This window comes from Oenanthe melanoleuca, chromosome 2 (assembly GCF_029582105.1).
Source record: "Oenanthe melanoleuca isolate GR-GAL-2019-014 chromosome 2, OMel1.0, whole genome shotgun sequence".
Classification (NCBI taxonomy): domain Eukaryota; kingdom Metazoa; phylum Chordata; class Aves; order Passeriformes; family Muscicapidae; genus Oenanthe; species Oenanthe melanoleuca.
This window is the reverse complement of record NC_079335.1, coordinates 64,943,665-65,012,424: the sequence shown is the minus strand read 5'-3', so window position 1 is coordinate 65,012,424 and position 68,760 is coordinate 64,943,665. Positions and strand designations below refer to the sequence as shown.

General features: G+C 40.6%; 1 protein-coding gene across 1 annotated transcript; it reads left to right on the top strand.

The window, feature by feature from the left end:
- The first annotated feature begins 8,833 nt into the window (after nucleotides 1-8,833).
- Nucleotides 8,834-41,565, top strand: INO80C (INO80 complex subunit C). The gene is made up of 7 exons (XM_056482810.1): nucleotides 8,834-8,936; nucleotides 10,631-10,779; nucleotides 11,060-11,827; nucleotides 31,666-31,776; nucleotides 34,673-34,784; nucleotides 36,463-36,530; nucleotides 40,853-41,565. The coding sequence occupies exons 1-7, from the start codon at nucleotides 8,834-8,836 to the stop codon at nucleotides 40,982-40,984; spliced, it is 1,443 nt and encodes a 480-aa protein (XP_056338785.1). The 3' UTR covers nucleotides 40,985-41,565.
- Nucleotides 41,566-68,760: the final 27,195 nt, after the last annotated feature.

Below are 68,760 nucleotides of genomic sequence, written 5' to 3'. Positions count from 1 at the left end.
CAGGCTGTTCGAACTAGTTTCTGGTATTCATACTAAGCTCCTACCAGGTTGGATAGTTTGTTTGTTTGAATAAAACTTGGGATTTATGCAAATATTCCTGAAATACAATGAACTTGTATCTTTTTAAACAGGAGATTCAAAACTGCCTACCTGCCTACAAAATCATCATTGCTTCATCAGTTAAAATCACATCGCATTGCTCTCATTTAATCAAAAGCCAGTCTTAAGTTAGTAAAAAGAAATGGCTTATTGGTATTAGCTAACACAACATTAAACAAATAAAAACAAACTAATAACTCATTCAAAAATTAAGGCAAGAGTGGAAAGGAGAAAAAAAAAATTGGAATAGACTCTTTACTCCAAGAAACATTAAAAAAATACCATCAATTTTCAACAAGCATTGGCAGAGCACACATTTAGAAAATCACTTAAGATTTCACCATGGCAAAAGCAAGATAGCGTCAATATTTTAGATTCTGTAACATCTGTTTACAGTCAAGAATTTTTTCTGAAGTACTATAAATTGGCAATTGTTTATGTACAGTAATGGACTCAATTACTCCTACCCCAGATTATGCAATAAGCACATTCAGTAACTGAGATAATTAAGGAACACATATATACTCTGAGCTACAGCACAGCCTTGCCAGCATTAATTCTGCCAAATCGGACGACATGCACACATTGCAATGTCATTTATTCGCACTTCATTTTTCAGTACTTCGTCCTTCACTGTTTGCTTCTGTAATGCTAATGTACCATTGCCTTGCAAATAATTAAAATTATGGTCTGACCACATGCAGTTTGAAGAAATTAATGTGTGACCTTCAACACTACACAAAAACACATACATGCTAGAAAACAAGGTTATGTAGCATTAGAGAAACCACTACACAAACTTATGCACATTATAAAATTCGATACATCAACCAAAATTTTAAGACGCCTTTTGATTGCACAAATATGTGTTACAGCCTTGCATTACAGAAATGTTTTGTTGGGTTTTTTTAAAGTGTCCCTCAAAGTCTCAGTTTAACCACCAAAATTTGTCTCCAGGCTTTAAATCTGTCAGAAATATTCTCCTATTAATTTTTCCTTCTTTCTTTTTTTTTTTTTTTTTTGTAGGCCAAAAACTTAAGTTGCTGATAGTTGCCTTTGAAGGTCTTTAAAACCTCCTTAAATTTACTAAATCCATGGCAGAACAAAAATGCTTCACATCACCAAACTCGCATTATCTAACATCTCTTAGAACTTACTAATTGGGAGAGACTGAACGTCACTGCAGATTAATGCACCTCCTTTCAGTATGAGCACCTGAGTTGAATCTAATCTGCACAAAAGTGACTAAAAATCAATCTAACCTGACAGTGGTGAAATTATTAGGTATAATTATATGCATTCTCAGATCCTTAGCTGGAGAAGACAAATTCCTTGAAACACTTCAAGAGAGAAATTTAAATATTTGTTAGGGGGTTTTTTGTTGTTTGTTTGGTTTTGTGGGAGTTTTTTGTGGTTTTTTTTTTGTTGTTGTTGTTTTATTTTTTTAAATAATAAAACATGCAGAAAACATTTTCAATCATAAAAGATGAAAGGTGATCAAGACAATATCTTCTGTTCATATCAGCCCTCAATATTTGCTACAGGAAACAACACATTCCCATGCCAGAAGTGTGCTGGAGGAAGGAAGGAATTGGGGGAAGGGAAAAACCTTGGAAACTACTCAGATGCATAATTTTTAATTACCTGAAAATATCCATTATATTTTTAATGACAATCTCTCTTCCATTAAAGGGGCAGAGATCTCAGCTTGCTTATATAATGACATAATCAGCAACATTTCTTGTTGGCAAAGTGCTGTATATTTCCACCTAATACAGGTAAGTAAACTCAGCCTTTTCACCAAATCCAGAGCAATGGACATAATGCTCTACATAGTAGAGCATAACCCTGATTTGAGGCTACTTTTTCCTCCCTCAGTTTGCTGAGTGATATTCAAATACAAATTATAAAATATAAAAGACAATACATCTATTTTTGTCAATAATCTCAGCAATAACACACCACCAAACAGTTCTGAGAAAAAAATGTAGTTTGTTTCAATAGGCATGATTAGTACTGAAAAGATTTAAACTGTTTTGCAAATTTTTATTGTACAACATGACATACTCAACAGCACTCAGCTAACAACAATCTTCATCAAAACCTTTCTTCAAGCAGTAAAATGCATCCATTTATAATGCCAGTATTAAAAAAAAACAAGACATAAATAATTAAATCATTGTATTCTGCACATTAAAAAGCACAGAAAGGCCACGTGTCAGAACTTGGAACGTGACAGTGTGACTAAGCCAACAAATTTGTATTTGGTGAAGAGAATAGTTTCTCAAGTCTAAGATAATCACATTGTTTGCTACTACTGTCTTAATTTTATTCCCAAATGCACATGGGCAGTGGAAATCCAGATGATACAACCTATCAGGATTTCCAGAAGGCTAAAGGAAGCTAAGGGCCTACCAAAAAATAATGAAGCCTCTTGCACAGATGAAGAATTTTTCAACAATAGAATAAAATCACCTAAAAGAGGGAAGTAACAGTCCTCACAGAAGTCTATCCTGAGACTCTTGCTGCTCATTGGATTTATAAGAAAGCCAGAAAAGGAGATGTAGCAAAGTGGCAAAAGTTGCTGATGCTACTTCATTATTTAGGATGGTGAAGGTGAGGGCTTATAATGAAGAGCCATATACAGACCTTATGTGACTTAGAAATTCAGCAATCATCCAGCACAGGAAATTACCTAAAGACAAATGTTTAAAGACACACAGGAGAATAAAGCTTTCCAAATTTCAAATATACAATGAGCTGACCAGTATCACTCAGGAAAAAAGGCAAAGGAATTGAGAATAAATCAAAGAACATCTCTTTGCTACCTATATAGTGACTGCATCTTAACTCCTATATTACTTCTGTGCTCTCCATCTGAAAGGATGCAGAGCTCAAAATGTTCTAGAGGGCAAGAAAGAAAACCCAAGCATCACCTACCATATAATAAACATCCATGTAGGCTAGAACTTTTGAATCAAGACACAGAAATGTTTAAGAATTAATAAGGTAAAGGTTGATAAAGTCTTTACCTGCAATGGAGCTAATAAAGAGAGCCAAAGTAAGTTAAAAGGGAGTCAGGTTCAAAACCAAGAGAAAAGTTTTCACACAGGTGATGGAGCTGCAAGAACTTTGGGTTGTGGAATACCAAAAACTCAGACTTGATCAAGGGGCACCAGATAAATTCAGGGAACTGGAATCTAACAAAAGCTACTCAATACACAGAAACTATCTACAGAAAAAGTATCAGCCTGTGTAGCCACCCTGTTTGTACAGTATTCCCTACACATCTGCTTTCAGCTCCCACTGGGATGGTGCACTGGGTTAAACAGTCTGACCCCATTCAGCCAGCCTCACATTCTCACTGCTCTGTGAAAGCACATGCCTTTAACAAATAACCATGGAACTGACAGAATCAGAGAAAACAGAGCTGCAAAAATTCTTGAGAGGTCATCTAATCTACTCTCCTGTCTCTGGGTAGAATCAGTTGTGCATGATCTTCTGTGGCAGATGTCTAACCTGTTTTTCAAAACCTTCAAAAGCAAGCTATTCTAGTGTGAAGTAGGCCTTTTCTGAAAAAAAGCTCTTTGTAATACAACCCGAATTTTCCTTGGTGCAAAGTTAATCCCTTTATTTTTTCATTGTTACAGAAACAGAGAGAGAGATGGTCCCTCCCCTTTTGCAGTGGCCTTTCATATCCTTGGACTTATCTACCAAAACTTAGAAAGAAAAACCATGCCCTTATCATTGAAAGAGATAAATAAGCATCGTTCCTTGCAAATACCAAAATTTCCCCTACATATTCCCACTTGAGTGCATCACATAAAGTAACAAAACAGATTCTTCTAGAGGGACATTATTATTAAAAACAAAACAAACTCAAATAAAGCCCACAAACACACAAATCCAAAAACGTGTTAAGTCTGTTTAGTATATAAAGAATGGCCTAGAGGACGTAATAAATTCAATTCATCTACAACAGGCACAGAGAACAGCTCTTCCTTTCCTGCAGGAATCTCCTCCAGTACCCTTCTCCTCCTTATCCTTATGTCACATAGATAACCCAAATTCTCAGACACTCTTCACAGACTGCCCTCCTTAGAGCTCAGAGGATCCTCTTCTCTTCAAGACAGGAAAGATTTGGTGAGAGCTCAGAGGTGTAATGCCCAAAGCCAGACACAGCATTCAAATGGAGCCTAACTGAACCTCTGACAAGCGAAGGGAATACTGAGTGTGCCTTGCAGGCTTCCTGCTTGCGTGATGTGTGTGTTTCAGGGCACTGCAATCCCGCTGATTCATAGCCAGCTCATAAATCACCCAGGCTCTGCAATGCCTTCTACTGCAATTGTTATCCACTCATTTTCACCCAGCCCATGATTTATGTAGTTCAAATCAATTTCTTTATTTTTTTTTTTTTTTTGTCTTTCACACAGAACAGTTTCTGCTAAAGAAGAGACATTCTTTTTAGGAACTTTAGCTTTGCACTGATACTTAGCAGTATCAATTTGCTTCTTTTGGTCACTTCACATGAACTGTAAGGATTTCCCAGGATCAAGTGGTGAGACTTTTAAAATCACTGTCTGTAGAAATATAAGTGCAAATTTATGCTTGTCTGTGCTGATTTATCTACATATACATATATTTAAAAAGACTAAAAACAAAAGAGAAGCTCAGAAACATTTTCTCTAAATTCTACCTTATGCTCCAACTAGGCTCCTCTTGAGTATCTGCACATTTAATTAGGGTTTTTTTGTCCATCCAATCATCTGGTTTGCACAGTAGCAACTCAGAGCAGACACTGGGTGCAGTCTTGACCAGTTCAGCACACACCATAGTAGTTAATCTAGCACTTGAAGTCCTAGCTAGCATTTAGGGAAAAAACAAGTGAGACTGACAAATAAACATCAAAGTCAAGATGTCATCAAGCAGATGTCAGACCTTCACCTTTTGAGTTTTCTTTTTGCATTGAGAATTAATAGGGAGAAAAGCAAGTAACACCCTCAGATTGCCCACTAACAGTTAGAGATACTGTTAGCATTACTGACTTACTCAAATTTGTATCCCAATTGCAATAAAACTACTGCAGGCTTAATGTACAGACAAATCCAAAGTTACTATAGAATTAAAAGTGGTATAGCACCAAAAGACTTGTTGTAACAAGCAGAGATGCATGAGCTAATCCCTCTGAGCAATTTATTCAGTGACTTCAATCCCTGTTCTGGTAATGAATTCAAAGGAACATTTTTATTTCTGTGAATTTATTCCTTAGAATTATTAATAAATTAATTATATAATCATGCTCAGGCTCCAGATTGCTTGCAAACTAATAGCCATTCCACCAAGATTTTATGTTCATAAATCAGATTACTTATTCAGCTAATACACATATTTTTCAGTCTACAAACCTACAGCTTATTCAAGGTACTTACTACATTAAAGATTATGTAAATGAGTATCATGACATTTTTATCTATCTTTCTCAGCTGAGCATTTCGGAAATCAAGAACCTGTTCACATGAATAACTGCAGAAAACATTCTTCAGACTCTGAATGCTAAACTGAATAGGGAAATTCTTAAACCAATTTTCACTTTCAAAAAGGTAAGATTAAATTTAATATGATAAAATAGTTCATAAATCCTTTGAGACAGTACCTAAATAAACAAAATATTGCATGATAATTAATTATGTGGACAGGATTCCATTAACTTGCACAATGGCCAGTTTCTTCCTTTCATACTGTATGCAAACAGAACCATGTTTAAAATCAAAGTCAAATACTACATGCAACTTTTTTTCCCTAGCATAAATCTCTATTTTACCATAGTGAAATCTGTATTTAACAAAATCTTTTGAGTTGTATTTCCTTGCTTCACAGTATTTTTGTAAAACCTGCCAGGCATACCATGAATACAATTTTTGGTCAGTAGTCCACACTTCAACTAACAACACTGATAAGTAGCTGGTGTGCTACCAACATGAATTCACTTAAGTTAGTAGCAAAAATTCAAGTCCAACTAATCTGCAAACAGAACAGCACTTTGACTTTTACTGCTTATTTCTGATGTGTCAAATTTGCCACATTTTAAAATAAACTTTGAGGAGAGGCTACTAGGAAAATGACAAAAGGATTTTCTAAGGACTGCTTCTCTTTTTGTGTTACTAAGAATACAGAAACAGCTTCAGAAAGATTGCATTGTATGTTAGCTATTTGATGTGTGCAGTAAAAAAGCCTTTAATATTACCAAAGTAGTCTCCATAATCCACAGTTCAAATACCTATTTTAAAGGCATTTGGCATTTTATTTAAACAAAGCTAGTGCAGTGCCTGCAGCTGCAAATTGCAGGGAACAAATGCAAATCACAAGAGTTCACACTGCAGGCACTGAAAAGTCATCAAAGCCTCCAAGTACTTTTAAAGAATAAGGTACAAAACACCACCAAGACCCCACAAGCTACCCTGCAGGAAACCATTGCTTTTTACCTGACAGAGCAGCAAATATAAGAATGTCAATCCTTCCTTTTTCCAGAAGCCTCTATCAAAATTCAAATGACACCTAGTAGACATATACACAGCTGAAATGGGAAAAAAAAAACTATTGTTGCTTTCGTTTTTAATACAACTTGAGTCTTTTAGAAGAGTTAAAACCTTACAAATTATAGCACAAATTACACCTGTGCAACACTGCTAAAAATGGCTAAATCAACAGAAAACTAGTCTGAGCATGTTGGCTACTGTCGCTAGGAAATTGTAATAGTGCAAATCACTATGTAACCATCACTAGGAGCTACTGCTTAACTGCCATAGCTTCCTATCTTCATTTCAACCCACCTTCCAGTAAAAGGTTATCTCCACTTTGTAGGTACAGAAATACCACAAAAAACAGAGAGAGGTTATGTAAGAATTCTAAATTCTTCATTCTAATTCAGTGGTATACAGAGGAATTATACATATTTTCTTACATCATTTTAGCTACTTGATAATCTTACAGACTGCAATATAGCCAATTAGTAAACCCACAATTTCATTTTTAATCCACTCATTTTTCTGAACAGAAGTAAGAATAATAGGAATATTGAAAGCTAAACAGCCAGGAAGGATGTAAGTTGGGTACTGAGAGAGACTTAAGTTCAAAGCTTGAAATAAAATAAATACACAGTTCCAGATACTAGCCTTTTCCTTTTCACGGAGCAGAACACCCATGCATTTGGACTGAAAGCATCCAGCACATTTCCTCCCAGGCAGCCTGAATGTGTCAGTCAGGAGGCCTCCCACCACAAGCAGCCACTCCACTGGGCCAGCTCACCGGCAGGAAGAGCTGGCACAGCTCTCCACTTGCTGGGAAGCTGTGCTTGGGGCTGGGGCAGGGAGCAGCTCTGACTCACACAGCTCCTGGGGACCTTGCTCTCTCCATTCTGCTTATCCTAACTCATGCTAAATATATTTCTGCTGCTTTCCAAACATTTCTTTCTTCTCCTAGCACTTTCTTCCTCCATGAAAAAAAAAAAAAAATTGGATCTTTAATCATGAGGCACTCACCACCCTTCACATGTCTCAAAAAGCTTCACACTGTACTAATCCCCTGTGCATGATGAGAAAATTATCATGGTCAATTTTCATCCAGCCAAAAGATAAAAGAACTCGAAAATCCAAACCAAACAAAACCTCACCTCACAAATCTGGGATAGGGGCCTGAGATCTTCCCTAATTCAGGAGATACCTGCATTTTGCCACAAATATTACTAAAAAAACCACCAGGGACCTTTCCAGCTCCCTAAGACTTTTACAAACAGGGAGGCTGGTGACTGCTTACATCAAAAAGCATGCAGAATTGTTGCTGAGCTGTATTTAATTTTCTTATTAGCAAGGTAGCATATAAAAGTATACCTTGCAGTACAGTAAGGGAAAGGTCAAGCCAGGCTCAAAATTAACAGCAGGAAGTGCCTTGTTTCACTTAGCCAGGTTAGGAATTGCAATTTGCACTTGTTCAAATGAACCCTTGTCTGTATCCCAAAGTGAATGCTTATTTGTGTAACAGGAACCCAGCAAGATATATATGACATTTACTCAGCAGAAAAACACCTCTTCATTTTCAGCAGGGCTGAACAGCCACTCAGAGGAGTGGGGACAACGTACCATGCAACTTCATAGCCCTTCTCTCATCCCTAATTCTATTACTCACCCCCCAGCAGATCCCAGAGGGTCATAATCAGTGGCACAGGGTCCAGTTGAAGGCCTGTCACTTGTGGTATCCTCCAGGGCTCAATACTGAGCCCAGTATTGTTTAACTTGTTCATCAGTGACTCAGATGAAGGGGCAGAGGCCTCCTCAGCAAGTTCTCTGATGACACAAAGCTGGGAACAGTGGGTGATACCCCAGAGGGCTCTGCCCTTCAACAGGGTGGAGACATGGGCAGAGAGGAACCTTCTGAAATCCAACAAAGGCAAGTGAAGGGTCCTGCACCTGGGGAAGAACAACTCCAGGCACCAGCACAGGCAGGGGGCTGACTTGCTGGAAAGCAGCTCTGTGGAAAAGAATCTGGAGGTCCTAGTGGAAAACAAGCTGACCATGAGTGACCTCTCCATGAGCCATGGCCAAGAAGGCCAATAAGACCCTGCGGAGCATTAGGAAGAGCATTACCAGCAGGTCAAGGGATCCTGCCCTTCTACTCAGCCCTATGAAGGCTGCCTCTGAAGTGCTGTGTCCAATTCTTGGCTCCTCAGCACAAGAGAAACATGGAGCTCCTGGAGCAGGTGAACATCTCTGAGGAAAGGCTGAGGGAACTTGGCCTGTCCAGCCTTGAGAAGAGACAGCTGAGAGGGGACCTCATCAATGTCTGTCAGTATCTGAAGGGAGGGTGCCAAGAAGATGGATCCAGGCTCTGCTCAGTGGTGCTGAGCAATAGATAAGAGGTAACAGTGAAAACTGATGCACAGGAAGTTCCATTTGAATATGAGGAAAACTTCTTTACTGTGCAGGTGCCTGAGCACTGGAACAGGGTGCCCAGAGAGGGTGTGGGGTCTCCCTCCCTGGAGATACTCAAGAACTGTCTGGACAGTCCTGGGCCATATTTCTGAGATGACCCTGCTTGAGCAGGGAGGTTGGACCAGATGATCCACTAGGGTCCTTCAGCCTGACCCATTCTGTGATTCTGTAAAGCATTTGGTACAGTGTAAAATTCTGTGTAAAATACTGCAATGCTGCAGTGCACATGGGCCTTGGGATTTTTTAGTAAACCAATTGATAAAAATGGGTACAGATAAGAAAATGCCTTGCTAAGCACTATTTCAAAACTTTCACTGATGCAGCACGTTAAATCTCTGCATGATTCACTTGCATTAAAGATGCTCCCCTCAGTAAAAACAACCGGTGATAAGGTATGCTTCCTATTTAATTGGGCATGCCTGGGAGCTGAGCACACAGCATGTGCGTGGGAAAGGGATGGGACCCAGCCCTGGGAACAAGAAAAGGCTGACTAAGACAAGATCAACGTTTTGAGCACACAGCAAAGCAGATCTGGCTTTATCAAGGGACACAACTCCCCTATGATTCCCAGTGCCCCTGCTAATTCCACACTCAGGTCACCATTTTGAGCATGCTGTCAATTGAAACGAGAAGAAAATGCAAACTGCAAAGCACGCACAAGCCTGAAACACTCACTAAGGGCAAATGCAATCCAGTTTACCAGTTGGCTTTGTGGTACTGCTGGCAGCCTGTGTGCTCAGACAGAAAGACAGCAGCTACAGTTGGGAAGGAGAATATGGGACTTGGATGTTTGTACAAGGCCCTACTTACGCCCCTGGAAAGCAAATCTTGTCCTGCTTTTCTGCTACATACACAGGTGCCTGGAACACAGCCTGGAAGTCCAGGCTTTTGTCTTCAACTCTCTTTCAGGCCACCTTCAAAGTTTTTGTTCTACACAGCACTGCCTGGCACCCCTACTGTGCCCAAGCTCAGTCCTCATTACAGCACCGTCTACAAACGTGACCTAATTTTTATGCCTGAATATCAACTTCTTGGCCCTCTGCCTCCCCACAAGGCATGTGCTGGGACAGGACTGCATGCAGCTGCAGCTGGAAACCTAGCAGACTGGCACTGCACAGAAGTAGCTCAAACAGACATGGCAGTAAGTCGACCAGCATGTTGAATGCAGGTGCATGCAAGCACAAAGATCAGAAGTTTTCTCAGTCGTTAAGCAGTTTAAGAGCTGTGCAACATCACCTCATCACCAACCACTTCTCTGGGGCATGGTGTGAAACAGCACAGACAGTAAGAGGACTGCGAAAACTGTTCAGAGCACAGTCCAAATTTCCTCAAATATATTCTAGTATGTTTCTCCAGTGCAAAATTATTCCAGATCCCAAAAGGAGGAAAACCACCAGACCAGGCCACTAGCAATGCCAAAACATCATAAAACGAAACAAAACAAATCTTTAGAAGTACGAATTACCCACACAGGCAATCAGTATCAGGCACTGTACTTATGGTCCGAAATTTTTAATGTTAACTGTTAATAACTTGCATTTTGAAAGGTTACACAGTTGGAAGCATAGAATTGTCAAGGTTGGAAGAGATCTTTAATATCATTAAGTCCAACTGTCAACCAGGCACCATCTCTGTAACTTCTAACCACATCACCCAGTGCCGGATCCAAGCACTTCTTAAAATACCTCCAGGGATGGTGACTCCACCATCTCTCTGGGAATCCTATTCCAATGCCTGACCACCAACAGTAAATTTTTTCCTTCTAATAGCTACTTAATCTCCCCTGTCTCATCTGAAGGCCACTTCCTCTGGCTCTCTCCCTGCAGCCACGGTGGAACAGACAGACCCCGTCTCACTACAGGCTCCTTTCTTTCAGGGAGTTGCTGCAGCTGAGCGTGGCCGATCACACTGAGCGCTGGTTCAGCTTGTCAGAGCTCACCATCTGAGAGCAAGGAAACAGCTAAAACCCTCCGCAGATTTTATCGAGGCAACTGGGAAAAAAACGGACACATCTGAGCCTCGCACACCATTCTCATCGCACGAGGGCCTTTCACACAAACTTTATCTCGCCGGCACAGCGCAGTGTTTGCACGGAGCACAGCGGGCTCCAGCGCTGGCACGGAGCGGGGACAGGGCCCCACGTCCCAAAGTACAGTCGCGTTCAGCCGCTGCCACAGCTTTTCACTGCGCACCTCCCCAGCTACTGCAAAGGCCTCTGTGCTATAAATGACTCAGACCCAGCGCCTTTCCAGGCCCGCTCACCCTCTACGGTGCGAAACCCCAGACCTCGACACACTTTGCTACCTCCCACGCACACGGGCTACCCCTGGGCCGAGGCTGCCACCGCAGCCAGGTTTCTAGAAAGGGGCCCACGACACCGCAGGACAACGAGGAGGCGGCAGAGCTGCTTCCCCAGAGTCTCGCCCCGGGGGCGGCCGCCCCGAGCTCGAAGTTTCACAAGCGCCGGGCAATCCCCGCTCGCCCTCAGCCTCCCCGGCCAGGCCCGGCCGCGGGTGGCGGAGCCGCGCCGCCACCACTGCGCATGCGCGGCAGCAGCACGGCCACAGCAGCCAGGGAAGCGGAGCGCTGCCGGCCCGAGCGCGGAGCGGGGCGGCATGGCCAGCCTGGTCCCCGCCGCCGCCTCCTCTCCCGCCGGCGCCGCGGCCCGCGGCAAGAAGCGCCCGGCAAGCCCGGGCACCGGCCCCGCCAAGAAAAAGAAGGCGACAGCGCCTGGCGGCTCGCAGGTAATGGTGAGAGGGGGGCGGCCGGCGCGCATGCGCGGTAGCGACTGCCTGTCTCCGCCCTTTCCCGCCGTGCTGGAGCGGGTCCCACAGCCCCCTCCCGCCGGGACCGGCCCCGCTCCGGTTCCGCGGGTATCCCGGGACACCGCCACCTCCGTCTCCCCTTCCGTCCCGCCGGGAGCTGCCGAGCCCCCTGCGGTGTCCCCCGGGCGGGCGGGGCCCTTCAGAGGTCGGGACTGCCGGGCATTCCTTCATCCCGCTGTGGCGTGGAGGTTGTGTCCCCTCCCCTCCGTGTGCCCAGCTGGACCGGTGGTGTCGTTCTCCTCCCTTCCCCGGCCGGGCGTGCGGCCGGATGAGGCAAACCTTCTCCGGGATGCCGTGGAAGCTGCGTTTGTGACCACCGAGCTAGCGTGTTTGGTGACACAGGTGTGTGGTGGCACGTCCTGACCAAGCCGCCCCGCAGCTCTGTTCCTGCGCTCGCCTCCAGCAGAGCTCTGTACGCGAGGTTGTGCCGCGGCCGAGCTCCGTGCGTACCCCCAGTCACAAATCTCTGACCCTGCGTGATGCTGATTTTAGTGTGAGGCAGCTGAGCTGTGCTGGAGGAGGGACTAGCGCTGGACAGAGCTTCAGCAGCTTCTGGATCTGCTGTGTGCCTTCTCTCAGTTGGACTAAGTGGATGGATAGAAGAGTTACATGAGAAATGAAGATGTAACCTCAAAGCCTGAGTTCTGGGGAGCAGGGTCAATCAGGGAGGGAGAAGGGCTATTAACGTCAGTTTATCCTAAATTCCAACCCTCAATCCCAGTGGGTGGTGCAGCCTCATTTTCTGCATTGTGTGGCACCAGCACCATCCGCAGTTGATGTCATCTGCCTCTTGATGATGAGGTGTAGATCACACCATTACAGAAATAAGCAGTCACTCAAACCATTCTGTTCTTCATCTGCCTCTTGATGATGAGGTGGCATCTCATGCTCCAAAATTAAATCCTAGAAAATGTTCAGAGTCAGCGTGTAAATGACATCTGTATAGACTTGATTCTTCTCGGTAATATTTCATGAGCTATAACAGTAGCATAGCTACAAAGTCTGCCCCACTGCCAGTTAGGTTGCTTGTTTTCACATGAGCCACCAGATCAGGGGAGTGCTTATGCATTTTTCAGCAATCTTCTCTCCAGGCAAATAAAAGTCATGGTGCATGCATGAGAGCACAGACAACAAACTCTTCCTCATTTGAATGATGCTCATTTTCACCCTGTGGCAGTTACATGGTTTCTTTTCTGGTGGCTTATCCTAGGATGCAGTACACACCATAGTGCTTAATGTTGCTAGCAAACTGCACCACAACTATGAAAAATTACTTCCTGACATGATCATGTTTGACAACTTTTTCAAGGTGTCATAGAGATCATGATCTGGATTTTGCAGTGTGGAGCGGTCTGCTCTGTGCATGTGTGTATGCAGGTATAAAGCATTATATAATTATATATAGCTTAAATGTGTATAAAATAATTTATACTTAAAAGACTTCCCCACACCCTTCAGCCTCTAAAACCATTATCCAAAGTTCACACCAAACTTAAGCTGTGGACAGCTTCCAGTGTTATGAGACAATCCATGATTTCTTACTCAAACTGGGTTTCAACAGTGTGTGATAAACAGTTTTTGTAATTCTTCTTACAAGTCCTTTCAGTGGAGAAAGAAGTAATTTCTCAACACTACATCCAAGTCATTGTACGCATTCATTGACTTCAGCAGTGCTGAAGATCAATCCCACAAGGAAAAGAAAAAAATGCCTCAGAAAATGTGTAACCTCAGGAATGGGACAAGAAACAGCTTATTCTAGCAATCTCATTCACTGTTGCTGGCTAGCTCTGGAGCAGAAATGAAATGGAGGCTCTGCATGTTTTGAGTTAAAAATGTTGATTAGAACTTATCATGCCATAGCTCAGTATTAAATGGTTTGTATTTCAAGTAAACTGACATTATTTCCTTGGTTAACTAGCAATCTACATGTAAGAGAATCCCTACTGAGAAGTTTAAAATTACCTGCAGGGGACAACTTAGATCTGGGGACCTCCCATTGTATTAAGTAGTAACTTCTGCTGAGAACCTTGTGCTGGCCTCTGTGAAAATACACTTCACATTGTGTCAGCTGTGAACAAGCCCACGTCTCTGATTCCATCTTTGGGAAATTAAACAAAAAGGGATTTTTGTTAGTTCTGCAAATTGCATACTTAGTTTTTCTCTCATGTGCTCTATGTCACAAGCAGCTGTCACAATGCTCACCCTCAAAGACATGCTGGTCTGGTAAAACTGGAAATTTCTAGAATGTGTTCATTTTTTTATATAATAAAGTTGCTTCAGCATAGCAATGTTAACAATTAGTTTGAGTAACGGTGTATATCCTACAAGAAGGCACAATTATCTCTCAGTATACAGATTTTTATCAACCCCATTCTGATTTTGTTTCTCCAACATGTGAATTGCTATTTTCTCTAAGATACACCTTAGGAACATTACCAAAAAACATTCTTCATCTTTTTTTTTAAGAACATTGTGCTAATAACACCAAGGTCGTGGGTTCAATTCCCATAAGGGCCATTCACTTGAGAGCTGGAATTGATGATCCTTGTCAGTCCCTTCCAACTCAGAACATTCTGTGTGATTTGTGTGAGTTACAGACCCAAAGGTATTGAGTCATATTTGTTTTGCAAGCACATTGCTCATAGGGCTTGTCAGTCATGTCTACAGGAGGAGACACATGCTTTTTGGACATCATGCCTGTATTTACCAAACGTAATAGTAAAAGTGAGTTTACAGGAAAGCATGATTGCAAATTAATTACTTCACTTTCATCAGCATTACACAATTATTCCTCCCATGCTGTTGTGCCACTGCTAAATACCTCAGTCTTTGCTGCAGCCATGTTGAAGATTGTTATGTGTATTAAATGGTAACATTAATGTGTCAAAACCAGTGCTGTGTAGTGATTTACACAGTATCATTCTCTTAGGTATCCCTGCCCAGTGGTTCCCAGTAGCTGCTGATTCAGCTCCATCCCTGGCTCTTGTGCAGACTTGTTTCCAGGTCTCTTGTCTCATTAATTGCTTTCACTTAACCTGGGACAGAATCTTCGATACTGATCTTAAAATGCCACCAGTTGCTCTTCCCTAATGTTCACACCATTATTTTTATAAATTATACTGCAACAGGAAGCTTTTAAAAGTGTGTATTCTAGATCAAGATGTTAAGTAGTGAGGTAAAAAGCTTTTCCATGACAGCTAAAATCTTTAAAGACAGAATTTGCAATAAGATAGAAGAATGATTTGGAAAAAAAGTTTCTGATCTTATCATGTGAAAAATTAAAGAGAGAAAATATGCTAAATAATATGGTAAACTAAATTTGCTTACATTATTTGTGAAATAACTTGAGACTTAAACCGGTGAAGTATTGATATTGATTTTATCTATAATTATTATTATTGCAGAAGTACTACTGGTATGTCTACTTAATGCTTTCTGTATTTCTCGTTCTATGCTTAAAACCAAAAACTATTCAACATTAGAAAATAAAATCAAAATGGTTTAGTTACTATCCTGTTAAACTCCTCTAATGCACCACACAAAAATAGAGTGACTCTGATACAATTAGAACTCCATTTTTCTTTTAGATATGTCTATATTATGATGTTTTTATCTCATAAACTGAAGATCAGCAGATTTTACAGTTCTGATAGACAGGTGTAAGTTCAACAAGTGGACTTAAATAGATACATATTAACATGGTTACTGGTATGTACTCAAAAGCTGCCCACTAAAGGCAGGGAGCTTGTCCTAGCACATAAACAGCACAGATTTTGACCCTAAACATCAGGAAATTTAATCAGTTCTCCTGTTATGCTATTTTACCAAGCCTAGCACTCTTAGTAGGAAATCATCGAATCAATTTAAAAATAACTTTTTCAAAAGAGCCCATTTGTTCTGGCTGTTAGTTCCTGAAAATCGAGGTTAGGGTGAATGAATTTAACTATAGTATTGGCAAATACCACTGCAGCTACAGAGCTGAGCTGCTGCTGTCACCATGTTCTGGGACAATCTCTTAGAGGACCTCCTTCAGTGTGGCACAGTATGACAACTTTCTGAGTGAAAATTAAAAATTACCTGCTTACCACTTGACACCTTATTTACTGCAATTAGTATGATACCAAACTTGTTCTATTTTAGTATTATTCCATATTAGACTTTCTGCTACAGAAAAGCTTGATTCTCTTTTGTATTTGGAAATCTAATAAACAAGTAGCATTTCTGAGCAATCCACCTGACCTGAAAGATTTAAGGAACCTGACACAGCATACTAGTAAGGAGATATAAGTATGTATCTTATTTGCCAGTTTATTAAAAAGCTGTTGTGTCATTATGCTGTAGACTACAGTTTTTGTTTTTGTTACAATCCTCTAAGATTGTAACAGTAACAAAAAAAAAAATTAATTTAGCCAGTGAAGCAGTTCCAGTCTGAAGCTACTGCTTGCCTGGAATGATATCTTTAAAAGATACAATGTGTTCCCACAGGATGTTAATTCAAACCTAATTAAATTGATTTAAATGACACTTCCTTTGGATAAAATATAGATGCCATGATACATTGCAGGTGATTGCTAGTTACTGATAAATACTGCTAAGATAAGTGAGCTCTTTGAGTTCAGCCACTTGCACAATTATACCAAGCCCTACCCAAGAGTTTTGGCTCTTACAAAACTAGCAGCCAGTTCAAAACAAATTGCCGTGTCGTAACAAGAATTTTAGCAGGTAGCATTTCAATTGGCAGGGCTATCCCACAGACATTAACATATTCTGGCATCACAGTGCATGTCACCAGGCCACAGAGCAATGAAAATCCCCCAGACCTGCAGTTCTCGGAATGAAGCTCTCAGAGGGTCACCGCTTATATCTAATCCTTTCAGACTCTGCACCACAATGATACTTTCTGCAACAAAGCTGGTAGTGAGTAGCTGGAATACTCTTCCCAAAATACATCTTATTTTCAGGCAGTCAACTAAGGAGAAACAGGATTATCCCAAAGCACCAGTTTTTGTCACTTGCACATTTGAAGTTAAATCTGTTAAAAAAACAGAATTCCTTCAGTCCCTGATGGGGAAAAATGGTAATTAAAAGACAAAACGCAGATTTTCTACAGAAATCTGGCAAAATTTATGTGTGTTTTAAGCTTAGCTTTATTTTAAAAAGGGATTTGCTTTTATAGATTAATCTAGGTTAAAATGGAAACTGTCAAAACAGAGCTAAGAATTAACTTTGCTTGACATTTATCACATTTTGAAGGCTTCATATGATCTGTAATCACAAAACTATGTAAATTTTTAAACCAGCCTATGCCAATCTCAGAGAATTACCTACCTCCCCCAACCAAATGTGAATAGATTTTAGAGTAAACACAGATGTGTTATGTTGTAGAAAGGCAAAAGCATATGTGTGTTGCCTTTTACTATGGCCATCAGTTTGCTGGTGTCATGGTTTTTTTGCCCTTCTTCACTTGTCCTAGCAGACAATTTTAATCTCTCTCTTAGCTAACAGAAAATGGAGTCTTACTATGATCACACATAGTTTCAGGATTCATAATAAACATGCAGGAAATTTAGGAGACTTAATAAAGATAGTTCACCACTTCTATCATAAGGAGATAAAATAGGACAGATTATTCATTGAAGGAGAAATAGCAATCTAAAATGCCTTATACATGTACTTTAGCATGAAATTTTCTCTGAGAGGTAGTACCCCTAAAAATGATCTCAGACTCCACTTAGTGCTGTAAAAAAATCAGATTAACAGAAGACAATTTGCAATAACTTAACTGTCTAGATATTGCAGAAATGAAGAGGTTTTAGAATGTTTATCACATTTTTCTAAATTACAATAATTGTGTTTGGTAGTAACTTCAATTCTTGCTGTGGGAAGGCATTGATAGTTATATCAATTATATATTGTATCCATTTATTCACTGTGTTCATTTTGGTTTAGAAAGACTAATATAAACATTAATGTATTAGCCAGGGACGGTTGTGAACCCATTTTTCAAACAAACCAAGAAAACAGAATAGAGAGATTGGCTATTTATTTAAACCTGCAGAAAGCTATAAAAGCTGTGACAGACACACTGTGTTGTGATGTGTGTCTGGCCCTGACACAAGAATTCATATCCTTAAACAGCATGTCTTGCCTCACTGCAGAGCACACCTGCAACTTTAAGGGGCTCAATTAGGCAAATTTATTACTTTCTCATTATCAGAGTCCCAGGCTCCTCCTATCTTCTTCCCTCTTATCCACCTCCACAAGTCTCAGCGTCATGCTCCTGCTGCCTACATCATGCCAGCTTTGGCTCTTCCCAGACCAGTGTTCCCACTGATGGAGGTCAGCAGTCAGGACCTGCCAAACATTCCCCCTCTCCCGGAAGCTGCATTGCCTCCTGCTGCACTGGTGAACTGCTCTGATACACAGGGAAGTCTTAACAGCTCTGGGGTGTAGCACAAGGAAGAGGCACGACCAAGTGGCAAGGAAATCCACTTTTCCACTACAAGCAACCTACTTCATGAGCTTGCATACTCTTAATTCCAGATTTCATTAGTTGACTGTAACAGACTAAATGAAATGCTCAATCCAGTGTCCCTGCCTGCAGGAAGGCCTGGAAAGTAACAGCTTCGGCTGTCATTGCTTGTCTGTCAGCCTCTAAGTCCCTCAGCTGATTCTACTAACTGAGATGCCACCAAAATAAGCCATCAAGAAATATGTACTAGTCCTAATTATACTTCTCCCTGAAGATTTAGGCAACTCGTTCTACTTGGGATTCAGACTCATGAATGTCTGCCTTCTTGAAAGCAGGTACTAAGTCCTTTCTTTCAAAAGTAGGAGCACACTTATGCACTGATACTTGATTTTTATATCATCTGTCCTTACAACTGCTTAATCTGCCCTCCACTTGGAGTTACCTGTTCCTGCCAATGCCTGAAGGGATTCAAACCCTCTTTTTCCCAAGCACACCCTAACCACTGGGCTAAAAGCAAGTCTGGTGTGGGAGTGTGGAAAGGTTGTGTGGGAGCCAAGAATGGAGGTTTTCTCTCTGTTCCAAAGAGAACAAATCCACAGTTTGGTAATGAACATGGTTATCAGAATAGTCTGCTTATGTGCTTTAGGTCTTTATTTCTGTTACATGTTTTGTCTTATGATAATTTTAATACAAAATATGCAGTTGTGTGAATAGGGATCAGAAATAATTTCCTTTCTAAAATCCAGGCAAAAAGTAAAATAGTCATGCCATCTAATAAGATGTTTATATTGTAGTAAAAATGCAATACTGTTAATTCAATAAACAAATTTGAAATGGATAGAAGGAAACTCTTTTGTGAGTAATACATACTTACACTGTAGGCAGAGGCCATCATTTTGGAAGGGTGAATATCTGTGGCTATATGTCTTGTAATTGTCCTGCTCCAGGATGTAAGTACTGGCTGACTCAGGAAGAAAAACTTGCTGATAAAAAGACCCTGCTGTGGATAAGAAGTATTTTTGAGAATTAAAAGACAAAATTCCTTTTATAAAGCATTGTAGGACACTGCTGGGATTTACCACATAAAAAGAGACTCCTAGTATATTTGCCTTTTTATCATTTATTAGAGAAATATGATTTGTTGTGTATCATATGTCCTTAATTTTCAGTAAGCACACAAAATTCCATGTTTCTGTGTACAACCTACCTAATATGTGTACTACATAAAATCTGATGTAATTAAAAAAGATAGCTCATTTTGCAAACATCCACAAGCCTGGAGGTGAAACCTTCTACAGAGTTTTAAGCAACTTTGGTTTTTGAGTTTCTGCCCTCGGACTGTTGACATGCTAGTAGCTTTACTTACCTCGGTGTTCGTGAGGATGCAGTGTGCTTATCATGACAGCCTTATTTATTGCTTCCTCAGATTTTTACTTTTCTGAGTTAATAAAGAACAAGAAGAAAAGCAGGAAAGGCTGAGACACCTATGATAGTTTCTGCATAAATTAGACAAGGTTTGCAGGTATGGCTAGTGTCACTTAAGCAGTACAGCTGGAAAACACAAATCAAATTTCAGGCATTTAAGTATTTTTTCATATTTGAAACAGCAACTCCCCAAGCTAAATACAGAACTACTGCTCAGAGTTCAGTTAGATACGAATCAAGGAGACTATATTTGAAGAAAAGGTTATTGGCATCTCAGGGGTATAGGGGATGTTCATCAGGCAAGGGAGAAAGTGTTGTGAAAACACTCATCATTTAGGATAAAGGAGAAGGTAGTTAAAATCCTCTAGGAAACAGTGTGAAAGTTATGTGCCATAAAATTATTTCTGTTGAGTCTCTGGTGTATTGATATGCAGTCCATCCAGAAGCTTGTCTTAATTTTCCAGATAAACAGGTACGTTTAATAAAAGATGACTCCTCTGTCTAAAAAACTTTGTTACATTTATGCCCTGAAACCATCAGGACTACAGCAAAATACTGCTGAATTGGAACATGCAGATATTAGGGAAGTAATTAATGTGAAGTTGTATGACTGCTTGTGACAAAAAGAGCTCCTTCCTAGAACCAGTATTTTCTGTTTTATAAGGTATCGATTTTTAGCCAGGGAGATGGAGAGCTGCACCGAGAGTTGTACAGTCTCTGTGCTTGGAAGTGTTTGGAGCCTGCTGGGGCAAAGCCCCAAGAATCTAGTCCAAGGTCAGTTATGACCCTGCTTTGAGCAGGAGGTGAGCTGGTGGCCTCCTGAGACCCCTTCCAGCCTCAGTGATTCAGTGTTACTGTGTCAACTTCCAGATGTGTGGTTATGTGACTAAGATGGGTGTGTCCTTCCCTAAACAAACAGTCCTACACTCCTGTCCTAGGCAGGTCCAAACATGAAAATTAACACAAAAATCAGTGACTACATTTGGACTATTGTCTCCCTAACATATATATATATATATATATATATATATATACACACATATACTGTATATATATATATATATATATATATATATACTGTATATATACTGTAACAATGGTTATGTTGTAGTAGAACTGCTCTTTCCTTGATAGGACAGTGTTCTGACAGCAAAATTAACTGTAAAGCCTACAAACTGGAACAGAAGAGGGCCATTTTTCCTTGATGTATGCACAGTATGTTCAGGTTCCTCAAACCAAAGTAGTAATCTGGAAAGACCTTATTCTTTAAGTTTAATATCTTTATTTACACAGTCTAGAACTAGAAGTGCTAGTTTGAGTCTCACATTAGTGACCTTGAATGTTCTCAAGACAGAAATTCCATTTTTGTTAAACCTATTTGTCGCAGCCAGAATTGCCTTTTTTTACAGATATAGACTTGCCCTTTTTATCCTTGTCCTCTTTTTTTTATCTGTCCAAAAGATATTTTTTTATTTGCTGAATAATAAATTGTGGGAAATGTCTCAAAACAGGATCCTGTTAAACTCACCTCAGAATACTAAATATTATGTTTCCCTCTCACCTACAATTGTAAATGTGATACCAAAACTTCACTAATTCTAATGTAGTGGGAAATCAAGTCTTTTAATAGTTCTGCTCTATTTCAAGCAAAAAAGGCAGTGAGAATAGAAGTTTATTTGAAAACATGGAACTGTCTGGCACTTTTCAGATCTGCTGCAATTCCTCAACTTCAATGTATGGTATTGAGGTGAAGTGCCACAGAACTTGCATAGCTGAGTAAACAACCACCTACTTGTACAAATGTTTCTGCAGAAATATTTCCGAAATTTGCCTTCAAATTAGCTCTACCATACAATTCTCACTTCCCTTTTCCTCCTGAACTGCCTCAAAATAGCCTTCAAGAGATACTTATATTACCTTATTTTCATCTAAATTAGAATTTGCCATATGTTTATTTTCTTTCAGTTGTCAGGGTTGTTTTTTTTTTCTATTAACCAGTTAAATGTAGTTATCCATAGGATAATATACATACAGTTTTGCTGAGTATAGGAGACTAGTGTGCTATTCAAGGTTGGAATGGTTAGTAGTGAGTTTACTAGATAAAAGAAAGTGAATGCAGTATTCAGGACATGTGCAACCAGATTTTTTTTTTTGTCCCATAATATGAGACAAACAATAAAGATTACAGATTTCGTTTGAAGGATTTTAAAATCTAAGGTATAGTTTCTTTTCTTGCCTTCTTTGCAAGACCTTTAGAGCTCCTGATAAAATTACTGCTCTCTGGTACATTATGCTTTTATAACTTCTTGAAGGTTTGTAGAAAGAATGTTGTTATTCTCAGTTCCTGTAGCATTGCAATGTTTCATAGATCAGTGTACCTAACCTTTGTCTTTTTGGCATGGTGTTTCAGTATGGCAGTCTTAATACCTGTGCACAAATGGAAAAACCTTCTTCTAAGTAACTTTAGACTGCAATGCACCATGGCAGAAGTAGTGTGGTTAGCAGAACAGAGATAAAACTAGAATTTTTATATACTTAAAGTGACAAGAAAGACAGAATCAAGTGCTAAAATGTGCAAAAAAATAGGGAAAATGGAAAAGTAAAGTTTTGTTTTCTGTATTGGTTTATTTGGTACTCCATAACATTTTGAAGGTAAAATTCTGTTCTAATTCAGGTGTGTTTTTTCCTAAGCAAAATAGAGTAGGAGCTCTGAAAGATGCATCCTGTTTTCAGTTGAAACTATTTAATTGCCTTTCCTTGAAGAAATGTTTGGCTTTTCTTTGTTACTCAAGTGTTATTGATCATCAAAATGGATAATGTTCTACAGAATAAGCTACAATCAGGAAACTGAGGGGTTTTTTTTTGGTTTTTTTTCAGAATGAAATTACTCTCCCATCAATCATAGGAGCTGATAACTTTTTGCTTTCCTTGTCCTTGATTCAGTCATGTGTAGATGAATGGACTTGGATCCTTCTCCTATCTTGGCTGAAGGCTGTTACTCAGCACAGGGATTCTGGTATGCTCCCTGAGCAGCATTACAATGTTAATGGCACATGAGCGTATTGTAATCCTCCACTCTTTTTTCCAGAAGTACTTTGACCTTAACTGTTCTGTATCAAATGATGTATTTTAAACTTTAAGATGCAGTTTAGCCAAAGTCCTTGACTGATTTTTTCTGATAGAGAAAGGAACATACTGGCAGTTTTTTTATAAAAATTCAATTGTGATTTACTGTAGTCTTTTTTTGCTAGTATGCTTCCATCAATTTTCAGTCTTAAATTTAGGAGACTTTTTTATTTAGAGAGATAAAAATATTCTGTTAGCTAAGCTCACTTTTACCCTTGATGAAAGTATGACCCAACAGGTGCTTTTGGATTCTAAATATACTGAAACTTTTAGCTCTTGGGCCACTTCAGCAATGCCATTCAGCTTATGCATATTAATTTGTTCAAGTTACAATTTTCCTAATAAAGAAAACTGTCAAACTTTATAAACAAGGAGTAATCCCAATCCACCAAATGAAATCTAAAAGTGAAAGATCCCTTGCAATTATTTAAGTCGAAGGAAGCTTTGTGGCAAATGCAAATTAAGCCAGGCTTTTCTGGGATAGTGCGAAGCTATTCACAGTTGTGTCCCAATTACATTTTATTTGAGGCTTTTCCCCACAGGAAATAGTAATTTTTTTTTCCTTTAAATATCTGTAAGATATAAAACTTTGCCTATCATAATACTTTAAGGTCTTTAAATGGGAAAACATATTTGAGAATAAATTCAAGCTTTTTACTGAGGCTTGTTCATCTTTTTCTGTGTTTGACTGTTTAATAATTTTGAAGAGAAGAAAATGAACTAAAGTTTTTTCTTGTTTTGTTTTTTTTGTTTGTTTGTTTGTTTGTTTTTTAAGTGGGCAGTACCATTATGAAAGGAGAACTTGTGCCATGAAATTGCTATGTCTTTTCCCCCCAGGTTTTAAGAAATGCTTGAGAGGTAGGGAATGTAATTAAAATCTTATTCTCCCTTTGGTTGCATTGTTAATTTTGAATTCTAACCCTCACACATCATAATAGAGCTTTGCATTAGGGTGTTTTATACCTCTATCAAAGTGACTAAAGTAATTAGTATTTTATACATTTTGGTAAGTATTTTGTCACTGGATCCACCAGTGCAGGTGAATGATAATGGTTTGAAGCTCAGGCACTGACAGGACCCTAAATGAGAATGTCGCCTTTTAATCAAGAACACTTGGAGTCTATGGTATTGAAATGCCCTACAGAGAGCATAGAAAAGCCATCCATCACTTTGTGACAGTCCAATCTTTTAGTGCATGAGTAAAATTTTATTCAGCCTTTCTGAGGCAGTTGGAATGTGAGATGTTTAGCTCGACTCAGAACAGCAGAAGTTCGAAAGCATGTCGAGATTGCTATCTGGGAAGCTTATGTGTCTTTGTGTATTATCTTTATTTATTTAAATTGCAATTGAAGTGTTTTCCATGTCCTGCTTCTAACACCTTCCCCCATACTCTTATATACCCAATAGCAGAGATTATATCTAAATTTTAGTCATATGTTTGGAGTCAATTTGCACAGTCGATTAACTCTTGATACTCAGTGGAAATGCTCAGCAAGTGAGAGGGGAAGGAAGTTTTTTAGGTCTTGTACAGGTAAGTAGTTTGACACATGACTCAAATCCTCAGGGAAATGGTTAGAGGAAGTGCATTTAGTGATACGTGTGCTTGGAATTGTAAACTATTATTATAATCATCCAACAATCTAATTTCAAGATTTGTGTTGTTATGTTTGTTTTTAACAACCCTCTTTCAGCTTGCTTTATAAGTGAAAACAGCAGTAGCATCTGAGGACAATGTGATAATTTAAGCAGAAATATTTTTGTTGTCAGGCCTTTGGGATATTTACTTGTGAAGTCAGTGGAAGCAGAAAGCTATACCAAGACCCTTGTCTTTTAAGATGAGTTGCCAGTGATGAAACCCACTGACTTAAATGGATTTACTCCCAATTTAAACTGTATACATAAATGACTTGGCAACCCTTGTAGCTGCTTGAAATCGAGGACAATGATCTGCACTGTACTTAATAGTGGATACTGCTCAGGATTTTGGGTTTTTTAAGTAAGTTCAATTTTTCAGTGCCTTGTGGAACAAAATTTGCTGTGAATATGCAAGATTAGCATGTTTTTGGTTTTTTTTTCCTTCTTGGCATTTGAACATTTTCAAGCTGAAGTATTTTTTGTCCTATGGCAAAATAAGGTAGGACCTTCTGTGAAGGGAGGATGTTCCTAAAATACTACCATGTACCTGAATGCTGAGAGAGAAGAGGCTGGGGAAATTGTACTGAGCTGCATTTTAGTGAGAGGAAAGGAAGAGGGAAAAAGCTTTTCCTGCTGAATCCAAGAACTAGTAAAATGCAGCCAAATGAGGAAGACATGTTTATGCATCTTACTGAAAAAGTCTTTTCAGCAAACACTTCTGTCACAGACATGGATAGAGTTAATATTGTTCTAGACACTGCTGTTTCTTCAGTCCTGCATTGTTACTGAGTCTTCAGTAAGTTTGCTTTCGGAAATGTACCATGGTTATAATGTTGGCAACGAGGAACTTTTTAACCATTATTTTAACTTCAGCTTAAACACATCTAATTCTGACACCTTTCTCAGTGAATTATTCCCAGCAATGTAAAGAGCTGCATTTTTGTCTGCCAGAGGGTACATATTCAAGTTTTAATGGCCCCTGTCATGTCATCATGCAAAGTTAAATGATTTAAGTATTCAGAATGTGCAAGAGCCTGGGCCAGCCTTGTTATAGTGAGAGCTAATATATTCATCAAACAGCTTAATATATGTTCCAGTATGAGCAGTATTAGCTGGCACTCCGTTAAATAGCTGACATTCAGGATCTACTCCCAATTTTAAAAAGTCTGCTCATATCATCGCTGCTGTCATCTAGTGACATTTGTGCTCTGTTTGCACATGGCATTCTCACTCACTGTAATTGTCTGCTAGTGAAAATACAGGTATTATCCATTGATTTTATAAATCACCATTTTCTTCCCTGGCTGCATGCCACAGCTGTCAGGATACCACAGAACTTACACATAACTAAAAGCCAAGTAAGTTGATTACAAGTTGGATATTGCTACTTTAGAAGTAACCTACTACAGGAATAATTAGACACAGACCATTATTGAAGCTGAATTAAAGCAAAATTGTAGTAGTATTGTGATTATGAAAATCAGCTATCAAAAGAAAGTAAAAGTAATTTAAACTATTTATTGAATTTCACATAGAAAGGTTGAAGACAAGTGGGTTCTTCAGTAAACTGGGTGCTTGGGCTATACCCCTCTAATTACTTATTTTTCAATAGTGACATGTAACACCCTCATCATCACTATAAGAGAAAGACAATATTTCAGAAGTACTGAATGCAGAAACAAAACCAAATCTAAACCCAACATGTGCAATCGCCTTCATCTACAATTCCTGTACTCAATATATTGTCAAAACTAACAAGTGAATGATTTGCAGAAAACAGAGGGAAACAATATTTCCAGTATTGCTTTTGCATTATTAAATTTGAAATTCCCTTTCCAGTTCTCATAGAATTTATTTATGCATTTAAGTTTTGATTTACCAACACACTGTTCAGTTACTTCCTGATTTTAAATTTTGTTTTAGCATGTAAAACTGTTATCACCTAGTGAAACTAAGCACTGATGGTCCAAGCTGTGAGATGTGTGGTATGCAGTGACAGGATGCCAGAAATGCACATATTTACATCTTTTACTTTATGTTTCATATTTTCAAGAGTTCTTTTATACATAGTAAAATCCTATGAATCAAAAAAATGTTATAGAATATAATCTGAAAGTAAACAGGTAAGAAATTTTACTTCAGTATATATCAGCTATATACTGATATATGTATTCTGATATATACTGATGTTGCACAGTTTTAATCCTTGCTGAGGGAATTGAGAAAAAAAAAAAAAGAAATTATGAGTGAAAAAAACACTTTCATAATAAGCTAATTTCACCTGGTGTTTAGTGCAATTGCAGACACATATCCAAACCCCACAGTGCTGATTCCACCTAGAAATAGCCAAAACAAAGAAATCAGCTTCCATGGTCTACAAGTTTTGCTTGTCCTCTCTAAATAAAACCAGACAGATGGCGCAGTCTTTGGAAATCATGTGAAAACATCTGCGGTAGGGAATTTGGAACAAAATATATGCAAAAAATCAATAGATCTACCAAAACCTAATACTGAAAGTAGTATGTGAATAGGCAGCCTCCCAGTCTGTTTTCTCCCAGTACAGACAGTGTATACACCAGGGTCCAAACTAGGCTCATTCCTGGGGTTTGGCTTTGCTCAAAAGAAACCAGTGTGAAGGTAGTAAAGCTTAGGTCAGGTCTCTTCCTCAGACTTGGCTGCTCCTAAAACAAACTTATTAGGACTCCCAAGTGTTTGCTGCAGGTTTGCAGTCTCTCTCAAATATTTGCTACCAAGTCCTTTGCCATCTTCCTCCCTTGGGCGACTGTCACCCAGTTCTAGGACATAACAGGGAAGGAAGTGTTCCACCCAGCAGGGATGCTCTGAATACTCAATAGATAATCTTGTGAAAAGAACTGCAAAATAGAAACTCATCCCCTCACTATTTCTCTCGTCTTTCCCAGGAGGGATAGAGGTTGCCAACTTGCCATACTGTGGTTGTAGTTAAAATTCAGCTGAAGCACATAAACACAACTTTACAGAGGAAATAAAATAGCACAAGTGCTCCTGTAAGAAGTATTTGACCTGCTGCCTACGACTTCCAATACATGCCATTCCAATCAAGGTTGCTCAGTGCCTTGGGGGTACTGGGAGGAGGAGGAGAAGAAGAATAGAGAGGGGTAACATGAGAAGAAGTGGCAACATGGACTTCAGTGGGGCTTGATAGCCCCAGAAAGAGGTGCTGGGAGAGGATGAGTTACTGATAGTTACTGATGGCTTAGCTGTAGTCTTTACTGCAGTGTTTTTATCCTTATTTGAGGTAAAACTAGCATAAGCATGTTCAGCTGTACTGACGTCACGTCTTCATTTTTTCTCATGGAGGTGTACCCTGTAAATGTAAAGCCACTCCAAAATCTTTGTTGCTATAATCTTCAACAGAATATGGAGAAAAACATGCTGCTTAGTGACTAATGTAGCACAAATTCCCTGTAGCCCTAGTTACATAAACTACCATTTAGAAGACACAATTTAGTTATAAAGTGCGTGTTAAAAGCTGCTCTCTCCTTGAAGTATATGTTGAATTCGCCATAAAGGTTGTTTACAAGATCAGTTAAAAAGAAACTTTAAAGAAGCTTTTGAGCATTTCAGTCCATGGTTGCACCTTTTTTTTAGCCCCACAGAAAGCATTTGGGATTATCCCAGGAGTCTGGGGGTAAGGGACTTCGCTGAGAGAGTGGCTCAGTAGGGAAAATGTGCTGGGGATGGACTGTGGATTGGGCAGGAAGGGGAAGCTGCCCCACACATGACTGGGGGTTACAGCACACATTGAGCAGAGCAGGTTCCCTGGTGACAGACACTTCCTCACTGTGCTCACGACACCACTGTCACTTCACAGAACTACAAAGGGCATTTGAATTCTTCCTGTTTGTTTGTCCCAACACATGACAGTGAAGAATGAACTGTCTTCCAATCTAAACGACCGAGAAAACAAGCACATTTGTGAGAGATTTGTTCAACTGATGTTAAAAGTTAAAGATTACCTTTACTGTGAAGTAATTGTTCACTGAGGAATCTCTTTTCAGGCTGTAAATAATGGTTTGCATTTTCACTGTATTATTCACTTTCAGGAAACATGTGTTTTTAGAACAAAGGTAGATCGATATCCCCTGCCTTTAAAAAACTTTCAGAAAACAAACCTGAAAAATTACATTATGTTTCCTATGCTTTAAATCCTGACATTTAAAACATAGGCCAGGGAGATTTGTAGATTCTGGAGGCACTTGCAGTTTGTGGTTATAAAGCTGCAGAGGATATCAGCTAAGACTTCTGCAGGCTGCACGGGAAGAGCTTTTCAAAGCTCTGTGCTGCAGAGTTCATGCCTCTGTGCAATAGCACATTATTCGGGAAACAGTGCTTCTGCTCAACTCTTTAATGTTTTAAAGCACATTAGCTGAGTGTCTCCCTGCCATGGTCCCATTGCTAAAAATCAGAGTTTTCGTACAAGCAGTACTGAATGAGGGAACTGGCTTGCCTCTACAGTACATCTTTATCTCAGTTCGCAGCATTTCACTGAAATCATAGTACTCAGTCTTATTTGCTTCCCAGTCTGTCAAGAGCTCTGAAATCATGGTATCAGCTGCATGCCTCAGTGAAAACTGCTTTACAGCCCTGCACCCTTTGCCTTGGACAGGAAACCCCTGCTCTCAAATTGTCCATGACAGATCCAGAGGCCACTGCTGGCATTATGTCTCACTGGCACTGGAGGATGACTTGGGTGATCCCATGGACCTGATGCCTTGATGGGTAACAAACCCAAAAAGAAGCAGTTGCTGCTCTAGATCCTGCTGCCTCTGCCACCATGCAAGGGATACTGGCACCAACAAAATCAACATCTGTCTTGTAATGAGAATTAGCCCAGCTCTTAGCAGCTCTAATACCTGAAATCCCTTAGGAGTTGGTACAGAAAAGAAATTACACATAGTATTTACATTCAGGAATTGTCCTGCCAGGAACAATTCCTTACTTTCCTTCCCACTGCACCAGCAAGATTAGCACTGAATCCACACAGGAAAAAAACCACTGAAGACAGTGAGGGTACTATGTAAGAATATCCAGCTGCAGAAATTACAGACTGTATGTATGAGGAAATTTCTTCCCCTTAACTATTTAACTATTTTTATTTGCTGAATCTCAAAGTACTAGTTTCTGTTTTGAGATATTGCTGAAATACTACTCAAAGCCTGTTTCATAGAAACAAGAATACTTAGGAGAAGATCACTGAAAGGGCAAAAGTGATAAAGTAATTATCTGTAGAACTGGATTTAAAACCAACCAGATGGTACCAAAGAAAAGGCAAGAATGCTTTGAAAAATAAATCTGAGTGCTGATTCTTCCACTTAAGAGAATTTACACTGATAATGAGCAGTATCAGAGATAATGAATTCATGAAAAATAATCTTGTATCTCAAGCCTTGTCTTTCTCAAAGCTGACTAATATTTGCTGCTGAAATCTGAAGTGCTGGAAGCATGCATGTACAAGAATATACTTTGAAACCTAGAAACTCAGTGTATAAAGCCACTTTACTCAGGATTGATGAAGATATCTTCTCTGCTCACTGCCACATAATGTACATGTTTCTAAACATCCATCTGCATTTGTTCTGTTTCTCTGACAGTCACTGCCTTTTAATGTTTTCAGTCTTCAATGGAAGAATCAAGTTTAAGCTACAGGCTTTAGTGTTGCTTCTGCTAATGTTATTATTGCCTTATCCCCTGTAATATGAACTTACAGAGGACTGTGTTGCTTTGAAAACAGATTATTTCTATTCATATTTTAATTTTAGCAAGGCACTAGAAACATTGCTTTTTTACTTTATGCTTCCAATATTAAAGACCTCTTTTTGCTATGTTGAAAACAGTTACTGTAAAATGACTGAAATATTTCCCCTAAGAAGAGTTCAACTTGCCTAGTCTCTAACCCTGTAATTACTTTTGCATGTATTAAGAGTAAAAACACTTCCCTTGAAGTCACATGGAGAAGGATATTCTGAATCATGGCCTTTTTTCATACAGTCTAGTTTGTGGAGGTACTCCAATAAGCCACAAATAATAAAAGTCCTTTTTTTTAATACTTAAATGAGTATTGGAGCAACACAAAAAGTTTTTACAGAGAAACACTTTTTTTTCCCTAAGCATTATCTCTCTGAATATAACATAAAAGAACATTTTAACCTCCACTCAGTAAATACTGACTTAGCTTTTAGCCAAGCTGTTACTCCAAGTTAAAAAAAAAAAATCAAGGTATGGATTCCTATTGACTAAACTACCAAACTCAGTGGCAAAATTTGCACTGACTTTGGGGTAGATGAAGGTTTCTAGAAAAGAAACATTTATGTATGTAGCATGGGCTAGTTCTGGTAATCTGGAGACTTATAGGTCACTGATAAATTTTAAAAAACCCCATAAACTCAGCCATGCAGAATTATCAGAAAATTGCTTAATTGACACACAACTTTTTTTGCTTTCCAGTCACACACCTCTTTTCTGACTATTCTTCCTGCTAAATAAATAAACAAACCATAAAGAAAACCTAGAAAATACGAACTAGCACCCATATAGATTTTGTGAAGCTTGCATATAAAAATAATATATAATAAAATACTTTTTTCTCAGTCCGCACTCAAGCACAGCTGGTGCCAAGGATGAAGAATAAAATGATTAATCAAATTTTCTGTAGAAAGTTGATGAAAGGCCTTTTTATAAATTTTATATATTCCTGTTAATACTTTCTATAGAACATTCTAAAACAGATCCTATGTACATTTCTGCGGTTTTTGTTTGCACATGCTGTCTTGCACTTTATAAAGTGAGATGAGGTGGTTTTCATTAATCCTGCAATAAAGCCTAGGTGGTTTTTACTCAGAGGGCCACTCTATTCCCCTCCTTCTTTTTGTGTGTCAGTTGTAAATTGATTGAGAAATACTCTGTTTCATGCTTCCCCACTCTTGGCATACAACATCTTCAAAGATTCAAAAGAGAAAGAAAAGCTAAAAAGGCAACAGGTAGCTAATACAGCATATGGCTCCATCTCCAGTTAAACCTGCTCAGGGTAACAAGCAGTAAGATTGTATTTTTTCTGCAGAGTGCAGGAGGAGAGGCTGTGAGTGAAAATAAATTACTGAACACAGACTCCAACACAGGATCAGTGGAAACTACTGCCAAGCCGTTACCATTTAAAGACCCCAACTTCATTGTAAGTATATTATTTTAACAATTCGAAATTTCAAGCTTTTCCCATAAAAGACTAACTAGGGTTCTATTTAACCATGCTCCTAGTGTAAATATTAAGAAAATAAGCTTAATAGCCAAATAAAAGGTTGACAGTTTTTAAGAAATTCACCTCAATCCATGTCACGCTACAGTCTAAAGTGCACACTGTATTATAGAATGAAAATGACACTGGTCCAGAGGCAGAACTGTTATATTAAGTTCTGGAACAGAGTGGGAAAACCTGTTAGGTGCAGGTAAGTGTGGAAGTTTTATGATATGGTATCTCACAAACTATCACAGCTAGAGAGAAAAAAATAATACAACACATGTTGGAATCACATGTTCCCATTCCTAGTCAATGCAGGCTGCAAAGCAGTTGAGCTAGAAATTAGCCAGAGTCATTAGCAAATGGCATTTTGCTCCTCTTCTGGTCCCTGAAACCCTGAACAGATTTGTGGTGTCTTCTTCCAACCATTGCTGGATTTAGAAGCAAGATGCGCTGTGCTCCCTAGAAGTTTGGCCTGCCAGCATTCAGAGTCATGTAAACACTGACAGCTGATGAAATGCAGGCTCCTAACACTCTGAGGGTTAAACTAGGAGAGAAGGTGAAGAAAATTAAGTTAGTAATGCCGGGTTTGTTTTTGATATCTTTTTATCTTGCTGTGCCAAGGCCAACTCATTGGCACACTGTACAAATGCTTTCTAGACAAGCAAACCTCTCAGACTGCTGGTCCTAAGCCAGTACTTAAAAAGAAGGATTTTATCCCAGATTTCACTCTGTTTGAACAAGATACGATATCCCACAGCACGTAACGAATAATTGGGCACCGCACAGCTCACTAAGCACAGGTTTGGCAGGGGGTATGAAATTAATCTCTGACATGTGAGTTGCTCTACATCTGCTTTGCAGACAACTTCAGTCATGAGAGGGGCATTCAAACAGCCATATACTTTGCTCACTAATCCTTCAGCAAGCACCAGCATCTTTGAGAGATGGGGCTTATTGCAAAAGCTCCTTTTGTGCCCAGAGGCATCCCATCTAGTTTCCACATAGGATTTAAAAACCACGAGGCCCTGAGCTGATCCTTAGTTCTTAGACGGATGTCACCATTTCCAAAGAGGCAATACTAATTTCTGCATGCTTGAAATAATAATGAATTTGGTCTTTGGCAACTACTGCAGAAATAATAGGCAGTTATAATAAAAACCATGAAATTTTCCCCTCCAATAGTGTAACTAATTTGAGAAGAAATGCATTGAGTGTTAATCAGCATTTCATTGGTATGACCTGGTAGTAACAATTTGGATGGATTTTTGCATCTTTCCTAATTTGCCTAAAAAGGAAGAAAATAAATCAAATAGTGTCTATCCCTTATATGTATGCCCAATTCTGAACCATTAGCTCACTGCAAAGGATACATTTGAGAGAAGAAAAGGAGGAAGAATTGACCTTTTGCTAAACTTTCTGATTGGAATTTACATCCTTTGGCAATAGCAATTGGAAAAAGACTTTCTGACACTTGGGTAGAGCGATAGCTGCTGTAGAGCAGTAGCTCCACTTGCCTAGCTTCAGCTTTCTCTGAACTTTGCTTGATTCATTTGTGCTTGGCAGTCATTGCCTTTTCATTGTAGGTGTGTGAGGTGATGCTTAGCCTGATTTTTAGGAGGCGTAAGTACATATAAAAACAGAGGTTGGTTTTGGGAATACTGAACAAAAAATCATTATGCAGTGATTTGGGGGAAAATTAATGCATTGAATTTGAATTAGTAGTGTAGAAGTGCATGTAATTTCATCTCATGCTGCAGCAGTCTCTATTACACAATGATCTTTAGATGACTAAGATGTTACCCTAAGAGCAAATATTTGCTTCTATGTTTTAAATCAGATATCCACCAGTATATCATCAGCTCATGATCATCTTTTCTGAATATATCTTATGTCTACAAAAAAAAGCTTTCTCATTGAATCCTTCCTTCTGTCATCCTCATCAATTTAACTGGTTAATTTACAAACATTCAAAGCAGAATTGTGTTTACAGAACTTCACTGAGTTTCAATGAGACTCATGAGGCAAGTTCTAATTATTAATAGAAATAGCAACTTCTCAATAGTAAGAACATTTTCTTTTCCTGAAGTTAAGCTGTAAATCTGTGTCCTTTGATCATTTAGAAGTAGTACAGTATGTTGTGCAGCTTCTGTCTCTGGAGGGACATAAATAAATTACTCTGTAGCAATCACATTTGATAACTGCAAGTGCCATTATAGTACCTGTGGCAAGCCTTCCATTAGTGTTCCTTTCAAAATGCAAAATTGTCTTGGCAGCCAACATTCTATTTATTATTCTCTTTCTATTATTCTGTCTCCTAGCCTTTGAAAGAAAAATAAAATTTCCAGAAAGTTTATCATAGAATTCATTACATTTTGCAAGATCAGTTGTGTTTTCTGCAGTTACAGATAATTTGTGAAAGAGCTGCATCTGTAATATGTCATAAAAAAGAGAGGGAAAATTTAGCTGTATAATCACGATTTTAGAAACAACTTCATAGTAATAAGTTCTAATACGTTAGGAAGTACATACAGAATCCTGTAATCTCAGGCTAAGCCTAACCACATTGATTTTCTATTTCTATGTAAAAAGCAGATTTTAATTTCCTTCAGTTAATCGGAAACATAGAAGCTTTGACACAGTCCAAAAAGCTTTGTTTTTGCTTGCAGCCAAGATTAAAGTGTCCAGTATAGTAGCCTGCTGATGAAATAAGTGAGAATAACAAATGGTTCATGACAAGATGAGACATATCAGAAGGACTATGAACTAGAAGTGTCATACTCTGAATAGTATTCTTTATTTTTTTCTCTAAACACCATATTTTTAATTCTAGCACTCCGGCATTGGTGGAGCAGCAGCTGGCAAGAAGAACAGAACATGGAAGAACCTAAAACAAATTCTTGCTTCTGAAAGGGCATTGCCATGGCAACTAAATGATCCTAGCTGTAAGCTGCTTAGACGCTTTGCATGTATTTATAAATAATAGAATCCACACAAATAACTTTTTTTAAAAGTAACCTAAATTATTTCATCAGTGCATGCAGTATCCTGCTTGAACAGGGTCCAGTAGTACATTTAAGATTACTCCAATCACACTGTCAGCCCTAAGTGGAAAGTAGGGGGAAGCAAACAATCTGGAGTATCATGGCAAAGTTCAAATATATTTGGGGGGAGAAGGAAAAAGTAATTGTCCAAACCAAGTCAGAAACCCTTATTCCCATAAGGTTTTTGTCACCCTTTCACTGGTTAGGCGCCTCCTCCTCTGTGTACAGTCCAGAGGTCTTTTGTTGGGTGGCTGCTGCTTGATTAGCTATATTTGAGCACTTTTCAAATAGTTTCTGTTAAGCCACATACCTGCAGTAGCTTAGACCTCAGCCCAAGCTTCCTATCCAGCTCCTTATCCTAGATTCTTAGGAGATTTAAATCCTACATCCTCTCTTTAGAGCAGCACAGCTGAAACTACACTATTAGCAGTGCTGATTAGCAGTCCTAGCTGGTTACATCCACAGGACCAGAGTTACAGCAGTGGTCTTAATCTAGATAGTCTTCAAGTCTGCTTGTAAAATAGGGTACTATTGAATGTAGCTGCCAGCAGAATGCAATCCTCAGATTTTATTTAAGCAAGTGGAGGCATTTCAAAACTGAGCATATGTATATACTTTTTATCAGACTTAGTGCTGTATCCAAAAATAGCTTGCCATTTTTTGAAGTGTTTTAGACACAACTGTTACAGAAAAATGCAGACTACTGTGTGTTCCCGGCCATTGTAACTGACAATCTGCTGATGTTGCTATTTCTACTATGCTCTGTTTGCAACCAGAAATTTACAGGATTTTTTGTACAAAGGAGGGAAAAGAAATTCAGTTTCATATTTAAAACCAGCTGTCTGTGGCATTAGGGTCTTTTGAATTATTAGATGATGAGTTAGAAGTTTGATATGGATGGAGTGTTTGAATTGAACATAGCATCTGAATGAGTTACAAGGGAGATCAGGAAAGAGGAAAGAAATTAGTCAGTTACAAGATATTTTTGTAAACATCCAAAATTGATGATTTAACTACTTAGGCATACCAACTGTATGCTAAAAAATGTTTATGAATGATAATTGCTATTTAAAAGCACCAAAGAACAGCAATTTTCAACCCTCAGCTCAATTTAAGCATTCAGACAATTTTCTAGGTCATTGAGTGGGCTTAAAGTGGTACATGCTTAAAGATTTAACTGATTTAAGAGATTATTTTGCTTTTGTGGATTATAGTATTTCAGAGCTGCAATCTTGAGCAATATTTCATGGTCTTAACATACAGTACGCATTTGATAATGGCTATTCTTTGCATGTGACTGACTACAAGGGAATTCATTAAGTCTAGGAAGAAATGGACACATTTCAAATGGCTCTGGCATCTTCCTTTTGGGGAGAGCAGTTCTGCTTGCTGAACTCTATTAATAGGTGAGCAGGATCAGGCTGTGATTTACAGTGCTAACAGGCTAAATGTTTTCAGAGGTGATTCTGCTTCGGATTTCTTTGCCTTAGTGTTGCTAGTTAATAGAGACCTCAGAGAGTAGGTTTATGTTATATATACATATATTTATAAGACACTGAGTTTATGTCTTTCTCTCTAGATTTTAATATTGATGCTCCTCCTTCTTTTAAACCTGCTAAGAAATATTCAGACATCTCAGGACTTCCAGTAAGTATTTTTTTTCCCCTCAAAATTGGCACCTTATTTTCCACTATGAAATAGTGCTGGTGCCTTGTCTTATAAAAGATGTATATGCTGAGGTTCCTATTCAGAACTTGGGCTTAATAATTATTCAGTGATTTAGGACCAAACCCTAAATACTTGTCAATACATCACAAAATCTTTAAGTTGTTAATAGATGTCAAGACAGACTAAATATCTTGTCCTGCCAATTAACTCCTATGATACCACTTTCTCACCTGTAGAATCTACATTGGTGCCCATAATTTCTAATTCCTAAGATAGCTGCACAGTCCTGCCTAAGGATACCTAATCCTAAAATAGTCCACAGCCTCCATGACTGTTAACTTTGCCAAGGTATACCCACACTGACTGAAATTTTCCATGTTGTTTGCCTGATGTGGATTTATTTCATTGTATCTTGTAGAGGAAGTTCTAAAAAGATGGCTCAGCAATCTCAACAATGAGATTAGGCAAAATTTTATTGTTTGGCCTCTTTTCCAAAAGGTTAAAAAAAAAAACCAAAACAGGCAACCCTTGTTATCATTGCTTTCAAACTTTTCCTCAAACAAATCAGCCTGAAACAGATACTTGGCATAGACTGTTGAGAGTTTCAAATGCTCCTATTCTTCAGAGGTGGAAGTTGGAGTTTGGCAGATGTATAGCCTGTGTGTCACAGATGGGCTCTTTTATGTGTTTTTGTTAAAGAAAGAGGAGAAAGGGGGGGAAAAAAGCAACAAACCACATTTGACTTAGATACAGTTTGCACATGCTCCAGAAAGTCTTGGTAGTTACAATTTGGTGCTTGAATTGAGATACTGTTGGCACAAAACAGGAACAAAGTCATTGAATTCTGCCCAACAAAAGTTTTGTATCTCCTGTTGAAACTCTTCCTATATTACATGAATAATTTTACTTCGAACAGGTAGTAGTAACAGCCTATCTTTTAATTTTTCACCTTCAAACCCCAGTGATTTATTTTGTAGAAGCCTGTGCAATTCTTACAATTGAAGTTGAAATGAATGGGAATGTTGTAGTTTGGAGTAAAAAAAATTCTTAAGTAATGGTTACACTAAGTAGCTACAATAATGAAAACTTTGTAATGTCAAAGAGCCTTGCACAGAATTTCTGTGTCACTTCCCCTTCTCACCCATAGGGCACTAACCCACCTTCAGAGGCTTGATATCACCTCCTGGAGATGTCCTTAAATGTACAGATTTGTTATACTGATGCAGGTTAGCACATCAGCTTGCATTCTGTGCTCTGAATTAGGCAAAGAGTCCTCATTAGGACAGAAAATGGGTGAGCACTTAACTAAGGGCTGCCTTATAGTGGATAATAAGTGTAAGGCATCAAAGAATAGCTATAGCACCAACTGTAATCCTGCACATCCTAGCATTTCATCTTGATTTGGTAGCATATGTTTTGTTAGACTTTATTTTTTAAGAACACATTTAAATAAGGCACCTAGGAGGTGGCATGTGTCCAGCCTCTGCCCCTGAATGTGGTTTAGAAAGAGAGTGAGTTGCTCACATAAAGGTTGGTAGCCCTTGGTGTTTAAGAGGCAGTGGAAAAGCAACATCTCCCTCACATGAACTGGCAGACAGCCAGTGGAAGAGACTGCTCACAAACCCAGGGAAGATAAATCCCTTCAGCCAGGTAGACTCCTGCCCCATCTCCAAGGAACCAGATAATACTTTCCAGCACTAACTTTTGATGTATTTCAAAACTAATCAGTCATTGCACCTATAGTGAGCTGATGATGCAGGGTATAGATGGGAGAGGAGACCACATTCCTACCAGTTAAGGGTCAGTTAAACCTTAGGAAATTCTCTCAGTTCCTCATCTTTTCTTTACCAGAACTTCTTTTCCATCAGTGATTTATGTACTATGACTATTTTAGCTTAGTATAGATACTCTCTATACAAATCCACTCAGTACTACTTTTGTTTTCTTCTCTTTCCACTTTTTTTTTCTGTAATTTTCCATCCTCTAATTGCATTGTGAGTCAAGTTTCCTATTTTACCTGGTCTGCAGGGTTCCTCCAGACTATGATAAAATTACCACATTTTAAAAACCCTTTTTTTATTAAAATAGCTGAGACAGTGTGTCCTTTAAATTGCTAGGCTAGAAATGTTTCATAAGAAGCACTAAACACACTTTCAAGATCATTTCCTAGTAGGAAGATATGTAATGTCCCTGTATGTTCTGTGTAAAATATAAAAGCGTTTGTGTAAGAATATGTTTTCTGTGGGAATATTGGATTTCCCATGGGGGGAAAAACTTCCTTAGCATTACCCATTTAGGGAAGAATTAAATTGTCTACTAGGTACAAAAAGAGAAGTATATTAAAACATTCTCAATCAGGATACTTGCTCTTATACTAGATGCCACAATTAAATTCTACTGATCCCCTTCTCTTTCTGTGTGTAGCACAAATGGAATTAAATTTACCAATGGTCTCAGCAGAGCAGCCAATTTATGTTTGTAAGGCAGCCTAGAATTCTAAAGCTATTATCCACTGTATTGACACTGCAAAATAAACCTATTATTTCCAAACTTGCAAGATGAGTATTTAGATATTTTAACCTGCAAAACAGAGTAATTTATTGTAAAGCAGATTAAAAAAAACCACCCAAACCTTCAAATATTTATACCTCTTCCTTTTCTGAAAATGGATCAGCCCTGTTACTATAGAAACAGATTGAGATACCTAGTTTATTGTATTTTAAGAGCATGTCTCCATGGCCTTTGACTTAGTTTTTAAACACAACAGAGTTTTTTCTTTGTAAATTCATCTTAATTTAATATTGTAATCTCGAATTATTGCTGGAGTGTTGGTAAAGTTTGTTTTCAGGCTGAAGCCATGGCATGAATGACTGGTTACCATATATTAGTGTCTGCAAACAGAACAGCCCAACACATAATACCAGAACAGTGAAGAGATGCCATAATATTTTTAACCTAGATCAGTGCACAATACAAATTGCAGATATTGCTTGGTTACTCTATTACAGAAGCATGCACATTTGAAAAGCAGTCTCATTACTTAGCTTTTTCTTACATGAGGCCAGATGTAAAGAGTGAAATAAATGTAAATTTATACCTGCTGTAACCATGAAGTTACCAGCAGGGATAAATTTACTCCTAATGTTCCAACTTTGCCATTTGTTTGAAACTTAATTAATGGTTTGAACTATTAGCTGACTCCATTTGATTAACCTGGCTGCATTTCTTTGGAAAGAAAACCAAGCTACAAATAACACTAAATTTTCTAAATCACATCAGACCAAATGATTGGCTGAATTGTTACCATGGTCAACAGGTGCTTTCCAAGATAAAAATGTAGAGAGCTCTGCACTATAAAACTGCGTGGTGTGAAAGACTAGTCCAGCTTTTCCTGCCCTTTCCTGTTTTTGTGGCAATGTCCTGAGGGGTCTCAACTGGCTGTGCCTTGCAGCCTGTCACCATCTCGTGCTAAAGAAAGGCACAGAAGACACTTGGTAATCCAATGTCAAAGAGGCAGGAGTTGTCCTGGAGGCTGAGTGTGGAGAGGCAATGCCCTGCTGCCTGTCTGCTCCCAGTGCAGCCTCCTGGCCTACCCCTGAGCTCAGCTGAGCTCCAGGTTTCTGTAGCAACAAGGAAGGGGAGAGGATAGAAGCAAACTGGCCCCACTCCCAGGCACCCAGGGTCCAAATATAGCAGAGGATGCAAGCGTAGCCCAGGGTGAGCTGGCCAGGCTGCTGTCCTGAAAGCAGGCATCTGGAGCAAACCACAATGCTGGGTTCAAATCTCTTATCAGTTCAGTCACAGAACCATAAGCTGAGACTCCCTAGCTTTAACAACCACTTTAAAGTAAATTAAAAGCTAAGTTGTATGCAGCAAGAGAAAGGCAGTCCAAAGCTATCAGAGCACCCATAATTCAGCCTCTTTGTGGGTAATTTATTGGCAGCAGCCTGACTCTTTGGAGAGCTGCCTTGAGAGAGACTGCACAAGGCACAGAGTTGCTAGGGTGAGTTTAAATAGTTGAGGAATTTCTTTTGCACTGTGTTTTATAGGAAACTTACTTCAGCCCTCTGTTATGTTTAATGCATCTCTAATCTGATTTTATAGGGGTCTGTTAACTTCTCATAAGTTCTCACATCAGGAGAAAGAAAAAAAGACAGACTTGTGGCCACATGGTAGAACAGCACTGCTGTTACTGTGAAGAGAAACTCCCTGTTTTGTGGTCTTGGAATTAAGATACTTCTTTTACTATTATGGTTAGAAATTTTATTTGAATCATATCTCTACCATTGTTTCTTTTTCAGGCAAATTACACAGATCCACAGAGCAAGCTAAGATTTAGTACCATTGAAGAATTTGCCTATATTCGGATGCTTCCTTCAGATGTGGTTACAGGATACCTGGCTCTAAGGAAAGCAACAAGTATTGTTTCCTGAACAGACTAAATATTCTTGTACATTGCTTGTGAACAGTGCTCATTTGGAGTATCATTTGGAAACTGACTGTGGGACTAAGATTCTTTAAAACTATCTGTGGATTTTTACATCTGGAAGTAGTTGATGATACATGCATTTGAAGAACATATGGATTTAATTTTCATAAGTGCTGATATTTGTTTGTTCACCAATTTGTTAGCAATTTAGTTTGGTGAACAGAATAACTTAGACCTTAAGGATATGTGTCTGTACTATAATGTCTCATTTATATTAATTTCTGTAAAGAAAGGATTTCATCTCCACCCTGTATATTTTATGTACTACACTGGCTCAGAAGAAACTGTCATTTGAATTGAAGAAAAGGTAACAAGATATCCAAATATCTAAACCTGCCTTAGCAGATGTGCTTTCCACTTGGCTATGAAGTTTGTCCCATCTGTAAAATGAAGCTAAAATACCCAGCAAGTGCTGCTGTTGTGATGACTTTTCAGGGTTCTGTGGCACTGTGGAAATGAAGACACAAATGTTTGTACTGAATTAACTGCCAGCATAAATAAAGTTGAATGTGCTTGTAAAATACATGTTACATGTTCATCAGTGAACACATGTAACAGGATCCAATCAAATCACCTTGTAACTCTAAATCATGACACTTTGCAGTTTTTGAGTGCTTCATTTCACAACCTGATATTCTTCTATCTTTCCTAGTGATTACAGTATTTGTACTAATTCGTATGAAGGAAGTATTAATTTCCCAGTCTTTTAAAAAAGATGGTAAGAAGCAGGACTTCCACTCTCCATTGGCATTCTGACACTCAGATGGCCTCCAGCAAGACAAGACCTCCTGCCTTAGAACACTGAACTTCGCACCATGAGACACCAAAAGAATACTTGAGACTTGAGAGCAACAGAACACTGTCATACTTTAGAAGGAGACTGGAAGAGAGCTTAGACTCTTGCTGGGGGGATGGCTGACAGGTACATGCCAACACATCAGGATAAGAATGACCTTGACTTCCTGAAACTAAGTCTAGGGGCAAAGGGGCAGAGGGTTTTCTGCCCATTCTTTCTTTCTGTCCTCTTTTTTATGACAAGCTACTGTCTTCCTACTTCTGAGTCTTTGTCCCAGCCTTAATCTCTTGCTAGGTTGTAATGGGGACTCCAAGTTCAGGCTCAGCTGTTCCTAGTCTCCAGTCACACAGCCTTCACTCCCACACTCCATCAACAGTCCTGTAGTGGTGGCACTAGGATTGGCTACTACACAAGTTACCACTTGCTGTGGGAATGCTGTTTTCCCATGTACAAAACTGCCAGTGGAACACTTGTGCCATAATTTGTTAGTACTGGGCTCCCCAGGTCACTGGGGAAGGGAGGTGCTGATCAGGAGACTGCACTTCTGACTCAGCAAGCTCCACTGTGGACATCAAGGATCTTGTGCAAGGCACAGCCTTCTCTTTGCCTGCACAAGCTGCACACAGGAGTGACTATTCAGTGTCTAAGCTGTGTTTTGAATGCATATTTCTATAGATATGATAATAATTAAGATTATTTTTTCAGATTGCAAGAATAAATATCCAGATTATTATTAATACTAGTTTAATTTCAACTCCAAAGCAGGAAAAATAATAATGGGATACACTGTTGGTGGGACTCAGTCCTCAGTTTTTGTGATCTAATATTGCCAAAAACAAATTCTAAAAGTCTTTGATATGCTTACAATAGATCCTTCAAAGCCCTAGATATCTGATAATGCCATAACTATCACAGTACAAAAATAATAAGACAGGATATTTCTCTGCATACCAGCAAGCATCCAAGCTGCATTCTCTGTGCATTGAGCTTTATAATGGATATTTTTAACTTACATTACATACTGAACATGTGTTTATAAGATAAGCTTAACACTGATATGAAAAGGAAACACATAGAACTGCTGTAAGATAATTTTTGTTTTAAATAAGCAGACAGCAGCTCAGAAAATCGATTTCACAAGCTTGTTCTCTCCCACAAATATTTTTAACATTCTTTGGGAATGACTGTGTAGGAGCCCAGGCTCCTCCACTGTCAAAAGTGTTCCATGCCCTCCTGTACTCTATATTAAGATGTTGCTTCTCAGCTAATTTCTCCCATGCAGTGCTTGTGCATTCTGTTTTCAAAATCTAAGTGTCTTGCTGAGTAAATCAGCATCAGAAAAGCAAATACATCTTAAATTTGGCAAAAACATTAGTGACTCTTTTTTCAATGCTCTGTATCCATATGATAGCTACGAGATTCCCTTTTCTTCCTTTCCATGTTTCTTCCCTTGCTGGCCTTTTGTTCCTAGTCAGTAGTACCTCCTTTTTACTCATTAAGTTGTGCACTGGTCAAGCTAAGAGTGATGAATCAGCCAGCAGCACCATTCAGCATTTCGTCAATCAACAACAGTTTACTATGTGGAACAATGAAACCAGGTTTCATTTAGCAGGAAGCTGAGGATGGAACAGATCTAGTGGTCAACATGTGCATTGGTATTCAGTCCTACTGGGTTCCTTTTAGAAACAGCACGTGCACCTGCTGCTCTCATCAGTGCCTTCTATGGGAGAACTGAGCAGTACCTGCCTTCCTTTATTTAATAGAAAATATGGATGAGCTAAAAGCCTATCTGTGCCACAGAGTGGTATTAAAATGTTTTATTGACAGCTTTAGAAGAAGTGAAAATTGAGAAGCACAGTTATACGTAAAAGTGCTTACAGGATAATATCTAGCTAAACATACGTAAGTTGAATTAAAATTGAGAAGAGAACAAAAGAAAAGCTTTTGAAAAGAGAAGCAGCAATGAATACCATTTCAGACATGGGGAGGATGTGTTTTGGCTAATAGCACTGCCGTATCTCTAGAGCAGAAAGCAAGCAGTCAGGGTGAGGACTTACCTGTTGGAGTAGAACCATTACTGTTTGGGAAGCATCACCTGGGTGCATTACTTCACACAGACCATGGATGGCTTCAGCCTGGCACATGTTTGCATTGTGATGTTCCCCATTATCCCCCTGTAAGGGCTTACAGCACACCAGTTGCTAAGTGCCCACAGAAATCCCACTGACACTAATGAGAAGTGAGCTTGTCCAGCAACTCTCAAGGTGTGGTCCAACTGGCAAAGCTTCAGCCCAGTTTTTTTGGCAGGTGGAAGGCAGCTTTTCCATGCCTCATTTGCCCTATCCCAGAGGCCATGCTTCTGTTTTCCTGTGCAGCTTCCTGCCCAACACACCCCACTGGTCCAGTAAACACTGGAGATGGGGAGTTGTCTCCAGCCTACGGTGGGGTTTTCTGTTTTTGTTTAAGACTGCAGCAGCTTTGGGTGGAGCTGTTTGCCCCCAAGGCCAGGACAAAGCAGACAGCTGCTGCCCCAGGGCAGCAGAACCGCTGTAGCTGAACTGCCTGGTGTGACCTAAGCCCTGGTGCTGGGAGGATGCTGTGCTGAGCTGGGCTGGGCCACGAGGGGTCAGGGACTTTGGAGCCAGCTGCTCCCAAGGGAAGAGGTCTGCTGTGATCCCTGAGAGGAATGGAGCAATCAACAGCCACAGCTGCTGCCTCCACGCTCTTTAGAGGAAGGGAAAACAGGGTGCTGGAGCTCCAGGGCTCTTCCCTTGATTATTCACTGCTGTTTCAAACAGCAGGTGTGTGCCCATGGAAACTTCCTGCCCCAGCCCTCCCCTCTGCTGCATCTGAAGTAAGAATGACCTTGGCCTCACATCCTAGAAAGCTGCAAAATTCAATTGAGAGAGGCTTTGGGCCAGCTCATTTTGGAGTCCCTCCATTTCACTGTCCTGTATTTCTTGGCTTTCTCCCATCATAGTGTTCTAGATCCCTATGGAATTGCTATATAAGGGCTTCCATGGAGGACAGGAGTAACAGTCATACTCAAGGAGATGTGCCTTAATCTCCTTTGTCAGAGGAAAATGAGAGTAAGCAAAGGGGAGGGCTTTTTACTGGTACAGAATATCAAACTAAAAATTAACCAATATAAGCTTAAAAAGGTCTTTCCAAGTCCACCCTTTTAAGAAAAAAAAATCTTGAAAAGCATGATTACAATAGTTTTCCTGAAGGGCTAAGTAATCTTTAATAAATTCATGCAACAATAAACCAATGGATTTTAAGGTCTCTTATAATCTCTAACAAAGTGTGTGGCTTATATTCTCAAATAGCACAGAGTTTTTCTTCCTGAATCACTTCAAGGAAGAGTTTCAGGACTTTTCAGGAGGAAAACCCTGACTTAGTGCTCTTTTAAATAGGAGTCAAGGGGTATCTGTATTGTTACTGAACATCCAGTCACACTATGATGGTTATACCACTAATATTACAAGTCACAGAAATTCCTTTATAATTCTCTTTTTTAGTAAGTGTTCCAAATAAAAGACCACTTCATCTGTTGGCAAGTGGATGGGTGGAACACAATAAAATAATACATCTTCAGGCAAGAAAAACATTTTAAGTCCATTTGGTATCTGTAAGTATTTCTTGACTCATTTTTGTATTACCTGAGAAGCTTAACAAACCCAGTATTTTCAGGTGATTACACTACTGTAAATCACAGCCTACAGACAGCAATAGCCCTAAGCTCTTGGGAGAGGTAATAACAATAACTAACAAACACTGTTTATACTACTGTAGTAGTTTAGTACTGCCTGTGTAATTGCACATGGTTTATGACTTATGAGGTCACTTGTACAGACCATTGCTGTCTCTTGACACAGTAGTATAGAATCAATAATCTCTACACAAAAAGTGTAGAATTACTGGACTAGGCTGTAAGCTGGGGCTGGCTGTGGTTACTATTTACCAGCATGTTCTCCTCTGGGCAAGTTATCCTCCCCTCAGGTATTGCATGCTGGATGCTGTGGCTCTGCTACTTGACTCCAGTGCACCCAGCACTGCACCCCAGAAAACTGCATCTGGCTTGTGGACTGCCTGGAGTGTCCCCAGTCTGAGATGTAAAAATTACTCATCTCTCAAGTGAAGAGCTCATTTACAAGTCAGAGCCCAGGTGAATAATGCCCCTTTTCTCAGCAAGTTTTGAATCCAAAGCACAATTTATGGTACAGGAGAATAGGTGTCCCTTGTGTGGGTACCTCTGTTTCAGTGCAGATCATACACAAGCAAGTTCTCAGCATCAGGTTTTGAAATTTCTCAAGACAGCTGCCTACCCATGGGAAGAAGGTGTTTCCTACCTCATCATACTGTAGTAAATGGGGTGTGTGTGCATTCAGTGCCACTGTGCAGAGCTGATAAATGTACAGCAATAAACCCTTGTGAGCACAGAGGCAGGCCTGGTCTGCTTGGCTGATACTTGGTGTGAGTTGGGCACTGCACAAGCAAGGGTAATAGGGAGTTCTTGAATTTTTGCTGTGATCCCACTTATATCCTGGGGGACAGCAGCTTCTCCTGATTCTTTTCTCCCAGAAGGGATAAATGCTTTTGAAAGGACACCATAAACACACACATACTGCCTACATACTGTGTGTCTGGTCATTAGTTCCATGACTAATGGACAAAGACAAAGCAAAGAGGACAGAATTAAGATCTTCTAATAAATTTTCTGTGGGCCCAAAATCTTGTTCTTGCAACAGAAGCAGTGTGGAATTTGATAATAAACTTAAAGAAGAATCTTAGGAATTTCAGCAAGATCTGGACATAGACTAAGATGGAAGAACTGGAAGTGGGACTGTAGAAGCAATTGCCCTGACAATATAAGGCTATATTGAAGAGAAATCGTTTATAAAACACTCTGTGGTGTCATCTGTAATCCTCTGAAGTAATACATATGGCATTATGGTGGCCTTAATATTTGAAATAAAGAATATAAGTAGAGCTTAAATGACCACTTCAAACTGTGCCTTTCAAGAAGGTGTATATATGTCATAGCTGGTGATATGAAGTCAATGGCTGACATCAGTCTCATGTGCACAAGTGGCAGCAGCTAACAGGCACAAATCTTATTCTCCTCCAAATAAAATGGCTTATGTTACTGAAACTGGTGGTAAAGCACAATCAACAAAACATTTCTGGCCTCTAACAACCAAGACTTTGTTTGTTATGCTTCGTCTCTCCTACCAGGCTGTACAAAATCAGAGAGCTAAGAAATAAGTACCAGCAACTCCTTTCCAGTGTTATGTGAGCTCTTCCCATGAGATATGTAAACTGAGAATTACTATCACCATTTTAGTGAGGTACAAATTGGTTTGTGTCCATGGGTTTGGCCCATGCCTCCTGAACCCTTGGGAAACAGCACATTGACCCTCCACTGTGAAACAAAGCCCTGAAACACATGTAACAGCTTTTTCCACAGGGGTATAATTTACTTAATAATGAATTGGAAGTCAAATTCTCAGTGGACTTTGAAATGTCCTTCTGAAGCATCACACTGTGACAGAGAGTGCAAATGCCATTCTTCCTGTTCACTTCCTGTATACAATGCCACTGGGACACACAGACCTCTCCAGAGCCTTTAGGCAGTAACTGTCAGCCCAAGGTCTGTTTACATCTTTCATCAATAGTAGGCATACGCCACAGGGATGATTTCTGGCAGAAGCAGTAGAACCCTGCCCTTCCACCTTTCACACACATACCTTGCTCACTGCACTTCACAGATTGTTGATTAATCCCTCCAACTCTACAAATCAGGATTGCACCCACTGCAAAACAGTTATACACCACCCTGGAAGTTCAGACATGCCCCAGAGAATGGGAGAGCTTTTTCGAATCTGTTAGCTGAAGGAAGAGACTGAGGCTGTATGAGAGGACCAGGCTGGGTGCAGGGAAGCATCCTTCCCCTGGGTGGGTGAGAAAAGGAGAACAGGACCTGCAGCAGCTGCACCAGCACCCCTGCTGTACTTCAACCAAAGGCAGTAGCCACAACAGCCTTTTTGCAGATGCAGTCTGGAAGAGCTGCATCTGCTGCTGGGGGACAGGCCTAGCACTGAGCTGCTCAGTTCTGCTGAGGCTGACATGCCTCTAGGCATGCTCAAAGGCAAGAGCTTCAGATAGCTTGGTAACCACCCAGGATCCAGTCAGCAGCTGGGTGAGGATATGCAGGTTTGGGCATAGGCTATCTAAACTGCAGCCCAGATTCTATTGGGGGTCTGCAACTCTCTGAAGATTTGGCAATTAGTATTACCAATTCAGTGGATTTTGACTCAACACCTTTATCATCTGACCAGCTCACACAACACACACTTCTTGTCACCAGAAGGCACCTGATACTGCTCCCAGCACTGGATCTGAAGTGGTGAAACAGGAGCATTGGAGGAGTAAAGAAAATAATCGCAGTCAGACAGGGGGTCTCTTATCACTCTCTCAGGACTTCTCTGCCTGTGAGGCCGTGAACCCATTACCTTCATGGTCTGTGCTGCACTACCCTCTACCTCCAGCTTTTGCCAGTTTGACACGTATAAGACATGGACACGGTTAAAAATCCTGTCCTACAATGTACATTTCTAAGGAGTTCTCAGAAGACAACCAGAATCCAGCAGAGGTATCATAAAGTATCCTTTGCACCTCTGTATGGCTATAGGTAGCTAAGTTTTGTTAAGAAGAGGGCTGCAGGCATGGTTCAGGGGCTGTTAGGACTCATAAGAATTAAAGATGCAGCTCCCTGAGGCCCTAGAAATGAATGTTTGAAATAAAAACTGGCTTTTTGGGTCATATAGGAAGAGAGGCTTTCTTTTGTCCTAAATAGCACGTATGAGTTTGATCAAGTACTAATTATATCTGAGCCATAAAGTAATAATCTCCAAGGCATAATTAGTGACAGCACCTTCCCTGGGAGATGTGATTCCCTCCCATCTCTCACTTCCCCTCCCTGCTGCAACAAACCCAATAAGCAACCAGCCAAAACCTTTTACAAACTTCCACAACTCTGATGTTCATCTTAAGAATGAGGATTGAAAAATACACACCAATTTAATAAAAGGAAGAGGTTTATACAAAATGATAAGAATTCACCATCAGATTTGCAAAAACTGCTTGCTGAAAAAAGAACCACTAGAAGAAGAAAACTCCCAAGTGAAAAGCAAGAAGAAAAGCTGAAACCATAAGAGGAAAGCTAATGGCCCATATGACCAAAAGGGACAGACTTCTACAGAGGATAAAAAAAATTCCAGAGTGGGCCAAAGCTGAAAGCTTCACCTGAAAATAAAAAATGGCTTGCCATGGGGCCAGCCAGCTGTCCTAATACAGGACAAGCATACTGCAGCAAGTGTACTTCTACTGCCCAAGGCTAGCAGTTACCACTTGAGAAACTTAAACCATCTTAAGTAAACTTAAAAAAAGACACATGCACACACTGAAACCCTCCAGACTTCACTCAAGAGGGCACAGGGACACTTACTCTGTTCTTTTACTGCTCTTGTACTTATTCTGGTTTTTTCCTGCCAACTTGTGTAGAGAAGGGTATTTGTCATCCATAACTATATCTACACACCCTGAGTGTAAATATATACATTGTAAATATTTTGCCAGGAATTTGATAGTGCATGAGCACTTCAGGGTTATATCTAGGTAAGAACTTCCATTTGATTCTGCTAAAACTAATTCTCATCTAGACCAGCCCACATGTACCAATTTCCAGCCTTGGCCTCAAGACTCCTGTAGGAAGCAGTGCTGGGGATGGCACAGTGACCACAGTCACAAGAGTGACAGGGTTTACTGGGAGATTTATTTTTCTTTGCTCCAACTTCACACATATCACCATACAGAACTATATCACATGACATTTTTAATGGTACCTGTTATATAAACCATATGACTGGAAAAAGCATCTGCCTGATATAGGGTTGCACCTTAAAAATTATTTATGGTAGTTAAACAAAAGTTAGGGGATAAACTTTAATTTTGCTGGCTAAAATATAATACCTGAAGTTGCTAATAAGCCACTAAGAGCTATTCAAGAGACTGTCTATTACAAGAAATCTTTCCAGGACCAGGACACTCAAGCAGTTTATGGCCATCTCGGTTATCTGTGGAAAGGTGAAATTGGTCTAATGTTGTTGAAGTTCTGTGGGGTTTTGAGAAATGCAGACATGTATTTTAATATTTGGAAAATCCTGAGTTCAGCAAGACTATCGTCTGCAGGATTTAACCACAACTTGGACCTACTTCTTACCAAGTCTAAAAGTCTTAAAATTGCTGTTAAAACCACCAACAACAAAATACCTCACCAAATAACCCCAACCAAGCAAACTAAAAAAACCCAAACAAAACACAATCTTTCTTTTTAATACATACACATAATAATGGGATTTGTGCTGTAAAACATTTATCTCTAAATGACAGAGTAGAATATCATAATTCATGCTCTCTTCATAACCAAGCTAACTGGATGTCACAGTGACTGATTTAAGTGACTTGCAGCATTTTGCCCAGTTGTCTGCAGTGTGTGAGAGAGGTGAGATACCTGAAAGGCTCTGCAAGGCTCACACAGCTCTCCTCCTGCCTTCTAGATGGTCCTGTCACCCAGCTACCATCACACCTACCTCTCATGGTGGGAAACTGTAAACACGAGTTATGTGGTTCAGCTAGGAGGTGCTGCATGTGCACACCAGGGCTTTTTGCTGACAGGCACAGTTTTCAAAGTTTGGCATTTTCCCTCTTGTTACTTGTCCTTCCATATTTGAAATTCAGGAAAGATGGGAATGTAGGCTAAACTCTACACAATATTTGAGATTTTTAATTGAGTAGGACGTTGAAATAGCTCCAACACTGTCAGCAGGGACTTCCAACTAAAAACATAATAATGCAATGACTTCCCTTTCGTCGTAAGAATCAATCATGTCAAGCACTCAGATTTACACATACTTTCATATGTACTAATCTACATCACCACAACTGCTTTACACATTTCTACTATTTACTTTGGCTTCCTACATCCTCTGTTAATCAAGTCTTATTTTTCCATGACACAGGCAGCTGTCTTGAACTTTTCTAGAGGCTGATATGACACACTCTCCTTTGGAAACTACAATAAATCATGGATGAATAGCTAATGCAATAGCTACAGTAGAGTCACTGCTCATTAAAAAGTGCAAATAGGTGGATTGTGCTGTGTGGTGCAGCAGTGCTGTGGCAGCAATACAGCACTGCTCCAAAATGAGAGAAAATCCTGAAAGTGTTAAAGCCATTTATGGCACTTATCTCCAACAGAGACACTAATTTCAGGTATTTGGAACAAAGAACACAGTGTACTTTACAATTTTTTCATCTTTCTGCTTCTAGACTGGGCAAATTAACGTTGTTTTCTTACCACAAACCTCTGGAGACATCATGGTTTAAGAATGTTTTTCTGAACTCTCATGCTAAAAAGCAATCAAGCAGCTACTGAGCTTTGCAAGAAGAGGGTGGCATCTTGGTTCATAAGCCCACCTTAAAACAAATTATCCTCCAGGGAGCCAGGCTAGGTGAACTGAAGCTAGGTAGAAGCACTGCAAAATCTTTTCCTTTCCATCCAGAGCCAGTGTAGCTCACTAAAGCAAATATTTCATGCACACCTTACAGATGATCTTAGATTGAAAGACACACACATTTCTTCAGTGTTCCTTATTGTTATTTGAACCACCAAGTACATGCTGACAGGACAAGTGGAGAGGCACGTTGTCTTTCTCTCTCTCTCCATCCAGGGGGAATGCTTCTATCCCACAAAGCTGGCTGGCTGCCTGCTGTCCTAGCCCAGTCCCAACATAGCATCACTGCCGTGATGGGAACCCTACCACAGAAGAAATGTATGTGCACGGCTAAGAGGGAGAAAAACGGGAAAAGGAAAGAAACATGACTGTCATCTAACCTGCGACATATTTTTCCTAGAGAAAAGCCATTTTGTTATAGTAATCATTAGTTTTTTTTTCCCCCGAGCCCCGGCACCGCGGGCGCTGCCGCCCCGCAGCTCCGCCGCTTTCCGCTGCCGCACCGCCACATTCCCCGCCGGACGGGGCTCCAGGAAGGGACGTGTTTGGTTTGGACACGGCCACAGTGACACACACACACAGGTGGCTCCATCTCTTGCGACACGGGGTCAGGCTGGCTGCAAAGGCTCCCGCTTTCCGCAGTTGTTTCTCTAGGGATCGGGAAACAGGGCGAAAAGCAGAGCCCTTGCTGGAATTAAATTCTAGTGAAGCTCACCCTGGGAGTGCATTTCTTGATAAATCAGCCCACGCCCCCAGCAACACTTTGTGGTAGCAAAATCTCATTGCTGTACTACATTTGGGGAACATTACAATCCAGACTTGGAAGGCACTTTCTGGCTGACATGCATTTCCACTGCAGGTTTGGCCAAAATCCCACTCCCTGCTGACTCCTGTGGCAGGATATTTAGGTCTGGCTGAGTACCTGTGCCCTGAAGTAGGAACTCCCTGACTGAAAGATATAGGGCACTTCTAGATGTGTGCACTTTTGACTTAAATCTGTTTCTCACCTGTTCCTGATTTTTGGTGGAGCACCAATTTTAACGTGTTTTCCTCCCGTAGTTTCAATGTTTTAAACGTATTTGAGGGAAAAGCAGAAACTGAGTTAAGCTCTCTCTCAGCAACAGGGGTTCTTTCCTTTTCTGCATGGTCTACACATGCTTCACTGCTGTTAATAATTTTATTCTGAATAAAATTAAATTGAGATCCCCTACCTGCCAGGCCTGAGGCAAGCAATTCACGGCTTGAATTGGTCAGCACGTGATAGGCATTGCTCATAATACTGATTCTCCTTTGCCAGCACTGTTTGATTAGGATGCAGGAAGGAGATGCTCCAGTTAATGATGGCAAATGCTGTATGAAAAGGCATATTTCAGAAAGGGAAACAAAGCACAATTCTTCCAAGTGGGGACTGGGTGAAGTAAGGTTGCAGAGCTCAGGCTCAGTGGTCGTTTCTCTCCTATTTCTGTCTGCAGGCTCTTTGGCCAACATGAGGGGTGATTCACAACTTGGAACTTGTGTCCCCCTCACCCCCTGTCTCTTTTTAATCTCTGGTCTGGCAGGGGAAAGGCTTCCCACATGATACTTGAGCCAAAACCTCCTGGAACTGCAGTTTTCTCATGGTGGTTTCATCCCAAATATCTTAGCTGCTATGCTGCCTTCTGTAGCTAGGAATTGTTCAAATTTTCTGTTTTCTTGATAGAATGCATCTCTTGATGGACACAGTGAATCTGGGACTGGGAGCAGGACTATGGCCTGAGGAAAAAAAAGTCCAGTATTGCACAATTGGTTCACATCTCTTCTAAAGATTTAATTTGTAATGCTCTCCTGGAGTTAAAGCAAATTCACTGCCAAGTACAGTAACTGAAGTATTCAGTACGTGTAATCTGTGGTACTTGATATTTCTGACCATAAATGGATAACATTTTTTACAGTCTTTTCTTATAACCACATGGGGAAGAGGTTCAATAAAATTGTTTTTGTCTATTGGTTGCTGAATGGTACCAATATCTCCAAGCATTTTTGTTTAGGATTCAAATATACTGTGTGGCCAGTCACTGGTGTTAAACAATATGGTTTCTATACCCAGATTCTTATAGAGCCCAGGACTATCTGGAAAATTTAAAAAGGCTCTGAAAGGAGATATAGGGAGAGAGTCAATTTTTGAAAATTCAGCAGTCTTCCCTCCTCTTGCAAAAGAAAGTACCTCATACAACACTGGACATGTGCAGTTCAGACTTTGAAGACACCCACATTCTTTCTGTGCTTGCAGATACACCTTCCAAGATGATGCTTTAGTCAAGACATCTACTCCAAGTCCTTCCTTGTACATGTATACCTCGAATTTTTTATTGCAAAAGGTGCAAACTTATGAATTTATGGCTTTGAAACATAAATGCCAACTTGAAGGTTCACACAGATGCTTACATTCATATGACACATACTCTAAACTTCTTAACCTATTCACTGATGGGGTTGTCTGCTTTATGTCATGGTGTGGCTGGCTAAGCACAGCACTTCAGGTGTGTCAGGGGCATAAGAGGGTCCAGGAGCCCAGGGGCCTTCTTGGTCACTGAGAACTTCAGACCTCACCTAGCTCAAAGTTCTCTTCTCACATTGACTTTTTGCCACTGCAAAGAACAAGAATGATCTGGAAGCAATTGAGGCCCTTTGATGTCCAGAGAGAAATCTCCAAGCTGGTGAGAAAGTCAAACAGGGCCAGACTGTTGTCTCCTGAGATTTCTGTGTTTTTCTGCTCAAGAACGTGTGTTTAATGCTTGCAGGAGAGGAGACACACCATGTGCTTGTAGGCAGAGGACCTCTCTTTCTGCTCTACCACCCACTCTTTATCCTGCTTTTGTGCACCCTGCTATTTAGGCTAACAAGATTTAAAACACATCCTAAGATGTATCCATTAGATAACAAGACTAACACCCAAATTCAAGCAAGAGCAAAGTCAACAAACTAAACTGTCAGCCTGTCCCAAAACCTTATCAAAACAAACTGTTTGCTGTCTGTGGCTGGAGGCAACTTTGTATTTCATCTTGTCATGCAAACTCTGTGATTTCTCCTTCTAGAGACTGCCTAGGATACTAAAACTCACAGCTTCCACTGGGGTGGTATTTTTAGTTGTGTTTTACCAGTCAGCTTAATAAAAGCAAAACAAAACAAAACAAAACAACAAACCCAAAACAAAACAAAAAGACACCTATATTTTGATTGTTAAGGCCTGTAGTCTTCATTTATGACTGGTGAATATGTTGCTTATTAACCTTGAAGCAGTAACTACTTCACTTTCAAGAAATTTCAGAGTCATTAAGGCTGGAAAAGATCTCCAAGATCATAAAGTCCAACCTTCAACTGAACACCACATCCCCCCTAAAGTATATCACAAAGTGTCTCATCTCCTTGTTTATTAAATACCTCCAGGGACTCCACCATTTCCCTGGGGACCCTGTTCCAATATTTAACACTCTTTCAGTGAGGAAGTTTTTTCCAACCAGAACATTACCTGGTATAAAAAGATTTGAAAATTTCTACAACATGTATGCAAGAAGCCAGCTTTGTTGTATAGGATAGTTTCCTATAGCTTCACAGAACAGATAAAGAGCAGTTAATTTTGATAAAACTTCTATAAACACAGCATTGTTGTTACTGGTCTCTAAATGGTAGCTGGCTATCTATAGTAACACTGCATCAAGCTCAGAGAATATGGATAAAGTTTAAAAGTCCGTGTTTCATTTATTTAAACTTGCACAAGCACACTTAAAATATAAGCCACCCCTAGCTTCATATTTTTTATAATGAAAACATACTTATGCTTCAAATAAATATTTTCCTCAAAATGCACAGGCCGCTGCAGAACTTCAGCTGTAAGGATGATACACACAAGCCCTCAAAAAGTGAGGCAAATACAAATGAGAAATATGCAGTGACAAGAGTCAAGCACTGAAAGATATAACCTCAATAAACCTTGCTTTACATAACCAGCTGTTGGAAAAGCATTTCATATGTTGAAAAGAGATTGAATAACAAAAGCTGAATCCTGCCTGCCTTTGCTACTTATACAGGTAATCTTCTGGGGGCTCAGACGACTTAAATACTGTGTTATATAAATGAAACTGGAAGTTTAAACACCCTACGTGGGTTTCACAACCTCTAAATATGCTAAATGCTTTCTCAGACAAATAACTTGATCAACCTAGAATATTATATCATCAAAAATTACATATTTCAAATGAGGATTTGGTTAAAAACCCAAACAAAATCTCTTCTGCACATCAGGTAATAGAATACATAAATTAAACTCTTTGAAAATCGTGAAAGAAGGAGAAACTAGTAAGCATGCATATTATCTGTGCCACAAATTAAGTGACAATACAACATGTGGTATGAATGGAATCCATTATCAAAATGCATTTCCTGGGCACCAAAGCTGAAAGTATGTTATCATTTGCTGGAACCAGCATTAATAAGTATCTTCCAAAGATCAAAACAATCTACAAGGGGACATTCCTCTGTCTAATGGGACTATGTGTTTAACAATTTCTCTTTCTTCATATTGGTGTTTGAACTGGGTCATATGCATTGCTTTTAAGGTGACACTTTGGAACCTATTTATAGACACTCATCCTGTCTACAACATCTTGTTTCAATTAAAATTTGATCTTGAAACAGGCAGAAGGATTGAAGTGGGGGGACACTGTTGTACCAACTACTGATGATCTATTAAAAGTTTTTTCTGCCCTTTGAATGGAAGGGAAGACCTACAGGAAAACACCAGCACAGAAACACTGCCCTGAAAACCTGCATAGCCTCCCTCTGTGGCAGGAGAAGGACAGTCCCACATGCCTCCCCTTCCACCAGCACCACATGCTGCCCTGAGCCTTTTTTGAAGGAAGTTTTTGCTCTGCAGGCCCTGTTATTCACATGCCTTTTGCCTTTTTATGCAATGCTTTCTGCCCCACTTCTCTGGGTTTTTCAGAGTGTGAGACCACTGTCTAGTTCAGAACAAGGTTTTGCATTTCAGACTTTTATTTATCAAAGGTCTTTGTGGATTTCTGCTTCTGGGACACGGTAGGCTCTTCTGAGTGTCACTGATCTCAGGAATCCTAGCTAGTTTGGGATATTTCATCTACTCCTGAATCCCTCCATTCTACCCCAGCAACTCCAGTTAGTGTCTCCCAGTCACAGTGAACTGAGCCCTCCCAAAAATAATGGCACTTCTTCCCACGGGTCTCCTCCCTGATGTGTTACCTCTGGCTGACTCCCAAGTCCCCTGGGTCCCCCTTGAGGAGGACTGAGATCTCCACATTTCTCTCTGGCTGAGACTGACACAAGTGCACATGAGCAGGGTCAGGGATGAGGTAAGACAGGAGGAGGAAAAATTGATAGAAACATAAAAAGGCCTAAAAAGATAATCTGTACATTTACAGCTATGGCACCCCCTTTGCAAGAGAAAATAGCTCACTTCAGGCTGCATATGGTGCAGTTCACACTTTAAAACAGTTGTGCTCTTTTGAAAAAGGCAGGGAGACCTGCCTTGGGGCATCTGGAAACTCCCTCTGATCGAACTCCATTTCCACACAAGCAGACAGTACTTTAATATCTAGTGACACTCTGCCCTCTCAAGTGAGGCTGAAATCAGCCAGCTGGTTCAAAACCCACTGGAGAAATGGTGGGAAAAACTTGCACAGTAGGAATGTAAAATAAAACCCTCACCACTGCTGCTATCAGTGCCTTCACCAAGCATTGTCAGTGGGAAGCAAGGGGATTTGGGAGCACAAGCCTGGTCTCAAAACAACAGCTGCACCTCATGACAACAGGCACTGAGAGCTGCCAAAGCACATAATACCCATTTCTTACCAGGCCTGAAGAGTGGAGAGACCTGTACCTTCACTCCTGGGACTCCTGCTGCCCCACACCCCAACCTCTCCTTGCCTTGGGCTGCCCTCAGCCCCCAGCTGACCTCACAGCTCCTGCATCCCACTGGTGTGGGGTCTCACCATCCCAACCCTCCCTGGCAACTCACCCATCCCACACTGACCCAAGTGCTCTTGTCTCCTCCTTCTGCTCCTTGCATTACCCCAGACTGCAGTATTCCCTCCTGCACACTCTTACATTTCCTTCCTCCATTTTTCTGTCTCTGAAGTTGGACAATTTTAATGTTTTTATGTTAATTGCTTTTGAATAACAGCCTTTCTGGAAAACAAAAGGTTTCCCAGAGTACTGGTTTCTTTGGAAATGCTCCCATAGCCAGCAACAAGCTGAAATAATAACAGTAATAGGAAAATTTCCACATAGGTATATGAGACTTTTTTTACAACAACTGGTGAAAAAAGTTGTGGAGTTCTTTTTGGTTGTTTGGGGTTTGGAATTGGTTTGGTTTTTGACATTTTCAGCCTCCCAATTCCCCCCTCCTGCCAGGACAAAGGCACAAAGTGGAGCCTTGTTGCAGTTTGCTTCAAGAGAGGGAGAGGCAGTGACCTTGTTTACTGAGAGCAACCTCGGTGTGTACGAGCAAGGAGCTGTGTGAAGAGACTGCCTGCCTTGGCTGGCATTCCTCTCTTGTTAAAGGCCACAGGAAATGATGGACAGTTCTAAACAGGAAAAAATTGCAAGCAAGCTTGGGCTAACCACAAGAAAATAAAGCACATGGCAAGAATCACAAGGCTCAATGCAGAAGAGGAAAAGCTGACAACTTTTGATTCATGTGCTGTTAAAGGTTATGATGCTGCCATCTAACACTATGGAAATAAAACCACTGTTTTGAACACTAAGCAGGTAGCTGCTCCAGCAGAAAAATGCAGGGTTTGCTCTTTTTCATGTGTTTATATGTGAGTTGGTGGTGAAGCTGGGCTGGTCTCAAAGAGACAGTGACACAGGGTTGGAGAGGGCCAGCTCATATGCAGAGCACTACAAGCCCTCACTTGCTTTCCTGGAGCCAAACCACTTGGAGTACAAGCCTGCTGAAGTCTGCCTTAGTCTGGCTTCCATCTCCCTGAACTTCTGGAGTCTTCTAATGTCCCCTTCCACCTTTAGAAAGTGAGGGTACAACAGGCAGGGGCACAGAGCCAGCAGTCCCACTACAGTCAATGCCAGTGGGTGAAAGATGAACATCCACATGGACACAATCCTACCTTTTTGCTCTGATAGACACAAACTCGAAGATTTTCCTTTCAGTTGGTTCTTCTCAGCTTGCCTTGTCTTCCTATGTAATGTTCTAGTTCCACAGATTTCTTAAAAATAATAAAAAGGAAAAATAATTTAAAAGGTGTTGTAAAGGAAAGGCATACATTACACACCATCTCATTTCCATGTAGGATTTTTCTTACAGCACGCACATGTTTGTTAACTACTAAAATATCACAAAGAGTACAACCATCTCATATGTTGTGTTGGCAGAAAGAGAGGAAAAGCATTTCAAATCTTAGCTTACACCAGTGACTGGCACACTTTGGGGCTTGGCAAGGAAAGGAGCTGCTGAACAACCTTCTGCCAGAGCAGAGATTTCCCCTGAGCTGGCACTGGCATGGCTGTGCTGGGGGTTGTCTACACATGGGGCTGCCAGCAAAGACAGGAGAAATCATACAAGGAAAGGACTCTTAAGATTATCTAGTCCCATCCCCCTGCCATGGGCAGAGACAACTTCCACTAGACCAGGTTGCTCAGAGGGAAGGAGGTTTTGGTCATGGACCCACCTTCGTACCAGTGATCCCATGGCATGCACAGGGTGGAGGAAGATAAAGCAGAGAAGCATAGTGGTTTTTCACAAATCTTTACCTTCTGACAAGGCTGAAGGGCTTCACAAAAGTTTCCCAGCACACTGACACATATGGGTGCTGGAAAGAAAGTTTCTGTCTCCTCCTTTTCTCATGATCAATTCTCTTAAATCACAGAGGGCATTAAAATGAAAGAAGAAAGGGGAAGAAAGGACAGGAATACTTGCAAGATGAGAGAGAGCACACTGGCAAACAACAGCTGTTACCAAATAAGCCCAAAAGGCTTCAGCTGCTTGTTTTTACCTAGTTTTGAAGCAACAGCTTGCAGGAAGGCTGCTGGAGCTTTGTCGGGGGCCAAAGAGCCAGGCAGGGACCATCAGCTATTTTCAGTGTGGAATACCAGCACAAGCACAAGCACAAAAACCAGATGATATCATAGAATGGTTTAGGTTGGAAAGGACCTTGAATATCATCTAGTTCCAACTCCCTAACCATGGGCAGAAGCACCTTTCTCTAGGTCAGGTTGTTCAGGGCTTCATCAGCCTGGCCTTGAAACTTCCAGAGATGGGGCAGCTACAGCTTCTCTGGGCAGCCTGTTCCAGTGTCTTGCCTCTCAGTATTTTCTGTGCTCAGTGATAGCCTTGGTCTGCCTGCTAAGCAAAACTTTCATGAGGTTTGTGAAGGTGCCTATCTTGATTCCATCTACTGTGAAAATGCAGCAGACTTCCCTGTGAGTCAGGTGAAAATATGGTTTCTAAAATGGGGATCCACACAAACAGTATTTTGAGAGTAAGCCAGTTCTTAGAGAGGAGTTTCCATTTCCTTAGACATCCAGTGTTTGCACCATATTTAAATAGAGACAAACAGCTTGCAGTGAGGCTGCAGTGCTTATCTGACACCCACTGCCTGTGTGTGCTTCCAGACTTGAGTGCTCACAGAATGGAAAGGCACAGGAGGGTCACCTGTGTGTTACCAGCACCTGCTGCTGGGAATTGTGTTAGAACAGCATCCAAAAGGCCCTCAGTAAAAAACTCCTCTCCCATGACTACTGGTCTGTATTGTCTCTGCTTATTCTGGTAGAAACTGGGTATGGACAGACAGACAGAGATGCTGCAGACCTTGGTACTGTTTTTACAGCAGACTATTTACACAGACATCTGGGTCTATATTCCCAAAGGTACACACTGCAGTCACAGGGGGCAGCTTCCCATCTGCTGCAGGTCCCTATTGCCATAGTGGCTTTCTCCTTTCAGATTCCAAAAACCAGAGGGTTGATATCAATGTATATTTTACATATCTCTTAGTATCATTTCCAGTAAAGGTAGATCCTCAAGATATGAAACAGGTAGGTGAAAGTTGGAGAGAAGAGTCAACTGAAATGACAAATATTTGAAAGCCTGAGGTTAAGAGCATGCAGCTGCTGAGTAAAAAAGCTTTATTCATTCAGAGATGGAAAAAATAAACAGAAAAATCAATACACCATACATCTATGCTGCACATACCCAGATTAAAATAATTAAAATGCATCTCTTTGCCTCCTGTGCAAATTTAACAGAGCATAAATGGACTGTGCCCTTCTACTCTGGAGACATGGAGGAGGGATGAATTACTGTCAGGCACCAAAATGGGTGAAGTAGCCACTTCAGCTCTGCAAGCCAGCATGAAGCAGTGTGAGAAACCTCCAGCCATGAGTAAGCACCAGGCTGCCTCCTGGCTGAGTCAAATTCCAGCATGCAGAGAGCACAGAGGGACAGGCTGCTGCTGTGCAGGTGGAGCTGCACAACAGAGATGCACACTCACTGCAAGGCAGGGGGATGCTGGTTGGCCTGGAGATGTGGAGAGATTGGGAGCAGAGAGGGTAATGATCTTCATCATGGTAGGGTTTTGTCCTTAATCTCCCCCACTTGCCAAGAGAAGCAACTCAAGTAAAGCTGAGGCTGTCTACCTGCTGTCAGCAAACTGTTTGAAGTTCTTGCTATTGAGGGATAAGCAGTTTTTATGCAGAAAAACCTGGCACTTCAAAACTTTTAAAAATTCAGACATCACACAAGGAAGTCTTTAAAAGCTGCTACTGATAGAGTCTTTGTGTAAAGAACAGCTGCTTTTCTCTCAAACAGCAGGAAGGTAAAGAAATGGCACTCTCCACTCCTAGTGTGCTGAAAGCAGCTATGGGCTAAACCTGTCAATTTAAAACAGAAACAGAATGTAAATGCAAAAATCCAAAAATGTGTTCGATGGCATACATATAAAAAAACAGGTTGTCAATATTTGCTGCTAATTATTATTGTATATGTAAAGTGCTCAGCCCTCTGAGACTGAGTTACTGAATTGTCTCAGCTTTGGACATCCACACAACAGTGTGTTATTAACTATTGGTTACAGGCAGCTTGAAGAGTGCCACAGTACAGATAATCCTGACTAGCTCGCCTCTCAAACGTGGGGAATAAGCAATGTCTGCTCTCTGCCCTTACCTTACTAGAAGTCAGTCCTTTATTAGTCTGGGGAAAGCCCAAATCTTTTCAAGGACACACATGAATCATGCTCCACCTGTGTGATATTTATCTGTTCTGCTATTTAATTTACTGCACTTTCACTTAATATCAACAGTATTCACATATTGCTAAAAGGAAAACTGAGTCAGGAAGTTTGGGAACTTCTTTTATGTCATGGATTAAAAAAATACTCAAAACAGCACATCAGTTCCCGTATTGAACAATAGACTAATAAATTCTAGTATTGCATATGCTATATAGTAAAATTTAACAATCCTTTATTCTTTAGATTAAGTGCCTCCTCACAAAAAGTACACCCTGAAGTGCTCAGCAACAATATTTTTATCATCTATCTTATATGGCTCCCATCACTGCAGCACCTGCTTTTATGGTAGCTGTGAAATACAGAGCCATAGAATCTAATATGGCATCAGAACCAGGAAACATTGTTTGTCCAACTACTATATAAGCCAACAAAGGAAACTAAACTAGAATTCCAATGAGCTCTGAGCTCTTTTTATGAAGCTGACTTTTACTTCATTGATCACAAATTGCTATTGATAAGATTAAGAATCATCTGGAAGAAAGTTTTTTTGTGAGAGACTTCATTTTGCAGAGAAGGAGGGAACAGTGTGATTCCCATTTCTTCTCTTACAAACCCCTCAAAACAGAATATTTGTCTTGCTGTCAACCATCAATTGGTATGAGTCACTCCTAACTTTGCTTCTGAAAAAAAACAGGAAAGGAGAAATGAGAAGTGCACACAGAAAGTAAGTGCACGTACATCCCATCTGTTATGACCTGCCTCTCAGGACAAAATGGTATTATCTCCTCAAGGAAGGACCACTTCATTTTGCTCCCACAGCCATTAACATCTTCAGAAAGTAAATACAAGGGACAGCATTGGGCATTGTTTTGTACTCTGCAGGGATATGATTGATGGTACAAGACTGTGGATGGATCAAGACTATGAGAACATAAAGCTTTCAAATGCCTTTTTCTCTTGTGAGTGTGGTGCACCTTAGTAATGAACATGCTCAGGTATTCTAATCTCAGACAAAAACAGGAGTTTTACTTCTGAGGAATCATTCATGTGAACAGGATAAAGCAGCCAATGTGTGGGGCTGAGGTGCAGCTCTGCCTGCAGCTGCAGCACAGCAGACCTGCTACAGAGAGTGGATGTTCACAGGGATTGTGTTCTCAGAGCTGAGAACAAAGAGGATGAGAGGTAAAGTTGGGTGGTGATGCCTCTTTGGCAATAGGGAGGTGTGGGGAGCAGTATGTGCAAGAGGGAGGGGAGGTTGGGAGTAAAATTGTCATGATATAAAATCAGCTTGGGAACACTGATTGCCTAGAGAAGAACAGCTGCTGTGCATATGGGGCTGCATTAAACTTCCCTAGGAAAGGTTCTCCAGGAACCTCCACAACAGGCTGCAGCAGTCAACCTCTGACCAGTAGGTCAGTGGAAACACAGAAAGTTCCACTCCCAGATTCACCCCACTCAGCCAGGGATGATTCTCACAAGCACTAGTACTGTCAAGGATCAGTCTCAGCTTTCATGAGAGTCTCAGACAAACTCTTGGTCTGCAAAACACAGGAAGTCTAGACAGCAAGACAAAGAGCCACCAAAGCAAAGGTGAGATCTGGGCCAGGAAGTGTTTAGCAGGGAACATTAGGAAAATCAGAAAACATGCAGAAGCAAACATGGGGATGAGACAGAAACAGTGTTTGTGCTGTAAGTGCTGGATTTAGGTCTGTGTTTCAGACAAGACATTTCTCACATGCTGTGGTGAGCTCTAGGGTGATCATCCTGAACATGAAATCTGTCTTACTTCATTAAAATAGAGGCCATAATCTTCTTAGTTTATCCACTGAAATGTCAAGCAGCAAGTGGAAAAGGAGATGTTCCTTCATAGGAAAGATATCTGACAGTGTCACTTCACAAAGATGTCAAAATGAGACAGGGAAAACACCTGCAGTGGTGTCTATTCTCTGTTTCTGAGGCAGGGGAGAGAGGAGAAGGGTGACAGATGTCATTTTTAAAGCAGCTCTTCTGTGTCTGAGTTACCAGACCACCCATGGGTGTAGGGGATGCCCATGCTGGCACAGTGCTGAAGGGTGAAAGCAGGGGAGGCACAGGTTCTGCAGCACCCAGGATCACCCAGAGCCAAGCACCCAGGGTGGGAGAGCAGAACAGAAGCCCAGACTCACTGTGGCTGTCTGAGTTCCCTTGTCTAAGGAACTAGGTCCCACCTCTGCTGCAGAGCTATGGAGGCTCACACTTGGAAAGAGCCCTGCACAGGCACGAGGGCAAGCCACACAGTTTAGACAAAAATTCCCACTTGCTATTCCTTAGCTTGTTTCTGAGGCTTTATTGTGGCACCCTAAGTGGCTGGAGGGGTGACTTTCTCTAAGGCTCCCAGTTCTGACCTGGCAGCTTCTGGGTGGCTGCTCTGGGGAGGAAGGAGCTGGGGAATTCCATCTCCACTGCATGGTGGAGAGGAAGCAGCACATGGGAGTGAGGGTGGTGGGACTCCAGGGGCTCTGATACTTGTGTGGTTTGGGTCACTGCTTCGAGAGAGGAGCCTGATCCAGAAACAGGGACATGAGCTCCCTCCTGCCCTTCAAAGGGTCTGGTCACTCTCTCAGCCACACCAGCTGGGAACAGTGTTTTTCTGACCTCAGGTCTCAGCCTATGTGACAGAGAGGACATCACGTAATAGAGCTCAGCTCAGAAAGAAAAGAATTAGAATCCCTGGGTCTCTCTCCTGTCCTCCCTGGAGAATTCAGGGAGGAAGAAAAAAGATCAAAATAGTCTGGCTAAGCCTGTGTGTCTTTTTACCACAAACACCTTCTGTTCTGGCCTATGCAGTTGCTTTCACAGCTGGAAATGGAATATTTTTTTACCTTAAATAAAAGGAAAAAAAATGACTGGACTGTTTTCAGTGTGCTCTAGAGAGCTTCAGGAAGCCACATGAAACTGAAATGCTCTCCATCACACCTCTGGCACCTCTCCACAGCTCCCTGGGTGTCACTGTGAATTAAGTTACGTTGGCTACATTTGCAATTTTTTGCAGGACATAACTCATCAAAGGTAAACACTTGGAAAACCTGGAGCTTTGGTGGTAATTAAGGGAGACATCTTGATGGTGAAACCACACGTTCTTCCCTCAGGCCTGGCCTCAGGCACTCTACCTTAGTGTGCCTGCACCATGCTCCAGATTTCGAGGTGACCCTCGAAAGACACTTTCTCCTCCTGCCTGGAAGGATGGATGAGCAGCTCTAAGGGCAAGCTGCAAGCTGTTAGAGCAGAGGTTCTGCTTTCAGTGCAGGAGATGTCAGGCTCAGAGCCCTACAAGGACACAGGCAGGAGGGAACAGAAAGTGTGCCCACTCTCTATAAAACACTCCTCAGCTGCCAAGCATTCCTGTGATGCTCTCCCACCAGAACAGCCAATCCTCACAGTAAGCTGGCTGACCAGTGTGGTCCTTCCAGCCAGTTCCTCCTCACTGGCTCTTCCCATGCAGAGCCCAGCTCTTTGTCTGCCTTCCTTCAGAGGCACTGTGCAATGTCCAGAGGAGTTCTTTGGGTTTTATTTCCTTCCCTTGCTGGCATCCCCACAGGGCAGTGACTGGGGCTGTCAGCCATCCCAGCCCCAGGAGCATGGGAGCACAGACAAGTCTCTTGTGCAAGGACTAAACACTGCAACTCAGGCTCTGAAGTATTCATGTGGCTTATTCCTGGGGAAAGGTGAGGCAGGGAGTGCCAAAGGTGTGGCCATGGCTGCCCTCTTTCCATATGGATATTCAAATAGACAAAATTTCTTTCCCCATGCAGATGTGTGGACAAGGTTGTTAACATGGTCTTTGTTAAGACAGGGCTGGGGGACTGAGCACTTTACATTTTCTCCCTCTTTTCCTTACATTATTTTTAAGAGACAAGTGTTTAATATACTGGGACTGACCCCAGCCTTATACCAGTACAACTTGGACTTCACTGTATTTCTATTTATACTGGAAGAAGAAAAAACAGAATCACTTTCTACTTGTAGCAGCACTACGAAGATGAGAAGAAAAAGGACTGTGAGTTGCTCTAAGACTAAGTTGTCATAGCAGCATAATTACATTTGAGTCTACTTTGTACAAAAGCAGACTGCCAGAACCTCATTTTGGAGGGAGAATTGCTGTCAGGAGAAAAGGGGAGGGCTGTGCTGCTCTGACTAAATCGTGTTAGACAGCAAACAGCAAACTGGATCTGCATCTCCCTACAAATGAACCTCCTTGTATGAAACCTAGCAGGCCATTCTCATCTGTTGTGAATTCAGAAAGAGAACACATGAAACATTTCTTCATGGACTTTGAGAGAAGTATATCAAATTTTAAACTACAGAGCATAAGAATCTATTAATTATAGATGCAAGCAGTGTTTTCCAGAGGTTACGTTGTCACTGAATTAAAATTTAAACAATGATGAATTGGTGAGATAAGTAACTGGTGAAGAAATAATTTCAGTAATCATGTAAATGACAGCTTCCCTGACCATCAGCATACAATCCTCTTTTTAGATGCTCTGATTGTGTAAAAAAACCCCAAACAGAATATCCATAAAAAGACAAATCAAACCAAAATGCACCCTGACTGCTCACTCTCTGGTATGCATGTAGGCTGCCTGCTCAGTGCAGGTTTTCATGGCATACCTCAAAGCAAGATTTCTCATTGATGCCAGCTCTGGAAATTCTGTACCTCTTTGCATCTTGGCAAACTATCCTAAGGAGAGGCATTTTCCCACTGTAATGGCCATTTTCACACCACATGTACAGTGTTTCTTGGGGGTTAGGAGACTAGCTTTACTGCACACACCTAAAAGGAGCATCTCAAAACCCTCTGGCAGGGGCTGCTGGGCTGGAGGTTGCAGGCAGCATTGTCCCCTTCTCTTCTGAGACCTCTCACCCTCCTGCACTGGTAACCCTGAGCCAGCAGAGCAGCACAATGGATCCTTAGTGCTGTCAGGGCAGTTTCTTTCAACAGCTTTAAAATCACAGAATGAGAATCATAGAACGGCAGGAGGGGATCTGAAAGATCAACTAGTTCCAACCCCTCTGCCAAGGGTAGGGATGTACACACTAGACCAGGCTGCTCAAAGTCCCATCCAGCTTGGCCTTGAACACTTTCAGGGATGGTGCATCAAAAGCTTCTCTAGGAAACCTGTTCCAGTGTCTAACCATGCTCATAGTAAAGAATTTCTTCCCAATAGCCAATCTACACCAACTCTCTTTCAGTTTGAAGCCATTCCCCCTTGTCCTAGCACTGCATGACCTTGCTAAAAACTCCTCTCCAACTCTCCTTATACTCCCTTTAGGTACTGGAAGGTGGTATAGGGCCTTGACAGACCCATCTTTTCTCCAGACTGAACAGCCCCACTCTCTCAGCCTGTTTGCACAGGAGAGGTGCTCCTGCCCTATGCTGATCACCTCAGCCCTCCTCTGGACTCACTCAGAGTTTATGTTTTGTGTGATTAAATTGCAAATTGTCTGTTTTATAAAGAAACAGACATAAGAGGCATAAAAAATGAAACATGCTCCAGATGGCACAGGATTACTAACCAGAAATAAGCAGACACACAATTTCTGCAACAACCTGGAGAAGAGGAAAGCAAAACTATACAAAGTCTGAAGTTGAAGGTCAGAGAAGTAAAATAGCAGAGGCAGTGTCAGCAGTAAAGCAGAAAGAATATATTTGCTAGCAGAGAAATTATTACAGCTAACCAAAACTTCCATCCAGAGTAAAATAAAATTCCTCAGTAAACTTTTTTCTTTCATTTGGCACCATAATTTATTTTTCAGAATATAAAGACTTTTTTTGGTTGATGGTATGTATAACCTTTCTGCTTTGCTTGTGAGGATAATCTTTATAATAAAAAAGGTGTAATTGATGTGGTGTCTGAAAAAAGCACCTATCATATGCTGAAATAATATTTCTGAATCATAAGCAGCTTCATTCATCTCCAGAAGACATTTGTGCTGAAGCTTCTCTGTGACCATCTGAATGTCAACATCATTAAAAATTTTGCAGCCACTTAAAGTTTACTTTCAAGAGAGAAGTATCCTACCAATCTTTCTTCCTATATTGATGGCTGCATCTATATTTCTGAATAGTCAATACTGTCTGTGCTATATTTTATTTTTGTGGTAAACACTAGATAAAATAAAAATGGTATTTTTCTCTTGAATTTACCAGTCTGGGAAAATACCCTGACTCACTTTAGAGATAAACATTCACATTAAAATACACCTTATGGGCTCCTACATTTTTATTCTTGTCATTTTACAGTCATTAACATTATCTACCTCTGAGTTAAACTTCTTTTTCTTAGGAGTGACATTCAAAACAGAACTTTAAAAGTTTTGTTTGGTTGGTTGGTTTGGATTGTTAGGTTGGATGATGTGCTGGGGTGAAGTAGACTGATACTAGCAGGGCAACAGCAGCACCCAGCACAGCTGTCAAAAGAAGGCAAGATCTAACTTTCAACCTTTTGGTTCCTTTTTCAGAAATGCTGCAAGCCCAAGCTCCTTGCAAGGGCTGATGAAAACCTTGGGGAGCCAAGACTGTGAGGACAGCCATTCCTGCTGCCCAGTGCTGCCCCACAGCACCCTGGGGGCAGAGGGGAGGCTGTGGAACCACATGAGACCTTAATGCCAGATTTGCTCCCATCTGTAGTCAAGATTGTTCCTGTACCTTCCTTATGTTTTCTGAACCTTTATCTGGTCACATTCTCTCCTGTTTGTTTCACAGTATTAAGAAATAATACTGAAACCACCAGCTGTGTGCCAAGCAAGGAAGAGCAGCTCCTCATCACATGCTGGGGACAGCAGAAAAGTCACTGTCTGAGCACAGCTGGGAGCATGGCATGGCCTCCCCCTTGCAGGGGTCCTGATACACCAGTCCCACAGCTGTGATTCCCAGGCTGTGACAGGGAGACAAGGGGATTTATTGAGAGCTCTTAATGGCCACCACCACCTCCCTGTTTGTGTCCAGAGCTGTTCTGAAGACCTAGCTATTTATTATGGGTCTCTCAGATCTGTGTGTGCTCACAGAGCTGCTCTACCAGATCCCCTCTGGTCCCAGGATGAGCCAGAG

Coding starts and splice junctions, on each gene's coding strand:
- INO80C (XM_056482810.1), top strand. CDS start 8,834: ATGGAGCTCCTGGAGCAGGTGAACATCTCTGAGGAAAGGCTGAGGGAA. Junction 11,828..31,665: donor CAGCGCCTGGCGGCTCGCAG/GTAATGGTGAGA, acceptor TTTTTTCTGCAG/AGTGCAGGAGGAGAGGCTGT. Junction 31,777..34,672: donor TTAAAGACCCCAACTTCATT/GTAAGTATATTA, acceptor TTTTAATTCTAG/CACTCCGGCATTGGTGGAGC.